A 72089-nucleotide genomic window follows, 5' to 3' on the forward strand; every position below is an offset into this window, starting at 1 on the left:
CTTCTTGGATATTCTTAGACTCTATGCATGAGATAAATACAACAAAATTACATACATTTCTAAGATAATATCGAGTAGTTACCCCTTTGGATGAATCACCTATAATCTCACCATCCTTGACATAGTTGTATTCTCTTGGGTATGAGATTTCCCTTTCTTCAATGGTCAGATTCTTGAAGGCATCTTGAGTTTCCTCATCCTTCAACTATTCTTTTGATGATGATTCTCCAACGTAATGTCCAATGTCATGTGTATTTACAATACCTACGTCATCATCAACACAAGAATCATTCCTCAGAAGAGGATTGTCATTGAAAACAACATGTATAGACTCTTCTACCATTAAAGTTTTTTTTATTAAATACCCGATAAGCTTTAGAATTTAAAAAATAACCCAGAAAAATTCCTTCATCACTTTTAACATCAAATTTGCCAATATTGTCTTTACTGTTGTTTAAAACAAAACATTTACATCCAAATGGATGAAAATAACTAATGTTAGGCTTTTTATTTTTAAAAATTTCATATTGAGCTTTCTTCAAAATAGGCCTAATCATTACTCGATTAATTACATAACAAACGATATTTGTGGCTTCCGCCCAAAAATATTTTGGTAAATTGTTTTCACAAAGCATGGTTCTAGCCATTTCTTCTAAAGTTCAATTTTTCCTCTCAACAACTCCATTTTGTTGAGGGGTTCTTGGTATTGAAAAATTATGGCTAATTCCATTTGAATTACAAAAATCGGTAAATCCAAGATTTTCAAATTCAGTACCATGATCACTCCTAACACTAGAAATTGAGTAACCTTTTTCGTTTTGAATTACTTTTGAAAACGTGATGAAATTTTCTAATACTTCATCTTTAGTACTTAAGAATAGAACCCAGGTATATCTAGAATAATCATCTACCAAGACAAAATCATATTGTTTTCCACCCAAGATAATAGCCCTAATTGGCCCAAAAAGATCTATATGGATCAATTGTAATACTCTACTAGTGGATACATCATTATTGGATTTAAAGGAAACTTTCTTTTGTTTTCCCTTTGAGTATGCATCACATATTTTATTTTGTCAAATTTTAGCTTTGGCAACCCCTTACTAAATCTCCTTGAATTAGTCTTTGTAAAACACTCATGCTTGTATGTCATAGTCTTCTATTCCATAACCAACTATCATGTTCATCCTTAGCAACTAGGCATAAATTAGTCATATTTATTGTATCTAAATGCACCATGTATATGTTTCCTATTCTATAACCAATCAGCATAATCCGATTAGATGCAATGTCAATGACTTTACAACCATTTGATTCAAACATGACATTGTATCATTTATCGCATAATTGACTAATACTCAATAGATTATGCTTTAACCCATTCACATATAATACTTTTTCTATTTGTATGGAAGCGGTATTACCTATAGTACCTATACTTTCAATGTAACCTTTTGAGTTGTCACCAAAGGTTATCACTCCTCCATTTTTGTCGTTAAGCTCTATAAACCGACTCTTATCTTCGGTCATATGTCTTAAGCATCATAAACCGACTCTTATCTTCGGTCATATGTCTTAAGCATCCACTATCAAGGAACCATGAATTTGAACTTGTAGCAATTCTCCTTTTCCTACAAACATAGATTAATTTTTGATTTTTGGTACCCAAATTCTTTTGAGTCTATATTCATTAGTCCCTAAAATCCTAGTCCCCTTGGGTATCCATTTATTTAGGATATCCTTATCTTTAGTAGTATTGAGTCATTTAGAAACTCATATACTTCTAACAATTTTTCCATTAGAGGTTCTTTGGGGACCTCTATGATTTTTAAAACTCTTTCCAATATAGTTAGATTTTGAACATTCTCTTTTTTCAAAACGTTTTGGTCCAACTTTATTGAAAGAGGTTTTAAGATCATCAATTTCTTTTTGATGATCATCGTTGACTCTTGAAAGTAAATTATGCAAATCAAAATTTTTCTTTTCAAAGTCTTTGATTTTGATTTGCAATTCATTAATTGTACTTTCAAGATCATTGTTGGTCTTGGTTATGAGATTATTTTTATTTTTCAATTTTGAAATATCTTTCTTGTATTTTGAAAATAATTTCTCATAATCCGAAGACAACCCAGTATATTCCTCTAATAATTCGTCAAAAGAATAATCTTATAAATAAAATGAATTAGAGGTTACTTGAGAATCTTCCCTGGTGGCCATCAAGCTCAGGTTCACTACTTCTTGTTCCTCTTCATTTGATGATTCATCATCATCACTCCAAGTAATCACCTGTGCTTTGTGCTTCTTTTTTGATTGACCATTTTTTTCTTTAATTGCAGGCAATTGTATTTGACATGTCCGGGCTTTTTGCATTCATAGCAAATGATCGAGTCTTTCTCATTTGGTTCATTTTTAAGCCTTTATTTCTTTTGAATTTTCTTCCTCTGTTGGGCTTCATTAATTTTCTAAACCGTTTGGAAAATAATGTCATCTCTTCATCATCGTCGTCATCATCAGAATCACTCTCATCTTTCATGGATTTGAGAGAAACTCCAACGTTCTTCTTTTTCTCCGTCTACTTCTTTGTCTTGTCATTCTTCTCGAGGTCTACCTCATCTTGAATCATAATTTCATGCGTGAGGTGAGAACCGATGATTTCATCGAGAGTTAAAGACTTTAAATCTTTAGCTTCGATAATCGTCGTCTTCTTTGATTGCCAAACTTTTGGAAGAGAATAAATATCTTCCTTACAAACTTCTCATTTTGAATGATTTCTCCATATGCTTTGAGGCCATTGACAATCACGAAAAATCTACCCATCATAACTTTGATATCTTCATCTGGTTTCATCCTGAAATTTTCATAGCTATGAGTAAGAAGACTAATTTTTTTTCTTTTACCTTGTCGGTGCCTTCATGAGTGACTTGTAGTTTATCCCATATTTCTTTGGCGGTTGTACAAGATGAAACTTTCCCGTATTCATCTGGACAAAGTGCACAGAAAAGAATATGGATAATCTTTGAGTTGAGCTGGAACATTCTTGTCTCTTCTTCACTCCACATATTTGGATGTGTGGATGGTTCGGTGTATCCGTTCATCACGATTTTCCATGCTCCCATGTCACTAGCTTGAATGAAGTATCTCATCCTATTCTTCCAATAAGCATAAGTAGCTCCATTGAAAAAAGGAGGCTTGTTGATGGGCTGAGAATCAAGAACGAAGTTGAAGTTTGATGTAGAGGTCAATGATGACTTGAATATCGATATAATTTTTCCCGAATCGACTCAAGAGGTGGTAAAACCTTCAAATAAGTATAGTTCTGATACCAATTATTGAGTTAATTGATCGAATGAATCGGCCAAGAGGGGGTAAATTGGCAATTAAAAATTTCGGTGGAAGCTTTTGCAGAAAATTAAAAATATTTGCACAACGATTTAGAGTGGTTCGAATTTCTCAACTAAAGTCTACGTCCACTACCTTAGCTATCCACACTAAGGATTTTCCATAAATTCACTAATTTGTCTTTCTTTTGAGGACAAAGAGTAACCTTACAACTCCCTCAAGAATTATACCCTAAATTCTTGAGATCACTCTCTCCCAAAGAGAAAATTACAAATTCGCAAACTTTATAGAAAAACCTCTCAAGGTAGATTGTTTGCACAATTCTAGAACAAGAAAAGAACACTCAAATATGAATACAATTGAGCACAAAGTGTGTTCTTGAAAGCAAATTGAATATTGAATGAAAATAGGCTTGAATTTCTCAAGCTTGAGGTTTGATGGTTTCTCTCTTGATTCTTTCTCAATTCTTATTGATCAATGGCTTCAGAACTTGTCTAAATACACCATGGATTGATTCTGAACGTTGGAGATCATTGGTGAAGTCAATAGAGCCGTTATGGTGTGAATACCATTAAAAAAATCTGTTGGGAGCGTAGGGGTATCGATACACCTTTAAAGGGTATCGGTACACCAAGTGTAAAATTTAAATATTTCAACTGTTATTTGACCAAGTGTATCGGTACCTCCTAGGGGTATCGGTACACTAATTACATTCGATGTTTCTCGGAGCCAATTATAACATGAGGGGTATCGGTACACTAGGCTATGTATTGGTACCCTTATTACATTCGAAATTCAGGGGTATCGGTACATCCTATGGGTGTATCGGTACATCCTTACTTAAAACTTATTTTTGGCTCGATTAAGGTTCGAAATACTTTATAAAAATTGTTTCAAAAATATTTTAAGATTGAAACACAATTTTACACTTAAGTAAGGAGTAAAATTGACATTTATAAACTTGAAGTAATATTTTGATATTCGAATAATTTAATCGAATATATAATTTAAAATTGAATATAAAATCTTAAAATTCAATGATATTTTATTTGTTATATCGAAATATCAAAATATTTTCAACAAGAATTCATCTATTCAACTCTCATCCGGTGAGTGGTGCTCTGATGAAGAAACCATTAATGAAGAAGTTGTTAGGTTCTTCCGCAATCTTTACTCTGTGGATAATGTTCCTTCATGAAGGTTTCCGCTTTCTGGATGCTTCCCAATCATTGATATTATTGACCTTCAACAAACTTGATCGAATTCCAGATTTTGAGGAAATCAAAGATGCGCACTTTGACATGTCTCCTCTCAAGTCTCCGGGTGCTGATGGCCTTCATGCCCAATTTTACTAGAAGCATTGGGACATCGTCATCCCTTCTATTACTTGCATGGTCCAATATGTTTTTGTTGGAGTGGACATTGAACCTGCTCTCAATCGCACAAGCATTGTGCATATTCCTAAGGTGCCAAATCCGACTTCTTTCAAAGACTTCCAGCCTATCTCGCTTTTGCAACCGGGTTCGAGCTTTCCCCGTGCTCAAGAATTAATCCAATGGAAGCCTGCTGGCTTTTGTTGGGTTACCTTAAACATTGATGGTTCGGTTTCAGCCTCCACTTCTGCTAGCTATGCAGGTGGCTTATCAGAATCATTATGGTGACTGGTTAATAGGCTTTAATAATACATTGGTTTTTCTCAGCCCCTTCATGCAGAGCTCTGGGTATTTTAGAAGGTCTCTGCGTCGCCTGTCCAATGGCTTTGAATGAGTTCAATGCCAAACTGATTGCTGTGAAGCGATAAATCTTGTTACTTCCTCCTCAGCGCATTTGAGCCCTATTTCTCTTGTCCGAGCTATCGCTAACATAGTCTTGAAGACTTGGTTTGTAGAATTCTTGATCCACGTGAAGCGAACTTCTCAGCTGATTTTATGGCAAAGCTATCATCTTCCTCCAATGACTCTACTAGAGTTTTCATGGAACCTCCCCCGAATTAGCTCTTACTTGCAAAGGGACTTCATGGTCCTCCTTTTCTTGGATTTTAGTTCTTGTAATGGCTCTTACCCCTTTTATTATTCCAAAAAAAAAAAAACACCCGTTACTGATTTCAGCGTCACATGAATGGCCTTAAACAAATTTGAAAGTGGGGAAATGGGCCATGAACTGAAGTAGTTCCACCGTTAATATACAAGTGGTGGAAACAGTCGGGTGCTACAAGGAAATCATCAACGAGCCGATTTGAGAAGAGCGTTCTGATCGGCACAACCAAGCCATGAACGCAGTAGGCTCTTTTATAAACACCACTCGGATGTCACCTTTTTAGTCGCCTGGTCGTCTATTGCCGCCGGGGAACATCAGCCGACAAAGATCATAACGACCGATGCCAACTTAAACCCCATCTTTCAACCACGAAGGGCTCAAAATTATGTAAAAATCTTGCTCATTGTAAGGTTCATTTTCAAATATAATGCAAGTTTGTTAGAGTTATTTTCGATGCCTATGTACTTTGTCTTATCCATTTAAATGTGCAGTAAATTAATATATTTGCGTTGGTTAGGAAACTGGGATGATGAAGGCATTTGAGGTGTTTCAATCAGAGATAATGCATTTTATTTTTATAGAAATACATTTAGGAGGTATATTTATTTTATTTGTAGTTTAAATCTTAAGTATATTTTATATTTTGTAATTTAAAATCATGTATTTATTCTATCTTTCATATATTTGAATTAATGTACTCTAATTAGGGATGGTCATGGTTGGGTTTCGGCCAATCCGACCCACCCGTAAAAATATACCCTCCACCCAACCCGAATCCGACTCGATTTTTTAGATAAAATCCGAACCCCATCCGATCCGACTCGAAATAATAAAAAATATTATTTATTTAATAAAACAATGATTTAATTGAAAAAATAATATAGAGGAATATATTATAATTCTTCCTAAATATACAAGTAAAATTATATTTTTTCGGGTCGGATTAGGTCGATTATTTTTTACCCTAAACCCGAATCCGACCCGACCCGAATATCACCTTTAAAAAACAAACCCGACCCGATTGAACCTGATTTAAAAAAATCAACCAATTGGATCGGGTCGGAACCGTCGGGTTCGGATCCTATGCCCGTCCCTAGCTCTAATAAGATAGACATTAAACCCACATATAAATCTATCTCATTTAAAACAAAGAAACCTTAAGGCGGAAATTAACATGCAAGTAATGTGGTTAGAAGCATAAAATATAAATTATGTAGAACATTTTTAAATAATTAAGTTGGCTATGATTTAATTACTCTATATTTTCTATGGTATATGGATCAGAATATACAATTATAGATAATATTTTTTTTAATAATTATTATTAATTAATTAAATTATGAAATTTAAGTTCTATATATACTTTTTGGATTGCAAATTCTATAACAGTTTATTTACAAAAGAATAAAAAATTTAAAATTAAAATATATACATATTATTAATTTTTTATTTAATTGAGTTTGGTGTCACAAACTAACCTTAAATTATTTATTAGAAAAGTATAAAAAAATTAATAATTTCAATAACTAATGTGACATATTGTAGATATCCATTATAAAAACGATCATGCCATACTTAATCAATTAACTTCTTCTTTTAATTGGAAAAAATGTATTTTTGATATAAAAATATCATTATCCTTCTAAAAATCATTACCATTATTTTAGAATATTTTATAACAGTTTTGTGGGTTGCTTTATTTACCTTCTCCGACACCATTATCACTCACTTCCTTCCATCATATCATTAAATATTTTTAAACTTGGCTCCCACCACAAACAAGCTTCCATCAAAAACCTTATTTTCATCATACCTTAGGAGGGAGCTTTGGAAATGAATATTGTTCCTAAATTACCATTCTTGAAACCTGTCTCTGACCTTTTTTTCACTATAAAAGGTAAAGAAAACGAAGGATAAAGTGAAGGGATAATCGTTGAATTGAACGCAATAAAACAATGAAAAAAGCTGGCGATTCCATCACGCCATACCCCGTCAATAGTTATATTTTTCATATTATGATATACTATAAGCAAAGCTTCTGCTGTTCTGCAGCCACTAGCTTGTTCTTGTTCTAATCGTGGAATAAATCAAAACCCCACCATTCGATCACTTCTCTCAGCATATCAACGGCTATAATCTCATCAACATGATCGCCTTCTCCAAGATCTGCTTACCTTTTTGACCAATTTGATCTCGTGGCTGGGGTTCAATTGAGCACTCCCAGATGGCATCAGCTATACTTAGACTAAGTACATGGGAATGCATGCAATGCATGTAATTTATATCATATCCAGCGTGTACATTATTCCTCAAACTTCAAAGTCACTCTCTTGTCAAAAGCATGCATTTTCTCGTCCCAAAAGCTTGAAAGTTGAATCATCAAAATCATCTCTTACCACAGCTAGTAGCACGCATTATAGTTTCTGAATCACCATTCACTTAGTACCTCACAGTATCCCTTTTTTCTCTTCTTTTACTTTGTTTTTGGCAAGCAGTAAAAGGTAAATGGAAGAGATAGTACAAATTATCTCACTTTGTCGAAGATTATCATGTATATTTCAGTCTAACATATTAGGAGCTATTTTAAGTTAGGTAAAATTTCATGAATAAAATTTAATTATTCTTGAAAACTCCACTAAATAAAAAGAAACACGTGCATGGAAAAGAATCCGACAAGCACAATCGAATAATATCATTTTCTTTTTCCTCATCCCCCATTTCCATTTTAACGCTAATCTATACCCCTTGCATTGTTTCCCTCTCCAATTCTAATCCTGCAAAAAACAGAAACCTTTTCTTTTTGGTCATATACGGACACCCCTCTTTAATTTAATCTAAAAAAGGTGTGTATTTTTTAATCATTTTCTCCATTCTTATTTACTTCATGATCGTGAGCAGAAACTAAACAAAAAGACAGGCATTGTTGCATAAATATTGGACAAGGCTGCATCATACACTAGGCGCCCTGCTGTGAGCCATGGCAGCAACATTGCATGTGCTCACCCGTGGGGAAAAGAAATTTTATCAGATGATATTATCAGTTGAATAGTAGGGTGATTATAAGTAGTATCTATTCAGAATCTTTATTAGTCATTGATAATACGCACATTCTTGCAGACCCACTGTTCGAATCCAAAAACTATAAATAAAATACTCACTTTTATTATTGAGGTCGTTTGATGAGTTCATTTCAAATATATATTTAAATAAACTGAACTGGAAAATTAGTCTGAAATGATAAAGATCAAATTCTTACATAGTTGAAGCTATCTTCCATGTCAAAGATGCTAAACAGATAATGTTGTTTATGTGAGTCCCACATGTAGCAAATAATTTGGATAATAAATGTTTAGTTTAGTTTATTATGAGAAAATTGGTTAGATGTGCCATACTTAAAAGAAACATGGCATACAATGACTCTTAAAAGACCTGAATAAAAATTTGGTCTAATACAATTAAGAAGAAAACTAAATCTAGAACCTTCTCTCTAGATGTTGATTAATTAATCAAACGATATTCCATTTAAATTATTATGAGATTTTGCATGAATCAACTTACCCCATTGCCAAATGATTAGTTGAAAGTTCAATGTCAAATGGTTAAGAGTATTTAGAACATATAATGTTTTGTAATCATTTTAGTTTAAAAAAAAATATTATGATATTTTCTGGGGGATTTTAAATTAGGACTTCCTATATGAAAATTGTTGAGAGGTTCATATCGATAATATTGTGAGTGATTACTCTATTTTTCATAGTCAAAGAATTTAAATAAAAACAATAATTTAACATGCTAAAAGGTAGAGAATACGTGTCAAACGCAAAGAGAAAAACTCTGATTGAAACCTAATTAAACCAAGTATACACGTCGACTATATTCATTCTTAGTTGTTCTTTTTAAGATTTTCTCTGGAAAGAAAAAGGAACGAAGAAACCGCCCAAATCAAAGAAACTTCACCATAAATAGAGTATCACTGCCCTTGAGAATATTCACATTCGACCTCATCACGTCCTATCAACTCCACCTCATCATACTATTATTAATACTGTATAGAATAAAATTTCATGAGATTTTCACTCTATTTTTATTAAAAAAATATAATAGTAGCATAATGTTTTGGATTCTCTCCAGTCTATAAATACCAACGGGTCGAAAAACATTATGTATTCGTCACTACCAGCTAAAGCCAAGGCCAAAGTCCCAAATTTCCAAAACTTCTTCTGTCTCTACTAATTTTCAAGGCAGTGAAATGAATTGCCAGACGACAGTTCATGGGATCTTACATGCCGACCACGAGGACTATGCTGTTGTTGCCGGGGATCCATTTGAGAGATAGAGAGGTTGGCTTCGGAGAATGCGGTGGTTATCTTCAGCATTAGCAGCTGCTGCATGTGCCACGCCATTAAGAGGCTCTTTTGTGGCATGGGAGTTAACCCAACCGTGATTGAACTGGATCAAGACCCTAGAGGGAGTGATATGGAGAAGGCTTTGATCAGGCTGATGGGTGCCTCTCCTGCTGTTCCTGTTGTTTCATTGGAGGGAAGCTTGTGGGTGCAATGGATAGGGTCATGGCTTCTCACATCAACGGCACACTTGTCCCTCTACTCAACAAGCCGGAGCTCTCTGGCTCTGATTTTTCTTTAGCTTCCGTCGTTACGCTTTAAAAAGAGTAAAAAAATAAAAAGACCGTACGAAAAAGTATGGCAGAGGAAGAGTAGTAGTGTGGTATTGGAGTGCTCTCCTTCATTTTGGATACAACAATGACTATAGGTCTTGCGTTTTTTTTTTTCTTGTTGGTAGGTATTTGATGGTACGTTTCTGTTTTTCACTAATCTTGATTTCAAGAACGAAATGTAATGGCTCCCTCCTCTGTACGAATCAAAAGAAACTATATATATAATGATTTCCAGAGTTTGTCACTTAAAATTTCATTTTTGTTTATGTTGCTCTTTACTAATATGATTCTAATATATAATGTATGGAAATGGGAATGGGATGTTTAAGAGTTTAGAAGACTAATGGCTGACGATCGACCAGCAACCGTGTTACCTTTGAGCTCACTCGTCCATGAAAATGGAGCAGGATTTTTAAGACAGATTGGACTGATAGGGGTGAACATTCGATTTAATAAAGTTGAATCAACTAAAAAATTTCGGGTTAGACTAATTTTTCTATCATCATAATTTTTTTTAATTAGTGAATTAAAATAAAATATAAATTATATCAGATTAAATAAGCTTTAATTTAAAAAATTAATAATTAGATTCGATCAATTTACAAATAATCAAAAATATTTTTAAGTGGAACCTAAACATATATATCTATTTCTTTACTTTGGAGTTATGATGTGTAAGGATAAATACAAAATTTATGTTATGCAGTGTGAACTTAAGAAGTTATATTAAAAATTTAGGGGGTATTAAATTATCAAATTTCAAAAGTGTAAAATTATTTCATCAATAAAAATATATACATAAAATAGATAAATTATATGAAAATTAAATTTTTTAAAAAGATACTATTATACTCCAATTCCTCGCATTCTATTCTTATTTGTGGGGGCTAGGAGATGAGAGAGAGATAACTTATGAGCAAGGACTGAAAGGACAGATGTAATTGTAAAACTTTCGAGATAATGTTCCGAAAGAAATTAATTTACGACTAATGCACTCCAAGATTAATTGCTTAAATAGGGTGAAATCCACAGTGTTGGCCGTAGGTCGCCATGCACTCCGGGCGACCTTGTAGGTCGCCATGCACTCCGGTCGACCTTGTAGGTCGCCATGCACTCCGGCGACCTTGTAGGTCGCCATGCACTCCGGCGACCTACCCTTGCTCAAACAGAGAGATGAACGTGAGAATGACGTGTTGCATGACACTGCACGTCCCAACATAGGTCGCCATGCCCTCCGGGCGACCTTGTAGGTCGCTACCCTCGCTCGCTTCCCTCGGTTCCCTCGCATAGCTCGCTCGGCTTCCCTCGGATGCTCTCGGATGGCCTCGGATGCTCTCGGATGGCCTCGATACTCTCGGATGGCCTCGATCTCTCGGATGGCCTCGGTCGATGGCCTCGGATGCCCAGCGTGTTGGGACGTGCATGGCACATGCAATCTCTTGTAGCTCGCCGGGAAGACTCGGCCAACACTGTGGATTTCACCTTATTTGAGCAATTAATCTTGGGAGTGCTTTATCTCGTGAATTAATTTTCCAGAACATATCTCGTTTTGCCGTAATTAGGGTTCCATCTGAAAATTGGAAATTAACATACATTTTTTTTTTATAATTTTAATTGATAAAACTATTTTCACCTTTAAAATTTTATAAATTTATTCTTCTAAAATTAAAAGTATATCCTATTTAACATAAAAATTTTATGTTGATCCGTACACATGAAATTAGGAGTTGACCATATAAGGTGGTGGATGTGTAGCAGTGCATCTGCCACCTTTTCCAATGGGGCACATCTGTCTAAAGAATTGTTCTCTCTATTATTATTCCCGATATATATGTGCATGAAATGCATGATGTAGAATAAGCTAAGGAAGAGTTTAGGAACATTCCCTTTTTTTTCTCTAAGTATATTTCTTTCCCATTTTTAGGTAAATTAAGATTAAATTTTAAATTTATCAAAAAAAATATATATCACAATTTAGTGTTAGTGATACAACCAAAACGAAAGTCTAGAAGTATCTTTTAAAGCCACCGAAAATCAATAGACCCTTTAGAGATTTTAGGGTAATTACATGTTTAGTTTTGGTTTTATTTTTGGTCACGTCGGTAAAGATTAATAGTAATATTGTGTGCTAACATGTCATCATAACAATATATATAAACATTAGTAGTTCTTTTAATTTTTTAATGGTGGTTGATCAAAATGAGAGAAAAACTAAACGTTAAGTATGATTTTGAAAGAAAAAAAAGTTAGATGATCAAATGGAATAAAAATGATAGTTAGAGTTCTAAACATGTAATTTACCCATATTTTATCCCACTGTTCATTGTTATATGATATTACCCTTAATTTGCCTTCAAACCTGACAGTTGGCGAATATGAGGAATCATTTTAAATTTCATCTATTTATAAATAAAATAAATTATAAAATTATTTTAATTAAAATAGTAAAATGTTGTTAAACTTATTGTCATTGTATAATTGACCCGCCTTATTATACTTTTTATTAGCTCTACTATCACTATGGATATGTCTAGAATTTTTGTTATTATTTTTACCTTTTCAAAGATAAATACATTGATTTTTAAAAATAAACATAATTTTTTTCTATAATTATATAAACATATATATAAATCATTAAAGACTTTAGAATTATTGTATAACATTTTTTGTACTTCATATACAATTGACAACGTACATACCAATTTAGAACCTAAAAAAATAATACACACTTTAATCATTAATTTCACTCAACCAATAATTCGACTCTAGCTCTAATCTTAAATCTAATATGAAAGGAGAAATTAAAAAGAACACATCAGGAAGTCATTACTCAGCCCAATGGGCTTTGACCCACAGTATAACGATTGTTAAACATATTTTAAAATAGGTAGCATGAAGTATATTTTATTACAAAAAATATAATTACATTATAAGTCATTCAATTATTAGTAAAACTATACACATGTTATTAAATTCCAAAATAATTACATTCATGTTGCTTAATTAATTCATTGTCACGAATAAGTTATTTTGTCATTAAAACGAAATAAAAATTAACTTTTAAATTATAGTCGAATTACTCATCTTGTCAATTATAATATCATATATTAAATTTATCAATTATCTTAGATTACTCCATTTTAGCTAAAAATTAACGTTCATTATACACATAATGTCGAGTAATTTGTTTGTAACAACTGGTTAATTAAATGATCTATTTCTATTTTTTTTTAAATGCAATAATCTATTTATAACTTTACTAATAATTAAGTGACATTTGATGTATTTTAACCTAATTTATATACATATAAAAGTCGGCCTTAATTTTAGTACGGAAGGATGTTTGAAGATATTAAAAACGGAAGGCCACGCGCAATTTGTCCTTTTTATTGCCGTCTTAAACTTTGGTCAAAAGACTGAAAAGGCAGCCAATCTCCTACCTCCACCATCTCCTGTCCTTTTCCTGTCACCATTAGAAATATTCCACATAAGCATAAATGTTGGACTTATTGGGAGTACAAAAAGATTGAAACAGGAGACCATAGCTTGGACTTTTCTTACGTAAACTGAATATTTACTGACAGACTCCACTCCATCTTTCTTTTTTAGTTTCCTTTTATCGTCAAAGCTATTTTCATAAATTAAAAAGGAATTGAAATATATAAACAAAGCTGATAAAAATACTCTAAAAATGAGTATACTATGAGGATTTAACTGAAGCTTGGTGTCTGTAAAGTCTGGCTCATATCATAATATAAACCCTCAAGAAAAGAAAAACCTTCTGGAAGGTGGCGTAAGGCATAGTGCAGGTCGTTAGATCGATAAATAAACTCTAAACAGTGTCTGACAGAAAAATAATGATGGTAAAAGTGATTTTTCGGGAATTTCGTCTTTTTTTTATTGAATTTTGTTGTTATTTTAATTATTATTTTGGATTTTTTAATTGATTTCCAGTATCTTTTTATATAATTAGTAAATTAAAGAAGAAGAAGAGTGGAGAGGTGTAGTTTTGGAATCTGGGTTTGTTATTCATTTTCCAGGTAACCCAAACTGGGTGTTCTTTTTATTTCACCTTCTGTTCAATTTCTTGCATTTTCTTTGCAACCAAAGTAAGATTATTGTTTTCATTTTCCAGGTGTAGTTTTTTATTATTATTGGTTTGGATTTTGCTGTAGGAATTAAAAACATTGCATTTTAGTGTGAACTTAGAGTGATTATTAATTTTATTTTCTGTTCAAGCGAAGATTTTTACTCGTTTGAATTTGGTGGAAAAAGTTTGAAGATTCAAATGCCGGAGGAGGACTTGGTAGAACTTAAATTCCGATTGTATGATGGATCAGATATCGTGTTGCGGAAGACGGCTATCGTATAGAGCAAAATCGTAATTGATAATTTAAGAAAATAAAATGAAGATAAAAAAGACACAAATTTACGTGGAAAACTCCTAAATAGAATAGGGTAAAACGGGCAACGGTAGAAGAATTTCACTATGAGAAATAGGAATTACAACTTCTCTCAATCTACCAAGGAGAAAACAATGATAATCTCTCTTTGATAAAAAGGAGAAAACAACTCTCAAGAAACTCTCTAAATTTTCTCTATTATCGGAAGAAAGCTAGAATGTTTTGGGATGATTTTGAAGCTAAATGAGATCGGAAGAAAGCTAGAATGTTTTGGGATGATTTTGAAGCTAAATGAGCTAGAGTATTTATAGTTGAAGCTTTAAGGACTAATTTGTAAATACCTTAAATTACAATGACTAATTGCATAGTTTTACCATCCAAAATTTTCAACAATTTGGTGGCCAATTTGACCAATTTTGTCGCCCCATTAATGCCACCAAATTGCCACCCATAATGTTGACTAATGATGCAATTTGGTGTGCCAATTTTCAACAATCTCCTACTTGAAGATTTGATTGGAACAATCATATTCACACCATTCTTTCTACCTTGTACCTTTCATGTTGCTTACGTCTCTGACAGGCCACAGGAGGATCGACACCAGGTAAATTTATCAGCGTGATCGCCTTCGTCATAAATCTGTTATGTTGTCTTTGGTATGGATCTTCTGCATATCTACTGTCCATTCTTCCACCTTTTCACGAATGAAATGGTACTGAATTCGTATGTGCTTTGTCCTTAAATGAATGTTGGATTCCTTGCTAGATGCAAGGCGCTTTGACTGTCAAAACAGAGAGACATACTTTGATTGTGCCTAAGCTCCTCCAATAGTATCTTCAACCATATTGCTTCTTTACTGGCTTGTGTAGCTGCTACATATTCTGCTTCTGTTGTGGATGTAGCCATAATCGATTGCAATTTTGAAACCCAACTTACAGCTCCACCATCAACTTTAAAAACATATCCTGTAGTAGATTTGCTTTATCCAAGTCCCTGCATAGTCAGAATCTACATACCCATTGATTAGTAAGTTTGATCCTTTGTAATATAATGCAACATTTGAGGTCCCTTTGATGTATCTCAGGATCCTCTTTACTGTATTCCAATGCTCTTCCTGGATTCGCCATGTACCGACTAACCACTCCCACTGCTTGTGCAATGTCTGGTCTTGTGCATATCATAGCGAACATTAAACTTCCCACTGCTGATACATACGGTACTCGAGACATCTCCATCTCTTCTTCACTGCTAGGACTCATACTGAGGATAATTTGAAGTTAATAGGAAGAGGGGTAAATTAGCTTCAATCTTGCATGCTGAATCGTGACAAGATTTTCTTCAAGTAATTCTTTTGTGAAAGCCAATCTTCCTATTACTTCTGTCTCGGTGAATTTGCATCCCTAGAATCTTTGTTTGCTGATCCCAAGTCCTTCATTTCAAATTCCCTAGCCAGTTGTGCCTTCAATTCTTCAATATGATGTTGGGTCCTGCAACCAACATGTCATCCACATACAACAGCAAATAACAAAATCGTTATCACCAGACCTCTTGAAATAAGCACAAGGGTCTGCATTAAGTCTGTTGTATCCAAGGCATAATGAAAGAATCAAATCTCTTATACCAATACCTCGACACATGCTTTAGACCGTACAGAGATTTGTTCAACCTGCAAACCAAGTTCTTCTTTTCTTTTCTTCAAAACCTTCAGGCTGGAGCATGTAAATCTCTTCTTCAAGATTCCATGAAGAAAAGTTGTTTTAACATCTAGCTGCTCTAGATGTAAGTTCAATGTAGCACACATTGCCAAAACTACTCGAACTGTTGTTAGTCGAACCACAGGAGAAATATTTATTGAAATCAATACCTTCTTTTTGAGCATATCTTTTGACCACCAGTCTTGCACGATACCTCTCAACTTGATCGTCACCATTTTGCTTGATTTTGAAGGCCCATTTGTTACCAATTGGCTTCCTTCCTTGTGGTAATGGCACAAGGTCCCATGTATTATTTTTATGAAGGACTTCAATTCTTCTTGCATCGCCATCATCCATAGTGAAAACATCTGAGCTGTTTATTGCCTCCTCGTATGTTAATGGCTCACCATCCTCTATTAAAAGGCAGTATGCAATATTCCTTCTATAAACATAATCTGAGTGCCAATTGGGACGTTTTCTCACACGATCTGATTGACGAGTTGTTGGAGCTTCAGAACTCTCTGGTTCTTGTTCATCATGTGCTGGTTCTGCTTCAGAAGAATCTCCTCTTCAACCTTCTTTTCCACATGTATCTGTGTAGTCTTTGACTTTTCAGCTATCATCGTATCTTTTCTCTGTAGTTTATCTTCTACAAAGATAACATCCTGCTGATGATCACTTTGTGGGCAGTGGGATCCCATAAGCGATACCCTTGACTCCATCAGCATACCCCAAGAATTTGCATTTCCTGGATTTGGATCCAGCTTTGAGATTATTGGGATTTGTACATCACGTACACAATACTTCCAAATACATGGAGGTTTGAATAATCAGCTGGTTTACCAGTCCACATCTCCATTGGTGTCTTCAGCTCTATTGCATTTGATGGAGCTCGATTCACCAAATAACAGGCGGTATTGATTGCTTCTGCCCAGAATGCTTTTTCTAGGCCTGCATCCCTCAACATTTATCTTGTTCTTTCTAACAAGGTTTTGTTCATCCGCTCTGCCACTCCATTTTGTTGAGGAGTGTACGTTACTGTGAACTGTCTTTTAATGCCTTCTTTCCTGCAAAAGTCATCAAATTCTTCGCTTGTGTATTCTCCTCCATTATCTGTTCTGAAACACTTGATCTTATTTCCAGAATCAAGTTCCACCCACGCTTTGAAGTTTTTGAAAGTGGAAAACACATCTGACTTCTTCTTAATAGGGTACACCCAACATCTCCTAGAGTATCAATAAATGAGACAAAGTATTTTGCTCCGCCTAGGGATGTAACTGGTGCTTGCCATACGTCAGAGTGAACCAATTCTAGAACATTGCCTCTAGAATTTGATGTGTTGAATTTCAATCGGTGCTGCTTACTTGTTATGCAATGCTCACATAAAGGAATTGATACATTTGTTAAGCCTGGAAGTAGCTTTTGCTCCACAAGGACTTTCATTCCTTGTTCTGACATGTGTCCAAGTTTCTGATGCCATAATATTGTTGAATCTGAACTACATAAGGCAACAGAGGCTTCTGCTCTACCAAAGTCTCTCTCTTCAGCATGTACAAGTTTACAGCTATATTTTCACCTTTCAGCACCACAAGCGCTCCACGAAACACCTTCATGATTCCTTTCCGTGTTCAATCTTGCTTGCATTATTATCCAACAATCCGTAGGATAATAAATTTTTCTTTAGGCCTTTCACGTGCCGCACATCTCGAACAACTTTAATTGTTCCATCATACATCTTCAATTTGATGGTTCCCACGCCAATGATCTCTAAGGCATGATCATTGCAACTATACAGATCCTCCTGAGACAGGTTCATAATGATGGAACCATTCTCTTCTTGAGGTCATGATATGTTACTCCTTAATCAATGAGTTATATGTATGCATATCTATTTCTACCTTCCACGGTGGTTGACGCTTCACAGCATATAGCATCTCCATCATCTGAAGTGTTTGCAGTATTGTCTTGTGAATTGGAGTTATTTAAACTCCAACAATCCTTCTTCAAGTGACCCTTCTTTCCATAGTTGTAGCACTTTAAATTCTTCTTGCTTCTCGACTTCAATCGACCATGTTTGTGACTGCTTTGGCCACGTTTGTTAATCTCCCTCTCATCATTGTCAACGCTTCTGCTTATGCAGATTTACTTGTCTGTCTTCCTTCTTGCGCCGATTTTCTTGTAGAACAACAGCTGCAACGTCATCGAAGACTAGACTGGTGACATTACTGTTTGTCAAGTTGATGATGATTGATCATACGAATCCATTAGACTTTGAAGTAGAAGTTCATCACGTTCTTGTTCTCCTATTGTACATCTTAAAGATGTAAGCTGAGAAAATAAAGTGTTCAGCGTGTTTAAGTGCTCCGTTACTGAAGTAGATTCCGACATCCGTAGTGTATAATTTCATCAAGGAACATTTTATTGTGCAACGATGGGCCTTGTACAGTTTGTGAGATCTCATATCTCCTTAGTTGTCGTCTCTCGATACTTGAAACTTCATCTGCTAATGCTAGATGAAAGTTTTCCATAACATTTCCGTCCATTTTGATTCATTTGTTGTCGTCTGTGAAATCTACTGGTCTTTCGCTGATAGCTGTTAGACAACAGTCTTTCCTCAGGATGACCTTCATCTTCAATTTCCACAATGAGAAATTTCTCCCATTGAACTTTTCAATATCAAATTTCGTTGCCATTGCTTCGTTTACGGATAGCTCCCACTATTTCACTATCGTGAATAGTTCTCTGGAACCTTCAAAGAATGAGTAATAACTTCTTACTTTTTTATGTTGGAGGATCTACCTTTTGGTGGCAACCACAAAGACAATAACAGATATTCAATCTGGCTCTGATACCAATTGTTGCGGAAGACGGCTATTGGATAGAGCAAATCGCAACTGATAATTTGAGAAAATAAAAATGAAGTAAAAGAGACACAAAATTACGTGGAAAACCCTAAATAAAATAGGGTAAAACCACGGGCAACGGTAGAAGAATTTCACTATGAGAAAATAGAAATTACAACTTCTCAATCTATCAAGGAGAAACAATAATAATCTCTCTTGATAAAAGGAGAAAACAACTCTCAAGAAACTCTCTAAATTCTCTCTAGTATTTGAAGAAAGCTAGAATGCTTTGGGATGGTTTTGAAGCTAAATTAGCTAGGGTATTTATAATTGAAATTTTAAGGACTAATTTGTAAATATCCTAAATTACAATGACTAATTGCATAGTTTTACCATCCAAAATTTCAACAATTTGGTGGCCAAATTTGATCAATTTTGCCGCCCCATTAATGCCACCAAATTGCCACCCATAATGTTGACTAATGATGTAATTTGGTGTGCCAATTTCAACATATCGGTCCATTCCGATATCGTCCGCTTCAACCGTTGCTATGCTCAAGGAAAGAATAGTGGCTGAGTGGCCCAAAGGTTGAAGGCTTTTTCCACCATGAATTTACTTCTAATGCCAAATTGCTTTGTAATTTTCTAAATCTAAATTTAAGCTTGTTCAATGAGGTATAGGGATATGTAGTGCTGTTTTGTTTTATAGTTATGGCTTGATTGAATAATTTTCTCCATGGCTTTTAGATAATGTAGTGGGGAGTTTTGTGGTTCGATCCCTTGTTTCAAGTTTTTTTTTGAGTGTAGAATTTAAGTTGGATTGTCTAGAAGGGCCAAGCGGCATTATTAGCAGGTTGTTTCACCTTAACAGTGTTCACTTTTTTGGGAATAATAGGTGGATTTGTTTGTATAACTTAATCCAACAGTTTGTTTTTTCCTATATTGATTGACAGAATCGCTAGCCACCGGGAGGCTTTAGATCCGATAATAGATGGTTATTGATTGCCGTTTGTAGAAATCCGCAATTTCTCTGGCATTTTGACAAAGGTGGCGATGGTTATGATGTTCTCGTTGGAAACTCTTAAGTGGATTCTTAATCTCTGACATGATTAATTTTAGTTTTGGAGGAAGCTGATAATCGATGAAGATATTCAGGGTTTTCCTCTGCCATCCTATTCTCTGTTGGTTTTCGGTCCCTTGTTTTAGACTACTACTATTCCATCCTTTTGTTGCACAACACATACCATTAATGACCGGAGGTCCGGACGTCTAGTTTACGTTATTTACATATGTGGACCGTGTTCCGAGATCAACAAGTGGTTTGACATATGTATTTTCTGTCCGTATTTTAATCTTTGATTCAATGCAAGGATAAGCTGATCCATATTCCATTTTGTAATACTCGCTAAACTAACTCTGCAAATCATAAAACTTCGTTCTTTCATCCTTTGATAGGTTGGATGCCTTGTTCGTTGTAATTCGGGTTGAAATTACTTAGTAGTTACTATTGCATTTGACAATCTGCTCTCATTGCTGACTTTGTATGTTTTATTTGTTTTCTTATCTTCTTGTTCTGCTCTATTGTGTTGAATGATGTTTATACCTTCAAGGTTAGCAATGGCTATCTTGGCAGTACTGTTTGAGTTTACTTTTATGCACCCGACTTCAGTATGGGAAATTATTTCTGAACCTTCATTATGGTGGGATGCGTGTAGGAAAGATCTAGAATGTTGTCTGCGTGCTGTATAACGTTGGATTAATTGTTTCGTACGTGTTAGACAAAAGATTGCACCTAAGGGAGCCAATGACATTAAGCTGATAATGCTGGGAGTATTTTGGAGAAAACAGGACTGTTGGCCAGTGTAGAGCACCTTTCAATGATCTCCCTAAAGCGGTCATCACAATGCATGTTGTCGTGCAGCCCTCTGTAACAAAAGCGAAAACAGGTACTTTGATCTTCTCATAACTTTTTCCCACTGCAAGCAATTTTTTTCTTTATACTTTTCTCTTATATATGCTGAATGTTAGAATGTGGTTAATTCTTGTATAGCAGAAAAGATGGTAGACGAGCCACCACAGAAAACTTCTGTTCATGTTCCTATTGTAAGATGAAATCGTCTTGATTCAGAATCACGCTTCTGAAATGGTCTCAAGGGTTCCTGAGATGTATCTGGCTGGCCGTGGTCGCTGGAAGCAAAATAATAAGTAGAACAGTGACATCCTTCATTCTTACGTGATATGTTTAGGGCATTCTTGAGTAACAGTGAGTCGTGGTGATGTATTAGTGTCTTTATAAAAACGGTGTTTTCTTGCATTCGGTAGCTGCCTTTTGTTTCTATTTGTTCACTTGATTGTTTCATATAATGGAAAGCTATGGATTCGTCGACATATACACATTGGGTTGCAAGTCATAGCTTTAGCATGAACCAAAAATGGCACCATGTGAAGCGTCTCTCAACAACCTTGATTGTTCCAGTTTTGTTGTTGCTTTGGATATTTGCTTACCAGCGCTGAGGTTCAAATAGACTGCAACTTCAGGTTCTCTGTCAACAGAATCACAGATAAACACGGGGTATACATGCTATTCCCACATTACAGAATCCATTTGCTACTTTTCCTGTTATCATTTTTTCTTAACACACTAATCCCGGTTATAGAAGATAAAATACGACCTCTTTATCCTCTGCTATCTGGTGAAGGTTCTATCCATTTCCCAGTCTGCGCATAATTCAAGAAATGGAGAACCTATGCACCCTTTAGCATTTGTCTTCCGGCCTCTTGGTGCTCTTTAAGGAAGACAAGAGGGCCATATTAGTAGGTATTTGCATCCTCTCCTGCTCGATATTCGCATTGCTTTTCAAGATGCTTTCTATCTGAACTGATACATGCAAATGAACTTTGGTTTTAATCTTATGTATTTGTTTCTCTTCGTTTGCGTTTTGATTTTTTTTTGGGTAATAGAGGATGGACTTATTCAATCTCAACCACTTAATCTGCAATGTCTTATTCTGTAGGTTCCAGGGAAAGAGACTTGCTCTTGAATAAAGAATGAAACATAAGACAATATTATTATGATTTTTGATGAAGACAAATGATTGAATTTAAATCAAGATACACAAGCCTGGGAAATGCAAGTTGGGATCGATATTGTGCCTACGGCTCTTGACATATAAAATCCGCATTATAATAAAAACGAAAAAACAACCCTCCAACTTTACTAGGTCATGCAGGACTGTTCTTTCACTGATCAGCTGCATGTCTTACAGACCAACGTAGCGATATTCCACAAAGAGAAGACGACAACGGCATTATGCAAATATTAGTTGTTTATCTAAACGTGCATCTGTTCCTGGAAGGCCTTCATGGAAGAAGCTGGCAACCCTAAGAGAACATCTATGCTTTTCCTCTCTTTCCATGCCATAGAAACAAGATGACTTCCTTCCGGCAATGCAATCGGCCCTGATAGAACAGGCTCTTCCCATCCGAAATCTGTGGTGTGGAAAGATAGCCTAGACCAGTAGTGATGAGAAGAGTGGACGACAAAGATGGCCTAGCTCTTGTAACCTCAAAGTAATCTATGGTGATTCATGTAATCATCTGTAACCATCTTAATTGCATCCTGAAAAGCCCCACAGCGTGTGAAAACGGTCTCTGATAGCTCACCTGCTCAGCATATGGAATTCGTCAATACAATACCGTTGCCGAAGTAACCTTTTGGTAGAGGAGGATTGAATCTAGGCCTGCCATCAACTGCGAAGAGAAGCTTTGTTTGTTGGTCAGACAGCATGTTAAGTGCCTTAGGCCTTAGTCCGAGCCCTCCACAAAAATGCCGAAAGAGCTTCGAAAGTAGTACATTTCTCAAGAACACCATCTTCCATAGCGTTTTTCTTTAGTTTTTCAATATTCTCGGGCTCAAAACAGAAAGATCTATAGAGCAATTCATCTTTGTAGAGATCAACAGTGATAGACTTGTCCTCTATCTCAGCAAATTTCTGATGCAGGTGCTCTATCTTAGGTGGGCTTCGAGCTTTCAGAACGGTTCTGTCCGAAAACGGCGGGATAGTTAGTGGTAAACCTCGGGCTACTTCCCCCCATGTGTAAACAAATTCCATTGCACCGATGCCATCAACATGCAATGGTTCATGCACAGGCCCAGGACAAATCCTCCACATTGGAACTTGGTCACCTTTAAACAAAATTCAACATTTAGATAATCGAGTGATAAACACCTGTGCTTATCATGCAAAGAATCGAATTTTTCGTATATCGAAAATTATTCAACGGTGAAATTTGAAATACCTGAGCCACTAGAGGTGGCATCTTAGTATGTTTTGCACCAGTAATGTCATAAACCAACTTCCAAGAGTCTGAGGATCAGGCTTTCTTATGTCTCCAATCTTCTCCATCTTAAAGTTTGCTTCCGCTTCAACAAAGACAGCCCCTTCGCCGGTGCATTTAACGATTAGTTTACCCTCCGAGCTGATTGTTAACCTTCCGGCTAGAGGATAATAATGAACAAGTACTTAATGCATCCTTGATTATTTTACCAGCATCTTCATTCCCGTTCTCGTTTGACTTAAAGCAATAGATGGTGAGAACAATGACCGCGATGTTTTGGTCAAGATTCGAAAGAAAGTAAAAGCCCCTTTCTGTCTTCAGCTGGACATACCAGTGTTGGCTCTCCTCGATTCACACTAAGCTAAGACACGTTCCCATTGGGCTTCTCCATTATAGCTGAACATTCAATTACACCCTGATTCAATAATAAAAAATGTGATAATACATATAAATATATCATGAGAAATCCATTAATACGTTTAAATGCAGATTTATTGATTATGAGGAAACAAACCATGTGAAAAGATTTCTCAGAGTATCAGTGCAGGGAGTAGTAGAAACCAAACTTGAAAACTATGAATTGTGATATCTAGATGTGGACTACAAATTTATAAGGGAAGTATTAAGACATGAAATCACAATGGTGTGGCTTTACTTGTTCAAAGGAAATGAAAATCACATGAAAGTGCAGGTGGCTGTGTTTCATTGGAGTTGGTTCATACAAAAAAAATTAAAACTAATGAATAGTATTGAGAAAGGATTATGTGTCAAAAAATTGTTTCTTTGAAGAATTTGGATTTGGTCCATATGGGGTTGGGGTAGGCCACTGGTCGAGGGACCTAACACACTAGACAATGGAATCTTCGCTCTGGCGTGTCCAAGGAGAGCCTGGCTGGGTGTGGTTGGTGGGTGTTGGCATCCCAATTTTGCTTCCCACCAAGCGGAGTGGTTTATCTCTTGTTCTTTTGTTATCATTTTCCCACTCTAACGTGTCTTCTTTTCTTATGAAACTTGTCACTGTAAGTTATGCAGAAATTTGCATAACTTAAATCATTTGCAGATTTGGGAAACCTCTAAAAGATATTGGACATAACTGTTTTTTCCCCCTATCAAATGTAAGGTGAAACATTGCAATTTAGCGAAACCATTCCTTGGGATGTTGCAATCAATGATGCTTAGAGGAAAAAAAATTAGATCAACAAAAAGTCCTAAACTTTGAACAATGGCCGAAAATCATATTAAAAGGAAAATGCTGGTATACTTTACGTAAAGCCATTTCCTGTCACGGTATATATATATTGACAAATTCATTTATTTTCAAATAAGTACGCACATTACAGTACAGTTCAGAGGCTCACGCCTCATTGAAAAGGAAAAACACCATGACCGTAACGACATATATTAGAGTACATATCAAAACCAAAATTTGTTGTAGGGTAAAACTATATATAGCTTCTACATAAGAGAGAAACACTCAAGAGGCTGCTCGGTCTGATAAGCAAATGGTGTAGGGTGATAGTTTAACCAAGTCGACTGATACGATACAGCTTACCTTAGATACCCTTGTGTGTGGTTTTCTAGGCTAATGAATGGAATCACAGGGCGAACAACACTGAACATCCAACAAGAATTGAGAACTGTTGCTAAAAAGAGTCAAGCCGGGCCACACTTGCTTAGGCAGCTAATTCCCTCTTCCAAATAATCTTCCTTGTTGATCCAAAACTCGGGTGCATCCTGCAAGACTTAAATATTCTTCGATGAATTCTAAGCTGCCATCAGATGCTATATGCTATTCATGCTTAGGGATGGCAAAAAAAACCCGAATCCGACGGGGAAAACCGAAAACCGAATTAAACGGGTCGGGTTCGGGGATGATAAACGGGGACGGGGAAAACCCATTTATTTTAAACGGGGACGGGAACAGGGATGGGTTTGGTAATCACCGCCCCGATTACCCGCCCCGATACCCGACCCGATAAATATTAAAAATAATTATTTATATATATATATATATATATATATATAATATTAATAAATTTAATTTAAATAAAAAATATATATTTATATATTTAATTTAAATATATATATATACCCGGCCCGATTCTCGGCCCAATACCCGACCCAATACCCGGCCCAATACCCGTTTAAATAACCGTTTATGCTAAACGGGGATACCTGTTTCCCCGCGGTTTTCCCCGATTACCCGACGGGGATCCCCGTTTAAATCCCCGCGGTTTTTTAAACGGGGACGTGTACCGGTTTTTTAAACGGGGACGGGGACGGGGGACCAATACCCGGCCCGAACCCGGCCCGTTGCCATCCCTATTCATGCTCAAACCAAGCATTTGAAAAATAATTCTCTTTCTTTCGGCTGCGCAAATGTATATACATGCCCAAATCTAGGAATGAGAGAGAAGTGAACCTTCATAATCCCGGCAAGTACAGCACCACCAAGATACACCATATGCTTTCTGCGTGGTGGATCCTCAATCCTCAATCGCAGTTTCTATTTTGAAGCATGAGAAAACAATTTAAAGATGAGCATCAAAATTTGTTTCAGCCATTTACTTTTTTTTTGCTGTACCTATCTCAAATGATGACTTGCCTTCGGCAAGAAATATTACCTTCAATCCATCCTTGTTTCCCTTTAGAACCGCATCAAGATATCGATCTAGGATTTCCCTCTCCAGCCTGAATCAAAAGAACATTGTTATAATAAGAAGGCACAACCATACTAGACAATGGGTCGGGGGAATGATGGGAACCAGGATTAGAGATACTGGAATTCACTGCATGTAATTTCAAATGTATCTTAGAATATGTTTCTTTATACAAGGCATATTACCGACTAGGTAACCCAGGGTACATGGTGCTCCCTCCACTTAAAACTATATGCTGATAGAGCTGTAAAATATAAAGCAAACAACAAGTTAGATCAACAACTCAAATCCCAACACCAAGAACATATACATATACTAAAGCCGAAGGATCCAGTTTTCCTTTTTTGCAAAGGGTTGTTATCCATAATGCAAGAATTCACTTGATATTGATTTATTAACTGTTTATTATTCATGATGATCCATTTTGGAATCTGTAAATCACCGTCCTGACATCTAAAGATAAGACTTCATAAGTAAATGCTAAAGTATTGAAGGAGATTACATTTCAAATGGATCGGAAGTGTACTAGAAAATAACTTTGCTTTAGGAAGTTGTATCCTCCATTAGACAAGCAGTTTACACAAAAAAGATAATAAAGAGCAAACTTCTTGAAGAAAATGGTCAACTAAAATAAAGCAAAGAACGGAAATAGGCACATGACATAACACAGCATATTGGCTTCAAAGAAAGAGGGTGACACAAAGCTTCGTTAAAATACATATACACAGTAAAGATTTACAGCATGAAACTTCAGCACTTTGTTAGAGTAATTTTAGACAATTGAAACTATATGCCTAAAAATAATTTTGTACCATCATGCGGTTGTCGATATCCATCTCCTGAATGCAGCGGAAAACCATGTCAGCCATACCATCACCTTCAACATCAATAAGATCCTACAAAAGAAGAAAAAAAAATCTTACTTTGACAATCTATGGTCTATCAAATATATTTTGGGTAAACTATACTGGTGGTCACTTTTTTTCTGATTTTGATCATTCAACTTTCAAAAGTTACATTTTGGTCACTTACATTATCGATTTATCACAAAATGGTCAATTGGATCTGGATGTTAACTCTTGTCACATTTGTAATTTGTAAAAAGGGTTAATTTGTAAGTTGACCCCCTAAACTTTAATAAAAAGGGTTGAGTGAATAATATGACCCCCAAATTACAAATTAACCCTTTTTATTAAAGAGCCGTGTCATGAATCATCAATAAATCAATAATATAAGTGATCAAAATGTAACTTTTGAAAGTTTGAGTGATCAAAATAAAAAATTATACAAAAATGACCACTAGTGTAGTTTATCCCTATACTTTTTTTACTAGATGTTCTTAGTTCAACCACAATAATTCATCAGAACTCAAATCCCAGCCTACTTGATGCAAAACCACAGAGTAAAACAGGTATCACAGAGTCAAGGACAACAGAAAGAACTACAGTACTTACTGGGGTGAAAAGAGCCTCAGGGGCCTGGAACCTTTCAGTGCCTACTTTAATAACTCTCCCATCAGGCAGCTGTTTTAAACAAAAATTGTCAGTACTCTAGAGTCTAGATACAATACTTTTCATTAGAGTTTTTCTACTCCAAATCTAGAGAAACTCAAATGCCAGATCTAATCCATAAATGTGCGTAAAATTTAACAAGTAAAAATCACAAAAGAAAAAAAAGGACTGAAGGGTAATATATGATTATTTTGTTTGTTTGTTTAGATTCCAGATAAAGTTCCTTGCATAGGTAATCAAATATTTGTGGCAGGCAAGGGAATGACAAATTCACCATAAGTACTTACAGTGTAATTCTTAACAAGGATGGTAGTCTCAAGTCCCAGTTGATATTCCCTTTTGTAATCATAACTGCATGTAAACACAGGTAATGTGACATTGAATTGTATACTAGATTCATAAAACCAGAAAACAAAATAAAATGATTATTCACCTGATATAGCAGAGTTTCTCTTTGATTTCCCTGACAGTCTCAAAATCAGCAGTTCTATTCATTGCATACCTACAGAAAGACACCCAGAAAAAGATCATTTGATGATCAATTGCATTAGTAGTTTATGTTCTGACGAGTTTTCTTGTAAAGAATTGGTCCTCACCCCTACGTGAGAGTAAATCAACAAGATAGGCTGTTATGTGCCGACCCGCTACATTCATCCTCTTAGTGAGATGAGGAAATGAAAAGCCATCAACAACAGGAACCTGAGACAAAAATCCGAAGTAATTATTCTCAAGACTTCACCTTGAGTGCGCCTGCAATGGTGCACCTTAGTACATACTGTAACTTTCTTAAAAACAATGGTGAAGGGTTGTTGAACAGTTTACCACATGAGTGACACCATCACCTGAGTCTATAACTAATCCAGTTAGAAGACCTGTAACAATTCATAGTAATACTTTTCAACATTAATGGTACAAAATATGGACATTAATGGTTTGAACAAAGATTCCTGCACCCCCACAGTACAATATTACAATATTCTTGGTAACGGGCCATTATAATAGCTTCTATTGTTTTCAAAGTGCAGTAGCTGAACCCCATGCCAAACGTGAATATTATACAAGCACACACGCACATATAATGATAATTAAACTTTCAATTATTTCCTTAGGCACCTTGAGCATACAAAGTTAAAACAGCTTGGATTTGAATGAAGACACCAGAAAAGTTGTATTTTTCAAACATGGTCTCAACCTGCAATCTCAAATCAACCCAACTCATCAGATCCTAAAGTTAAGTTCTCGAAAATTTCAATCAATTAGTAAATAAATAAATTGGACTTCAAACCATTTGTTCACGGTTTTTAGAGGGATTAAGAGGTGGGTCGGTAAGTAATATCTTGCATTCACTAGGATTAATCTGCTTACAAACAACATAAAACATAATCAAGACCAATACAATAAATAAATAGCATGAATGAGGCCCAAACCAAAAAAAAAGAGGCAAGAAGACCTTTAATTCATTGTAGAAGGCGTGATCCCAAACATGGTACATATCATCCCAATTCTGCACAATTCCATTAGTAACCGGATATGATATATCCAACTGATGTCTCAAATCAGCACATGCTTCTCCAACAACAATATCCTAACCAAAGTTCAAAATATGTAAATGAAGAAAAAAAAATCAGTAAATATAAGCTATACTCCAAAAAACTTACAGCTGCCAAATCTAAAAAAAATAACATGATCTTTGAATTCCAAAATTTTGAAATAAGGAAAAGAAAAAGCAAAATTATAAGAAACAATTTCAGGACCTTCAACTCTTGTTCCATGAGAGATTCCTCGTACCGTAACATAGGTCTCCCGATCACGCACGGAAACACCGATGTCGGAAAATTTTCTCCAGCGAAACCACATTTTACGTACTGCAACCGAACATTAAACAGACCTAGTCAAGTAAACTGAAAGAAAATGAAACTTAAAAAAATGATAGAGGAAGCTTGGAAATCAAGCTGTCTAATGACTAAATTTTATCTTAAAGTAGGTAATCAAGTGATTTGAGTAATTTATTAGAAAGCAATTTCATGCAGAGGAAGAGAAGAGAAAAATGAATTACGCCGGTGCCGTTGTCGCAAACAACGACGCTTCGGTTATCCATTGAGAAGACGAGGAAGTAAAACGTCGACTGCTTGGGCTTTTTACTGCATTTAAATATATCAAATCTGTCTATCTATCACATCGGATGAAGCGGAAAGAATCAAATTGCGCTAAGAAATCCGGTTGCTCATTTCCCGGATTTCACTTTTATTTCCAAATTAGTTTTTTCTAATCAATCAAAAAGGGAAGGGAAAAAAAAGCTTTTTTAAACAATAAGAAAAACGAAAAAGCTTTTAATATAATGGGGCTTTGGGCTGCTTCATTTTCAGTCCATGAGGGCTGAGGCTCTAATAGACCAAAAACTGAATTAACTAAACTATGTTTTCCTATTAGTTTGGTCAATGTACTTTTAGAAAATATTTTAAATTATGAAAATATAAATATAAATATAAATTTATAATTTAAATAATGAGGAGCCAAAAATGTGATTGTTCAATTAAGAACGGCCTACGGAGCCATTGTGGACCTAGATTGCATCAGCCTGTTATCCTTCCACTGCCAAGAGAAGGAAATTGTCGCTGCTCTGTGAAACCAGCCTCACGCTGTGCCTTACGCTTTAAGACTCAAGAGATCTAATGCCTTCGCACAAATCCCACGAGTCATTCTTAGCTTGGAACGGGCAGGCTAGAAGCAAGCAACCATGAGCCCGACTCAGTGGACCGGACTAATGTTCAACCACATCAAAGCCCCCACTTGGGTTACAAGCGGACGTTACTCCACCCGGCGAGCTACAAATCTCTTAAGTGTCAATTTAAACAGCGGGTATATCACTTACATAAGCAATGTGGGATACGTTTCTTCTATTCACGAACATCACATCTAGTGGTGAGTTGACACCTCGATGTGTTAAAATCATTGTTCTACTCAACGATTCATGATTGCCAAAGATCAAATATATTCAATGTCAACTTTGAATTGTACAACAAACTTATTCTATAAAGCTACAATAGAAACAGATGAAATTATTAAACAAAGAACATTTATGCTTAGATGAGTCAAATTGCTTATCAATTACCAAATATGATTAGATCAAATTACGCATTTAACACATATCAAAACCTCGTGTAATTTAATTATTCTAAATATAAATACATATTATCGCATCAAACTACGAAATGTTCACTTTTAATACATTTTTTTTCTTAATATACTTGCGTCCATTATCGTATAATTAAGACCACATATAAATTTAACACCATACGCATTTTTTATATTAATTCAAAATCTCATAGTTTTGTAAATACATTTCAATTCAATTATCTTATCAACTTGATTATATATCTTTTTTAAAATTTTGAGTTCATATACTTTTAGATAAAATAGTACATATCACCCTATCAAATAACACGTCACAGAACCAATCAAATATCAAAACGTAAAAGCCAATATTACAAATGTATAACATACCTCTAATCTATACTCTAAAATTACCCAAGTACATTTTATCAAAGTTTATCCTATCAAATGGCATATTACCATCTTCAGAGCAACGCCGGAATTATCAGACCTATAAATCAAACATATCGGACTATACTTATGGCTTTATAACTTTGATTTAAAATTCATCATTTGTAAAGAAATCAACGGTTGAAAATAAAAGCAATCTCCACTAATACGTTTTTGCTTTTTTGGTTCAAATTGTTTCTCAAGGACCTTGATTAATAACTAAAATAGTCCCTTTTTATCTTCATTTTCTCAACAATTGTTAGGTGTTCAAGAGTAAATTTAAATTAAACCTCTATACAAATATTTTTAATTTAATATCATCTTAATAAAATGTTCGGTATTAAATATAATTGATTGTCGAATTAATTTGTAATGGGTGTCGTCAAATTTTAAATATATCTTTAAATTTTATTTATATAATTTTGAAATGTTCTTAAATTAATCAAAAGTATTAACCTAAATTTACCAGGGATTGATCATTACATATTTAATTATATATTAAAGTAGTAATCAATTTATTTAATATTTGAATTTGGAAAGTGATTCATTTTTTATACCTTGACCAACTTTATCCATTACTCGAAATTCTTCAGTCATCAAGTATTTTGACAAATTAATTGATATTTCTAATATACTAAATATTGAATCGATTTAGGGAATAAAAACAGAAAATATCATTTCGGCTCTATTATAAAACGTATAAATATAAAATATTAAGCCTTATTCATATTAAAAATTCAAATCTCCCAATGATTGCGCACAAGAATATTTTATATAAAGAATTGGTCGGGCCGCGCAGGTCCCCACTATCACAAATTATGACGTAGGCTCTCCTAGTTTGAGGAGTCCTTAGGCAAGAGCCCTTCCCAAGTGCAATAGAAGTCTACCTAGACCATGAAGCTTCATAATTACCCGTTGACCCCGTCTAGGTAAGTATTTTGCAGTGTGGCCAGCTGCTTTTATTTATACAATCACGCTTGTGCTCATTACATTGTTTCCTCGTTGTGGGACTACTGCTTCGGCATGAAGAACCGTTAAAACATCCAAGGAGATCATTCATGGGGTTTACAAATTCACAAGCAAACTTGGGAAAATGTTCACCGATGAAATTCAGCACCGAAAACGGTTCGCTTATATCCCTATTGTGTCATATATGGACACTATCCTTGAAAATTTTCATTAAACTTACTAGATATATCAGTATTCTATTAGAGAAAAAAAGTTCAAATTTTTAGAATGAAATTATTTATTTTTTCTTCAATCTAATAACTTCATAGAATATTTTATTTAAACTATATTCATGAGCTTTAGTAATCAATTTATTTTTAGTATATTTAATTATATACAAGTCGAAGCTACATCATTAAGTAATTTGAGATTGTTATGTCTGCAACCACTATGTCTTCTGTTTCTGTCAAAAAATAATTCGAGTCTAAACCAAATTCAGATCTTGCAAGTTGGAAAACCTCATGGTCCAATAACTTTTCATATGCAGTATTGGGCAACAAGGCAAAGCCAACTAGCAATTTGCTACTGAACACACTGTTTTTGTTTCTTCTGTTGTTTGTTAGTGGCTTTAAACAACACTATAAACAGCTCATTGCTTTGCATGGCATTAAACATTGTTCGTTGTAGGAGTTTTCTCATTAGCTTTATCTACGTGCATCCATGAACATTAAGTTGCTCATTGCTCATTTTTCTTTATCAGAATTAGGAAATTATTACACTACTAGTCAACATTGCTTCAGGCATAGACGTCATGACCATCAATAAGGATGTAAGCATACCACTGCTGCTAGAACAGAAGAATTGACACAGTCTGAGTAGCTTAGAATCTTGATCCTCAATTGAAATTCTTCACTCGACATAAACAATTTTAACAAATTAATAAAAAAAAATTCATAAAATTTATACTTGAATTGGTCGGTTTCATCAACAACTTCAAGAAATTAACAAATATTTCCATAAACTTCATACTTGAATTGGTCGGGGGCGCGCGAACGCAGGCCCACACTGCCACAAATTATGACATAGGCTCTCCTACTTTGAGGAGACCTTAGGCAAGGGCCCTTCCCAAGTGCAATGGAAGTCCCTTACCTAAGCCATGGGCCTTGTCGATCACCCATTGACCCTGTCCAGGTAAGTATGCTGCAATGTTGCCAGCTGCTTTTTATTTATACAATCACGCTTGTGCTCATTCCATTTGTTTCCTCGTTGTGGGACTACTGCTTCGGCATGAAGCAACGTTGAGACAACCTGGTGACAAGGCTGAATGTCGAAATGAAGACATCACGGGTTTTACAATTTCACTGATGAAGAGTTTGTTGCAAACTTAACCTGTTTTTACTTTTATCTCGTACTTTTTTAAAATTATTTTTGTACAGATTAAAAAATAAAGTCATAAAATAAAATATTTTGGCCGACTAAAAAAATGTTATTTCATTAGTAATGGTCATAAAAAATATTTTGGCTGAATATATTTAGTAAAAGAAAAAAAGAGGGAGAGAAAGAAAATGAATGAATGGCTTAAAATGTGGTTTTCGTTAACGAATTGTCAGCCTGAAACCTTCACCCTTATGTGGGTCTTAATCTTAACCACCTCTGTATTCCATCGTCTCTACTACATTTGGAACAATCATTCGGGTTTCAACAATGGAACCCGACTACATTCGTTTGTTTGGAAGCATGCCAAGGACCCTGTTGACAAAGAATCCCAGTTTAGTTTGTTCCAACTTCTGCGGTTTATCACACGCTAGTATATTTGACAATTCAAGTCCTTTCACTTTCATGCTCCCGCTTTTGATGCTCCAATTGGCCTTTGCCTCCGCCGCCATCCTTCTTACCTTTTCTCTCCTTCGGCGTCTTGGCGTGCCCCTCATGTTCGCTCAAATCCTAGTAAGCTCTTTCTCAAATACATTTGTTGTTTGATTGGTTGATGGTAGTGTTTTATTTTATCATTATTTATAATAACAATGTCAGGGTGGAATACAGGTGGGGCCATCAATGCTGTCCATGATTCCAGGGTTTCCCAACACCATATTTCCCATAAGAAGTTTGTATCCACTATGGATTTCATGTTTTACTTCTTCCTGATTGGCGTACAAACAGATGTGTGGATGATTAAGAAAATAACCAAGAAGACGTTTGCCATTGGTTTTTTTCACGGTGGCAGTGCCTATGATACTAACCATGGCCACTGCCCTCGTGTGGATGCAATTCGAAGATCCGATTGACAAGAGGATCAATCGCCTTCTGGAGATAGCCAAGGCGGAATCCATGGTTTCTTATTCCATGGTAACATACTACATTTCCGAGCTCAGGGTTATAAATTCAGAAGTTGGCAGAGTGGCAGTATGTTCTTCAATGGTTAGTACGTTGTGCAGTCTGTGTGTGATTACGTCTAACTTGCTATGGACCCATTCGGAAGACGACGTGTTGCTCTTCTTCGAATTGATTTGTTGTATCGTCATCTTTGCAACTCTAGTCTGTTGTACTCTTGGCCCTATACTTCTTTGGGAGATGAAGCAGACATTGGGTGGACAACCTTTGAAACAAGGCAACTTAGTTGTGCTATTTGTAGCAGTGCTGATGTCTGGGTTTTGGGCACGTAGTTTCGGCTTAGATATTTATTTTGGTCCCTATTTATTTGGGTTGTTGATACCGTCAGGGCCTCCACTAGGGTCAGCGCTTGTAGAGAAGCTTGATGTGATAAACAATTGGATGCTGCTGCCAATATTTTTTGTGAAATTTGGGCTCCCATTAGACATCTTTGCTATTAGATTTAAAATTTACTTCAAAGTTCAGTTCTATTCCCTGTTGGGTGCATTTGGGAAGTTCTTAGGAGCCTCCCTGAGTGCAGTCAGCTGCCAAGTGCCGCAGAGAGATGCTATTTCTCTTGGTTTTTTCATGACTTTTCAAGGCATCTTCGAGCTTGTATTGTATAAGCTAATGAAACGTAAAGGGGTATGTATCATAATGTTTCACACTTGTATTATTTAGTATTTCGTCTTAATGCTTTACATATTGATAAAAACACACGTAGATGTTGGTTGGCATTGCAATTTGCTGCTAATAGGTCACGAGGCCTTTACTGCCATGTGCTTATCGGTGCTGAAAAGCACCGGAGTTATTGCATCAATTTCGTAATGTTACTATGACTCTTCAAGGAGGCACCGGGGTTACATTGGAAGAACTGTGTTGCAGTCAAGACCAAACTCCCGATTAAGAGTCCTAGTCTGCATTCATGAGGAACAAAATGTTCCATCTGCCATTAACCTCCTTGCCACCTTAAGTCCCGGCAAGCAGAGCCCGATTGTTGTTTACATGCTTCACATGATTGAGATAATTGGGGCTGCATCGCCGCTCCTCATTTCACATAGGAAGACCAGAAGGGTCTCTCCCAAGACAAGGGGCTCAGGGCCTGTTATCAACGCCTTCAAAAACTTCGAGGAAACCCATGCAGGTCTTGTCTCCGTTTCCCCCTTCATTTAAGTATCTCCGCCTCAAACAATGCATGATGATGTGTGTGAAATTGCACTTGAAAAAGGGACTTCACTTGTTATAATTCCTTTCTACAAGAAATTTCATGTCGACGGGGCAGTGTATTTGTAACACCCCCAACCTGTACCTGACCCATATACAAGTCTGAGGTGTCACATTGACTATTCAAAACATTTACTTTGACAAAGTCTAATAAAATTCAGTTTGACATTTCCAATAAAACCAAATAATTTCTACTGTATAAAACATATGTTTTACAAAACTTATCAGAGCGTATCCAATACAAAACTTTTATCTTACATGTCAATTACATTTCATATAATAAAATACAGATAATTCAAAACTTTTCTGATCTGATCTTTAGGAATGAGAATGCTAACCTGTCTTGCTCCCCTTAGTTTCTCTTCTCGATTCCAGAACCTACGTGTGAAGCACTCACACGCTAAATCGATGACTTAGTGAGACATAAATAAACTGACTATAACATATCATTACTAATTCCTACTATGCACACTTTATGCTATCATCATAAACTATAGAATGCATTATGCATTACAACATAACTACATGGCTGCATACATATACATATCATTTCATTATCCTTATTATTATTTTTATCATCATCATTAATATCTTTTTCTTAGCATATACACATCATATCACACGTATATCACTACACCAAGGAACAAACATGTTATCAAGTAATTTCTATAACATATTTCATATTATCAAACATACTTATCACATATAGTGTATTTGTTATTATCTCTTTATTAGCCCATGTACACATGTGAGAACTAAAGATATGTGAGTACATAGAGGTTGTGCAATATGCTGTCACCATAGCTCATATAATTCCCACTAGGGGCGCGTAGAATTTGTCCCGAAGGACCACTATGTCCCAAAGGACCACATATCACATATGTCCCGAAGGACCACTATGTCCCGAATGACCGTGTAGAACCCCCGACTCTTGGCATGCCAACTATACCCCTAGCTCTCATGACACATAACATGGACATTATCATTTATATCATTTCACATATTCACATAAACACATAGTTCACTTTCACATATCACGTAGCTTATGTCACATAACTTGTATCACATATAGTCACATAGATCACTTTTACATAGCTTGTATCAACTTTTCATGTCATTTTACATTTCTTATCACATTGTTTATATCTTATTCTTATGTTTTCCCATAGTTATATATTCACATACCTTAAAATCATATAACTTATACCATTCATACATATTCGCATAATTCAATATCACATGGTTTATCATATTCAGATAACATATATTTATATCAAATAATTCTTTAGCTTATAGCCTATGTCACATGTTCATTTCATTCTTTATGTCTTTATCACATAACTTATTTCATATTCTTATATGATCATATAGATCATTTGAACTATTTCACATGACTTATCACACTATAAACACTTATACAAATCATGTAATATACAAATAATATGATCATAGTAACATGTAATATACATATAAATCATAGCAAACACATACTTCTATCTATGAATTCATGCATTTTAATATTGGAAATAGACTTATCACAAGTCTTATTTTCCATTAAACATCATATACTAAATAATGTGCACTCACCTGGCCTCACTATTCAATACGAATCTCTTATCTTTTCCTCGATCGATCCTACTTGTCAATTGTTTCGGAACTCGTTTAGGCTATGTATCTACATAAATAAAATTTTCAAGACGATTAACAGAAGCCTAAACCTTATAATTTGATGCTAATAACTTAGGCTAATTTAATGAACCAAAAATTCATTTTCCCTTTAGGAGGGTATCGATACAGTACGGGTGTATCGATACCCAAATTGCTTTCGAAATTCACAGGTATCATTACACTCCTCAATGTATCGATACACCATGAAGATATTTTTCAAAATTGGTCTTAGTATATCGGTACCTATTTATAGTGTACCGATACACCCTGCTCAGAACATACATTTTTCACCCAAAAATTTCACAACTCTTCACTAAATTTCATTATATAAAGTCCTTTTTATACTACCAAACCCAACTATAAACACTTTAACTAATTTCCATCATTTCAACATCTTATTATCTCTCATATCTCATCCAAATTCTTAAAACCAAGAATCTTACTAAATGTTCCATGTAATCCAAACTCATTTTTAACACTTATAACTTCTTATTCACACTTATTACAAATCAAATTCAACTTCCAAATTCATTTAAACTTTCTTATTCAAAATTTCACTTAAAAAACTCTATTTACTTAATCTCTCTTAACATGTCCATCTTTGAGTTTTTACTTATATTTATACTTCCTTAAGCTTTCTTACTATCCAAAGAATCAAAACCCATCATAAAATTAAGGAATAATCAACTCATATGAAACTCATCTTGCAACTGAGCTCACGGGAATAAGAAGGAGCAAGATGAACCATCTTTCAGACTTTTTTTCCTTTCCCCTCTTTTCCAGGTTTTTATATCCTATATAAAAGGAGGAATAAAAATATTTCTTATAAAATTATCATTATACCCTTCAAACTTTCCATAATTACCATTTAATCCAATAAGGAATTATTCATATTTAAGTCCTTGAACTTTTAACTTGTTTTGAAATTGAGCACATAGTTTTCAAAATTTGCAATTTAGTCACTAACCCTGATTTGGGATGTTACAAATTTCCCCTCCTTTAAGAAAATTTGTCCTCGAATTTTCACTGCATTAATAGATAAAGATATTGTCTACACATATTCTATTCATATTCTTATGTTACCTTCTCAATTTAATCTTTCGCATTATCATTTATAACTTGGCTTTCATCATTTCAATTCTTCAACTACCTTTTTCCTTTATACATCCATATAATGTCACTTATCATATATACAATAACATTAGTTCTTATCACTGAAAATCATAAATCCATCAAATTCCTTATCAATCTTTAATTACATCGCCATAATAACCAAACTTTTACTCCCTCTTTACTTAATTGCCTCTAAAACTTCCCTAATACATATAAATCATTCTTTATTTCTCTGAGTACATTTACTTGTCAAAGAAAAAATAAAATCCTTAATTCTTCATCATAATTGATTAACATACACTTTGCATATTCAAACAACCTCTCGTATTACCCGACATGCCTTTCTTACTTCTAGTCACACTTAAAATCTATACCTTAACATAACCTTTATCACATCTGGTTCTTTAAACACTATCCTTTTTTATTTCTTTTTCCACTTATCCTTTCATAATCAAGGTATCCTTATAACATAACTAACCCATATCTTTCACTCGTGTTCTCATACTCTTTTCATTTCCCTTATACTTATATCTGATTACTCATATTTATTGCATCTTCATAACTCTTATAATCCATATGAATTACTCAAATTCTTGTTCTTATACAAAATCCTTATTCTATATACAATCTATATATTTTACTATTATCTTTAGCTTCCTTTGGATACACAAATCCTTATCTTCTTAGCTATACCACATTCATAAGATCCAATATACAACTGTATCCAAATTCACGCCACACTTGATTAATTTACTCTGACATTATCTTTTAATCCTTTATCTCAATTACACTTATTATCACATAACTTCATTAATCAACACTAGTTATTCCAATCTGAAACGTAAACATTCATCGAACCATTTATATACATTCTTCCATTCGAACTTAATTCAACAATAATTTACTTAACTCATCAAACTCACATTCTTATTTATCAAATCCACATCATTTCTCATAAACGTATGTTATAACTTCTTGTTATATCATTCTCATAACTTACTTTCACCTAGCTCATTGTCACGTAGCTAATCTTATATACATATATTCACTTACACATAAATCATTTCCATACCAATGATACTCTTTTAGTCTGGGCACAAGCTATTCACAAACCACTTACATACTTCTTTTTCATTAAAATTATCCTTACAACAACTCATTCAACTTATCTAACTAAACACTTATCCATACACGTTACGATTCCCCTGTTCCAAATTCATAAACTTTGGCTTCATATATCAGATAAACTTATCACCGAATACTTATTCTCAAACTTTTCTACAAATTCTCACCACATCATTTGATCTTTGAACGTTCTTATGGTGATACTGGTTCACCATATTCTATCTTATCAGCAAAATAACAAAACTATTTCCTATTACTTTTCTGATTCAAACAGTAGAAACCCTCTAACGCTATTCTAACATGATTTTCACTTTCTGAAATCCACTTTTGATCTTACGAGGCACTTCCTGATATGTCCACTCTTCATTCTGTCTGGCCAGGGCAAGTGAATTGCTATCACCATGTAACACCCCGAACCCGTACCTGACCCGGATACGAGTCTGATACGTCACATTGACTTTTTAAAATAATATTCTTACAAAATAACAAAATATTTGAACTCATATTAAGAAAATATGATAATATATTATTAAATTATGTTCGTTATAACAAATATAATAAAGTATACATTTTATGAACAGTAAAATATGATATGAATAGTATCGTGAACAGTAATAAACAGTGCCGTAAATAGTAATGAACAGTAATGAACAACCAATAAAGGATTAGTTACAATTACCTCATTACTTCGAAACAACCAATCCATTCCCAGAATCACTTCGAATTCATCAAAAGGTAGTTCCATTAGATTAGCAGGAAATTCAATTCCCTTAATCTTTAGGGGACACCCTTTACAAACCTTGTTTACTCGAGTACTATGCCCTAAAGGATTAGTTACTATTACCTCATTACTCGTAGATTCTAATGGGATTCTCAATTCCTTTACTAATTTACTAGTAATATAAGAATAATTAGAAACTGGATCAATCAGCATCAATATTAATTTATCATACAGCTGGAAAATACCTGTTATAATATCGGGATCATCACGGCCATCACTTGTCTTTAAATTGTATACCCGTACAGCGGAGCGAATTTCAGGTTGTGCAGAGGGTTCATATTGATTCCTCCCTCTACCTCTTCAACATCCTCGTTGTCAGGCAGAAATATTTCTTTCTGATGGTGTAAACTCACTAACCATTAATGGGCATTCCCGAATAAAATGTTCGACATCTCCGCATCAAAAATAGACTCCAGAAGCCATTCCACATGTTCCAAAATGATTTTTCCCACAATGCTGACATTGTCTTGTTTGACTCGGAGTGGATCTCACAATACCAGATCCCACTGATTGCGTCTTTCGAGCTCTCATCTGACTTGCTCCTCTTGCAAAGGATGCAATTGATTCTAATCTAGCTTGAGGTCGGAATCTTTAATCTTTTCCTCTTTTAGGTGGTGTTGTGCTTGAAGAAGCACCAATCCTCTTAAATGTCTGAACTATTGAGTCCCAAAATCTCTCATTCTGAGCTCTTTCAAGAGCTTTAGCATGATTAATCACCTCCTGAAACGAGGACAAATTCAAAACTATCAGCATCTCTTTCAATCTAGGGTGCAAGCCCTCCATAAACCATTCACAAGCGTCTTTCTCTATAGTAACAAGCTCAGCTGCAAATCGACTCAGCTTATTAAATTCACATTCATATTCGTATACGGAGCGATTCATCTGTTTCAATTTCATAAACTACTGCTTCATTTGCCTGATGAATTGATCTCCAATGTATTTGTGTTTAAACTCTTCTAAGAACAGAGACCAAGTTACTTGATCACTTGACATCCTCATGGTGACATTCGTCCACCATATTCTAGCTTGTCCTCTAAGTAAAGACACAACTTCATCCAGTTTCTCCACTTCAGAGCAGTGGAGACCATCTAGCATGATTTTCAAATCATTTAACCAAAGATCCGCCGCAACCAGACCTTCTTCGGTTTTTCCCTTAAATTTGGGAGCTCATAATCCTCTCAACTCCTTTGCTACATTTACTCTAGGAGTTGATGGAGCAGGAGGTCGATAATCATGTCAATACCACATCTAACGTTCTAAAGAACACATCTTAATCAGCTACAGGCACTCCATAAGGTGCATGTTCTTCACCTTGCATTGCCAGGACAGGTGAATTACTGCTTTCAGCGGGCCGATCATCTCCCCCTTCACTTCGAGAACTATCATGTCCGGACATCTAATAAGAATAAACATACCATTCTATTAGCAAAACATCATACTCCATACTACATCATATCAGAAATTTTCACTATTTTGTTGGCATATATACAATATAAGATACTCTAGACTTCAGTTTATGTCGAGAATCGACTAAACCGTAGCTCTGATACCATTAAATATACCACCCCAACTTGTACCCGACTCGGATACGAGTCCGAGACGTCACATTAACTTTTTAAAGCAATATTCTTATAAAATAACAAAACATTTGAACTCATATTAAGAAAATATGATAATATATTATTAAATTTTGTTCGTTATAACCAATTTAATAAAATATACATTTTATGAACAATACAAAAAGCTAAAATTTTCCAGAATGTTATAGGGGTATCGATACCCCTGCTACAGGTACCGATACCCTGCTACAGTACTGTTACAGTACTTCCGTAAAACATACATAAACTCTTAAAATTTAACCTTTAATCGCTATACATTTACCATTTACATAAATACATTTAAAATATTCCAAAACTTGATCAGAGCACACATATTTAATTTAACGTCTTTGTTTACATGCCAACTTATTTATCACATAATAATACATATTGTTTAAGTTTCTTCTGATCTGATAGTTGTAGGAGTAATGATGTCCCAGCTGTCTAACCTTGCTTGTCTATCTTCTCTGATCCTACATGTGAAACACTCACACACTAAGTCATCGACTTAGTGAGGCATAATAATAATAACAATGAAATATAATGATGATGTCATAATAAGATGAAATGTAATGAAATCATCTATACAATCCATGTAAGCTGTATAACAATGTATCTTACCAATATCTCATCAAATTAACTATCATGAATTTATATTAATAAGTTCAATATATTCAATAGCCCATGATACAATACTGAGAACCCGAGGTATGTGAGTGTTGTGAGGTTGTACACTATGCTGTCACCACAGCTCGTATAAATTTGCACCGAAGTGCCACGTATAATTTATCCCGAATTATCACGTAGAAATGCACCGTAGTGCCATATAGTATGTCCCTAAGGACCACATAGAAATTCCTTAAGAATCATATACATATACCAAAGATCAAGTAGGTCTCTCAAAAGATCGCATACATGTTCCAAAGAATACATATATGTACCGAAGGAACACGTAAAGTTTGTCCCGAAGGAACACGTAAAGTTTGTCCCGAAGGACCGAGTAGACCTTCTACTCTGGCATGCCAACTATACCTATAGTTCTCATCTACATAACATGAGCTTTCATAATTCACATAGTTTATATTGCGTAGACATATTATTTCCATACTTTTATCACATAGACATATTATTTTCCACACCTTTATCACATAGCTCATATAACTTTTCTTGCATATGCATGTCACATAATGCATATAATATGAATTCATGTCATGTATCATAATATGGAATGTGATCATGTATCAAAATATTGAATCTAGACTTATCACAAGTCTAGAATTGATTATAATACTATATTCATGCTATGCATATGCACTCACATACATCTCTTTTCCTTTCCCTCGATCGATCTTACTTGTCACTTGTTCCCGAACTCATTTAGGCTCGATATCTACATAAACATAATTTCCTAGACAATTATCAAAAGCGTAAACCTTATAAATTGATACTAATAACTTAAACGAATTTAATGAACCAAACTTTAACTTTTCCTTTAGGGGGTATAGATACCCTCCTTAGGGTATCGGTACCCTTATTACATTTTGGAATTTTTCGTTCAAGAGGGAATCGATACACATACATATGGTACCGATACACTCTGCTCAAAACATGCTTTTTCACCCCGAAAATTCATCAACTCTTCACTGAATTTCCTCATACAAAGCTCATTTCATACCACTAAACTCAACTACAACCATTTTAACTAACTTTTATCATTCCAACACTTTAGAATCTCCCATATCTCATTCAAATTCTTAAAGTTAAGAATCATACCAAATTTTTCATGTTATCCAAACTTAATTCTAACACTTATAACTTCTTATTTTCATAGATGACAAGTCAAATTCAACCTCCAAATTCATTTAAACCCTCTTATTCAAAATCTCACTTATCCACTTCTTATCTTTAATCCTTCATAACTTACAAATTTTTTAGTTTCTATGACTTTTTTCATCTTCATAATATTTCCTAAAGCTTCATGAATCAAACCCATGCTTTAATTTGAATGATTAACCAAACGAAATCAAACTCATCTTGAGCTTGAGGCTTCACGTTTGGGAGATGAAGAAGATAAGTATGAAAACTTATCTCTTCAAAGCATATTCCACATGGGTATTATAATACCCATAATTATTATTTTATTGTTTTATTAGCTTAATGACCCTTTTACCCTTTTACTTCTGCTTCATTTATTAAATCATCCTACACAATACATTTCAATTAATTCATTCACTTTTCAATTTATCTAATTTGGTCATTGAAATTATAAAATCTTATACTTTAATCACTAACCCGGTATTGAGGATGTTACAAATCTCCCCCTTAAAAAATTCGTCCTCGAATTTTTCATTGCACGAACAAATGGGGATATTGATGTCACATATCCTCTTCATGTTCCCACGTTGCTTCCTCTACTTTGTGATTTCTCCATAGAACTTTGACCAAAGGAATAGTCTTATTCTTTAGTTGTTTCAATTCGTGAGCTAATATTTGTACTGGTTATTCTTCATAAGTCAGGTCAGGTTGAACCTCAATTTTTTCTGGTATTACGATATGAGAGGGATTAGATCTATATCTTCGAAGCATTGAAATGTGAAAGACATCATGTATATTTTCCATTTCAGGTGGCAAAACTAGTTAATAAGCCACATGTCCTACATTCTTTACAATCTCATAAGGTCCAATAAATCTAGGACTTAACTTTCCTTTTCGACCAAATCGTAATACTTTCTTCCAGGGAGATACTTTCAAGAAAACTTTATCTTCAACTTTAAATTCAATTTCTTTTCTTTTAAGATCAGAATAGGACTTTTGTCGATCAAATACCACTTTGAGATTATGTTGAATTTCCCAAACTTTCTCTTCCACATCTTGAATCAAGTCCGGACCAAGAATACTTCGATCTTTGAGTTCATACCAGTTTAATGGCATAAGACATTTTCTTCCATATAAATCCTCATAAGGTGCCCTCTTGATACTGTACTGATAACTATTGTAATAAGCAAATTTCACCAATGGTAAATATTTCTCTCATGACCCTTTGAACTCAATTACGTATGCTCTCAACATATCCTCCAAGATTAGAATAGTCCTTTCTGATTGCCCGTTAGTTTGAGGATGAAAATTCGTACTAAAGTTTAAGCGAGTTCCCAATGCTCCATGTAGGGATTTCCAGAATCTTGAGCTGAACCGAGGGTCTCGATCAGAAACTATAGAAACAAGCACTCCATGTAATCTAATAATTTCTAAAATGTACAACTCTGCATACTTTTCCATAGAGAAATTTGTTTTAACTGGAATGAAATGCGCTGACTTAGTCAATCGATCAAAAATTACCCAAATTGAATAACTTTTGTTCGGAGTCAAGGGTAACCCCGTAACAAAATCCATTGTCACATTTTCCCACTTTCATTGTGGAATGGAAAGCGGTTGCAATAATCCTGGAGGAACTTGATGCTCAGCTTTAACTTGTTGACATACTAAACACTTAGACACAAATTCGATGATATTTCGTTTTATCCCTGGCCACCAATACCGATCCTTCAAATCCATATACGTCTTGGTTTCACCCGGATGCATCGTCAATGGACTGTAATGAGCCTCTGTCAATAAATCTTTCTTCAAATCCTCATTTTCGGGTATCACAATTCTTCCTTTATAATACAAATTCCCATCCAACTTAACCTCAAAATCTTTAATATCTTTATTCTTTACTTGTTCTATTCTTTTTAAACACATTTCATCTTTACTTTATAATTCTTCAATTCGATCCAACCACGTTGGTTTAAGCTTTAACTCTGTACATAGACCATCGTCTCCAGTTAAAGATAATCTTGCGTCCATAGCTCGTAAAGATGCAAACGTTTTCCTGCTCAAAGCATCTGCTAACACGTTAGCCTTTTTGGGATGGTAGTCAATTATCACATCATAATCTTTTAAGAACTCAACTCATCTCCTTTACCTCAAATTAAGTTCTTTTTGAGTCATCAGATACTTCAAACTCTTATGATCTGTATACAAGTAACAACGTTCTCCATAGAGGTAATGACGCCAAATCTTGAGAGTAAACACTACAACAGTCATTTACAAGTCATGAGTTGGATAATTCTTTTCATGTGGTTTCAACTGTCTTGATGCATACGATACCACTTTCCCTTCTTGCATTAATACATATCCCAATCCATTATGGGACGCATCACTGTATACCACAAAATTCTTACCAGATTCAGGTTGAACTAATATACGAGCTTCTGTCAAAATTCTCTTTAAAGCTTCAAAACTTTCTTGACACTCTAAAGTCCAAACAAATGGTATATTCTTTCTCATCAGCTTTGTCAAAGGTAACACTATTATTGAAAAATTCTTAACAAATCTTTGATAATAACCTGCAAGTCCAAGGAAACTTCGGACTTCAGACACATTCTTTGGAACTTCCCATTCTATTATAGCTTTAATCTTTTGAGGGTCTACCCTAATCCCATCTGCAGAGATCACATGCCCCAAGAAAATTACTTCATTTAACCAAAATTCACATTTGGACAGTTTAGCGTAAAACATATTATCTCTGAGAATTTGTAAAACTATACTCAGATATGCGCTATGCTCTTCATGGGATTTCGAGTACACTAGTATGTCATCAATAAAGACAATAATAAACTGGTCCAAATAGGGTTGAAAAATCATGTTCATAAGGTCCATCAAAGCAGCAGGTGCATTTGTCACTCCAAATGGCATCACGATGAATTCATAATGTCCATATCTCATTCGAAAAGTTGTCTTCAGAATATCTTTATCTTGAATCTTCAATTGATGATAACCAGAATGTAAGTCAATCTTCGAAAATACCGAAGCTCATTTTAATTGATCGAACAAGTCGTCAATTCTAGGAAGGGGATACTTGTTCTTGATTGTCACTTTATTGAGCTGTCGATAGTTAATACAGAGACGCATTGAACCATCATTCTTCTTAAAAAATAACACTGGAGCTCCCCAAGGTGATACACTTGGTCGAACAAATCCCTTCTCTAACAACTCTTTCAATTGCTTCTTCAATTCCTGTAATTCTTTCGGAGCCATACGATAAGGTGTCATAGCAATAGGAGCTGTTCCCGACATGACTTCAATTTGAAATTATACCTCTCTATCTGGAGGTAATCCTGGCAATTCCACAGTAAAAACATCGGGGAATTCTCTGACTATCGGAATCGCATCTAACCCTTTCTCTTTAACTCTTGTATATGTTATATTTGCAAGAAAACCCTGTTAAAAACATTTTTGTGTTTCGATATAAGAAATTAAGTTTAAATGAATTTTATGATTTTACAAATGATTTTCTAAGTATATTATATTTAATTAATCAAATATCAAATTATTACTCCAAGTCTTTCAAGTTCAAATTCAAACCTTACTAAATGTGTAAAATTGTGTCTTATACTTAATATATTTTTGAAACAATTTTCACAAAGTATTTTGAACCAAAATCAAGCCTAAAATCAATTTTTCAGAGTGATGCATTGATGCACCAATCCATGCATCGATGCACCATGAATTAAATTGAACATCGAATGCATTTCATGCATCGACGATGCACATACCATGCATCGATGCACTGAGGATTTTATGAAAACATCGAATGCATTTGATGCATCGATAATAAAATACATAATATTAATAATACAGATATGTCCAAAACGATAATAAAATACATGTCACCAAACATAACCGAAAAACATATAGAAATATATGTTCGTACAAAATAAAGTAGTTGATTTCTCCTGATGCCAAATCTGCTAGCTTATGGTCTGATGTTATCTGAAAAAGGGTAAAAACTACAGAATGAGCTAAAAAGCCCAGTGTGTTCCATACAGTGTATATAAAAACATACTGCTAAAAATATTCCAGTAAAGTCGGTTTATGCAATCATGTCGTTAAAAAAAATGAACACTACCCCCAGCCCATCACAACAGAATGTGTAGGTTCCCCAGAACCATACACCCAACCCACACAACAAATAAGGCCCTGAGCACAAAGCCGAGGAACCTGCGGATATACTTCCTTCAACAATACCCCCCAATGATGGAGATGTTCATGAATGTATTTGAATGAAAACAATGATTAAATCTTTAAAACATAAAAGTATTCATGCTTAACAATAATATACAGAAATAGGGAAATCAGAAGACAAGTCAGTAGTATACATAATTTCAGATATCGAATATTCAATATTCAGAAAATCGGTATAAAATACCGTAACCAGAAATCATATCAGAAATATGTGGCAAATCAGATGTCATATACATAATGTTCAGATGTATATTTTAAAACAGAAATAATTAACACTGTCGGGAAACACACCTGTAACAGTCTGAGAAATCAGATAGGGAAGCCTATTACTGGGTCTGTCGATCACGTTCTGCTGCATCGCTAGATCCTACGAATTGGAAAAATCCATATTGGAATCCTAATATAAATAATCTAAATATTATTTAAATAATATACGGAAACCTATGGGTAATTCTCGTAGTACGCGGTTCAGGCTGATCTAACGAACGGATAATACCGGACCTAATTGATCCTTGCTCAGGTGAAACACGAGTAACTTCATAAAATAAATCCTTGACCAAATCTCATTTAAATAATCAAAATATTAAAATATTAAGCCTTTTGGGTTTACAAGCTCGATTCGGGAATTTCGGGTCAGAATTTGGCAAAACGGACTTCGGAATCAAATTCAGGACGTCAAAAAATATAAAGTAGGACCTTCCGAAATTTCGAATTCTTGGTTAAAATTAAAGTCAACGGGGTTGACTGACGATTTGGAGACTTTCGGGTTTGAATTTAGCAAAACGGACCCCAAAAACGGATTCAGAACGTCGAAAACTATCAGGATAGGTATTCTTGGTCGAAAACAAAGGTCGTTTAATAGCTGGTCAAAGCCGGTCAAAGTTCTGGTCAAAGGAGGTCAACATGTTAAACATTTTACACAAATAGCGCTTTTTTTAAATAATTACCAAAATAGCCCTTTTCGAATTAATTCCCAAAATAGCACCAATTTCAAATTAATTCCCAGAATATCACTTTTTCAAAAAAATTACCAAAATAGCACCCATTTCGAATTAATTCCCAGAATAGCACTATTACCAAATTAATTCCCAGAATAACACCGGTCATCGGTCAACTGGTCGGGTCAACGGGTCGGGTCGGGTCAACGGTCGGGTCAACGGGTAAACGGGTCGTGACCGGTCAAACCGGTTTCCAGCGTTCACTCGCCTGTGGCGGCGCGTGTGGCGCGTGCGACGTCCTCCGGGGCTCTAAAAATCACGGAAAAATTTCTAAAAATTATTTTGAGCGATTTCGAGATACTTACAAAGATCGGTTCAAATTTTTGAACGGCGGAGAGTTCGATTTCGACTTGGCCGAATCTTTGACTGATCCACCTCCCCACGCGCCGCCGTCAACGGAGATCGAGGATGACACCGGCGGACTCGGAACGGCACAAAGAACACGATGGTGCGGGAGGTGTCGTAAACGGAGCAATGATCGGCGATGAATTTAGGATTTTCTATGCGATTGAGCTTAGAAAAACGTCGATGTTTTGACTTGAAATTCACGACGTTTGGCAGCGTTTCGCTTCAATTAAATTGAAGGGTTTGTTTCTCGCTCGATGATAAACACGATGGTGGTTTTAAAATGACGATCGGAATTCGGACGGCGTCGGGATCGTCGTCGGAAGTTGAGGTTGGGAGAGGGAATTTGGGAGGAATTGGTTTCTGATTTTCAGAAACAAATTCACGTATATAATAACCCATACCTAACATTTTAGGGTAAATTCAGGGCTTGGTCCCTGAATTTTCTTTAACTCTAAAACAAGCTTCAAGTTTTAAAAACTTCCAATTTAGTCCCCAAAAATCCACCAATTTTCACAATTAAAACCTCAATTCCCAATTAAATATTATTTTAAAATTTTCGGGTTGTTACAATTCTCCCCATCTACAAGAAATTTCGTCCTCGAAATTTACCTTATGAAAACAGATGAGGAAATTGAACCTCCATTGACTCCAATGTCTCCCAAGTAGCTTCTGAGGGGCTACGATTACTCCACTGAACTTTGACCATTGGAATACGCCTATTCCGAAGAACTCGCTCATCCTTATCTAAAACCTGAACATGCTCCTCCTCATATGACAAATCAGGTCTCAGCTCTACCTCATCAACCTGAATGATGTGATATGGATCTGGATGATATCGCCTCAACATAGAAACATGAAAAACATCATGAATACGACTGAGCTGGGAAGGCAACTCAAGCTGATAAGCAACATGTCCAACTTTCTTCAGAATACGATACGGCCCAATAAATCGCGGACTCAGTTTACCTTTACGTCCAAATCTCAATACCTTCTTCCATGGAGATACCTTGAGAAAAACCTGATCTCCAACCTCAAACTCGATATTCTTACGTCGCTTATCTGCGTATGACTTCTGCCTATCAAATGCCTCTCTTAAGCGATCACGGATCAGTCTGACAGTATCTTCAGTCTCTCGAACTAAGTCTGGACCCAAAGTTTTTCTATCATGTAACTCTGTCCAACATATAGGAGTACGACATCTACGTCCATACAGAGCCTCGTACGGTGCCATGCGAATACTCGCCTGATAACTATTATTGTAAGCAAACTCAGCTAATGGCAAGAAATCTTCCCAACTACCACGGAAATCAATCACACAACCCCGTAACATATCCTCCAACACCTGAATCACTCGCTCAGACTGTCCATCAGTTTGGGGATGAAAAGTTGTACTGAAATTCAAACGAGTACCCAGAGCCTCGTGCAAAGCTTTCCAGAACCTGGAAGTGAATCTCGGATCTCGATAAGATATGATAGACAACGGAACACCATGAAGTCTAACGATCTCATACATGTACAACTTAGCCAGTTTATCCAGAGAATAATTAACCCGAATAGGGATAAAGTGCGCTGACTTGGTGAGTCGATCAACAATCACCCAGATAGAATCCTTTTTGGAAGGAGTTAGAGGAAGACCAGTAACGAAGTCCATCGTAATACGCTCTCATTTCCACTCAGGAATCTTAATTGACTGTAACAATCCAGACGGATGCTGGTGCTCTGCCTTAACCTGCTGACAAGTCAAACACCTTGCCACAAAATCTGAAATATTCTTCTTCATACCAGTCCAAAAGTAACGCTCTTTGAGATTATTATACATTTTGTCCCCACCAGGATACATAGCATAAAGACTATTATGAGCCTCCTGAAGAATAATCTGTCTCAACTCATCATCTTTAGGGACGCAGTAACGACCATGAAAACACAAAATACCATCCTTATCCACAGTATACTCCGAACTCGATCCATGCTTAACTTGTTCAATAATGGGAAGCAACGAGCTATCAAGGAGTTGTTTAGCCTTAATCTCCTCGGCCAAAGTAGGTTTAACTTGTAACTCTGCTAACAAACTATTATCATCAAATAAGCTCAAGTTGACAAATAAGGCTCTGAGATCTGATATCGCCTTACGGCTCAAGGCGTCTGCCACTACATTAACCTTCCCTGGATGATATTCTATCTCAAAATCATAGTCCTTTAAAAGCTCCAACCAGCGACGCTGTCTCAAATTTAATTCTTTCTGAGTAAGCAGATACTTCAGACTCTTATGATCAGTATAGATATAACACTTTTCTCCGTAGAGGTAGTGTCTCCAGATCTTTAAAGCAAAAACCACAGCAGCTAATTCCAGATCGTGAGTAGGATAGTTACGCTCATGCGGCCTTAACTGACGTGACGCATAAGTGACAACCTTCCTATCTTGCATCAAAACACATCCTAATCCAGAATGAGAAGCATCACTGTAGACATAAAAATCCTTCCCAGATTCAGGCTGAATCAACACTGGGGCTTGAGTTAAAAACAATCTTCAATTTCTCAAAGCTAGCTTGTTGGTCCTCAGACCAGATAAATGGAACATCTTTCCTCAATAGTTTCGTCAGAGGAGCTACAATAAGGGAGAACCCCTCAACGAAACGACGGTAGTAACCAGCTATGTAGATGCTCGTTTTTGTCCGGGGTTAGATCGCTAAACCCGACCCCAAATCCGTTAAAGGCCCAATTCAAGTCCAATGTTCCTCAGCAGAGCAAACCAGCCTACTTGAAGCCTGGAAAACAAAAATGGTTAGAAGGAGTTAACAAGGGTGAAAAGGCAGTTAACAAAGAGGAGCATGACTGGGGGAATTAAAAAAAAAACTGAAAATGGTCAGTTTAAAGGGGTTACATGCAGAAAATAAAAGAGGGGAGTTATCACCATCAAGAGGGGGGGCTACCAGGGATTAACCAAAAAAAAAAGACAAGAGCACAGAACAGAGGGGCATTGCATTTTTGAGGGGATTCATTGTAACAAAAAAATAGTGTAATCGTTCTCATTTTTACACGGAATATACAAGGCTAGAATTTGAAATCTTAAGTTTTTTTCCCAATGCTTCCATAAGCATGTTTCTTTCGTTTTTACATCCATTCAAAATGAAAAAATAAAAAACCTATTATCCCAATAGAAATCGTCAACGAAAATAAACAATCCCAAACAGTAATAGCAAAGCTCCGAATAAAAAGATAAGAATTTAAAAGGAGATTCAAACAGAAAAGAAGAATCCGGAGGAAACCTCACCTGTCTTTGCAGTAACAGCTTTCGTGCTTTCGTGGGAAGGAGGGAACGTCTTCAACAGTCAAGGTAACGCTCTTATAATTCCTCGATTAGGAGTGTTTGGGTTTGTAGAATTTTTGTGGTCATTAGAGATCGGTGAAGGTAGCCATGGCAGCTGTTCTGTCGAATAGAAGAGAAGTAGAGAGGAGAGAAAGAGGTAAACGGCACTAGGGTTAAAGTTAGCAGAGGTGGGGGTTTAGTTATTAGGTTAGAGCTTAATTTAATATTTAGTTTTTTTTATGAAACGACATAGTTTAATTGGGGTACAGTGTATTCATTTTATGAGATTGAGTTTATTTTCTAGGTAGCCACGCATGTTTCCGATTTAGTTCATTTAGTCCTCAAAATCCATGTTTCCTGAACTTTTAATTTTATCTTCATATTTTACGCGCGTTTTACTTTAGTCCCTGGTTGTAGTCTAATTAATTTTTTGTTTGTTTATATATTTGGTTTGCTATTTTGAATTATTTCCATTTTAATCCTATACATGTTTGGGGTTTATTCTGGTTACAGTATTTGAAGTTGGGTTAAATTGTATTTTAATCCATCAGTGTACTAGCATACATATTAGGCTGTTTTTACGTGCATTAGTGTATACATATATATATATATGTGCATTAGTATATTAGCATATATCTTGTGCATAATTTTTAATGTATAGTTACATGTATATACGTACTAGACCTTTTTTAAAACTTTATTTAATTATTTTATTATGGTAGTTCGTATATAATGCATTTTCTCCCTTTTTCAAATCTTTTTATTATTTTAATTAGTATAAAATTATGTAGATTTATTGCTAACTCATTTATAATTTCTGAGATATGTATAGGGATTTTTCAAACTAGCTGTAATATTTGTTCTTGCATATTTGCATGTTTATGTACGTTTGAGTATGCAATTGTCTCACTTCCAAGATTACATGACATTATTTTCTGCACAACTTGTATGATACCCTCACGTGCATAACTCGACCTATTACATAATCGGACTAAGGGTAATACCCTTTTAATTTAAAATTGTCTTGAGTGGCCTGTCTTAACTGATTAGAGGGCCGTTTTGATGATTTTAAATTAAAAGTGTATCCCGAAAATGAAATCAAAAAAATTGATTCGTCACCTAAAATTTGGGAACGAGAGAAAAAGAAATGTTCGCTTATTTAAATATATCGAGAAAAGGTTGTTATATCTTTAAGATCTGGTCTCGATATTTGTAAATAATCAAACATTCTTTATCTTTCTAAAATGACTTGGTAATTTTAATTTAATTTGTTTGAGTGTTTTTTGAATGTTTTAAATTTACATTTTTATTTTATGGGATCAAAAATCAAAATAAATTCGAATTTGTAAAGTTCATTGCAAAGACGTTAATTAATCGACTAGGTACCGATTTAGGGCGTTGTGGGGGTGCTAATCCTTCCCCACACGTAACCGACTCCCGAACTCGAATTTTGGTAACGCAGACCTCAAGTTGTTGTTTTAATTAAAATTAATTTTTATTTAAAATGACAAAGCATTTTTGGGTCCCCAATCACACCCTAATCAAAGATTGGTGGCGACTCTTCGAACCGTATTTTTCAATCGTAAAGGAAATTCAAAATTTTCGAAACAAGAGGTCTTTTAAATCACATTTGTTTTTAAATTAAAAAGAGATAATTAATAATTAATGTGGTTTTTTTAAAATCTCACTTTTTCCCTTTTAAAAAAAAATCGTTTCGACAGCTTGGCGACTCTGCTGGGGACTTTTTTTAGAGAGTCAGGCCGATAGTCAATTAATTAATTGTCTTTGCAATTGAAAATTACAAATTCGTTTTAATTTGATTTTTGATCCCTTGTTTGGTTTTTAATAAATTTTGTTTGTATTTTGATTTCTTTAATTTAATTTGATTGACAATTAAATAGTTGTACTAATTTGTTTGTTAATGATTTCAGATTAATTGTGTGAATTTAGGAAATTTTGAGTGTTTTTATTGTTTGTTTTTTCGCTTTTCCTCACACACTGCACAGCTGCATTATCATAACATGAGCTAAAACCCCGCTCTGTCCTATTTAAGTAGGAGTGAGAGACTATGCCCTCGTGTGGTTTTCACCTCCGCATGGGATAGTGGATCGCTCCTGGAGCTCACGCCTTATGGTTCTCGTGATGGTAATCACCTCCGCATGGACATAAGGAGGTGTGTTCCCTCGAAATTGAACTCGATCCCCTAAAGCCTGTGATGGGCTAGGATTGAGGGTTCGGTAGCCCAAGGGGGCACCGACAAGGACAATTCGAGAACCTATTACTTTAGAATCGAACCCAGCATATAGTGAACATAGAGCCCGAACTTAGGTCGAGCCTAACCCGAACCTTAAGAGTCCCGTGAGAAGGGTACACAAGGAAAAGCTTTTTGAGTCATTTTATTTTCACTTTTTGAATAAATGCATGCGAACTAGAAATCATGCGGTTAGGTTTATTTGTCAAGCAAGCATGTAAATTAGATATTATGCGGTTAGGGTTTTAATGTTCAAACAAAGCATGGGGGTAGATATCTTGTTGGGTAGGATCTACTAAAACATGATTGGGTAGCCAACATGTAAGGGTAGGTTTTATTTAATGATTATGATATTTATTATCTTGTTGTTGATATTATGTGTGCTAACCCATTTTTTTTCTATGTTTATTTTATTTTGATTTTATTGCATTCGCATCTTCATGTCATCACAAGGTGTTAATTCGCAAGTGATTGACTAATAAGAAGGCTGATCATACTGAAACAAAAAATTCTTAACCATGAAGTCAAAATCAGGAGGTTTAAAGATATTCAGATGATCCATGAAGAAGGACATCCGATGAATGAAGAAATCTGAAGCTGATTGAAGACTTCCTTTAAAAGAGTGAAGGCCAAGATACCCTCAGAAGATAGATACAGTTTACACCAAGGACAAGAAGACCCTTCACAAAGACATGAGACTACTTCGTATTGAAAGTAAAAATAGAGACCTCAAGATTCAATTTAAGGAGCTATCATCAAAGGTGATAAAGTATGCCGACAACTTTAGGTGCAATATTAGATTCCATGAAGAGTACGGCTCAAGGAAATGAAGAAATGAAGAATCACATTTATATTTTGACTACATGGTGTACTGAATTCTTGTTGTCTAAATGAAGGTTGTTCTATGGTGGTCACTTTTGGAATTAACACCTTGTGGATTTGCATTTGCATTCTTATTAGCATTAATTTATTTATTTTGCTATTGTTGCTTGTTGTCATCTTGTTATCTCATTTGTACTAACTTGTTTCTATGTTGTTTTTTTTTTGTTTTTTTTTGTTTTTTTCCTCTTTGTCCGAATTACATGATCATGACATATTCAAAAGGTGTTGATTTGTGAGTGTTCATCATAGTAAAAGGTTTTCATGACGAACAAGGGGTTTCGTGATCAAACAGACTATAACACAGTCGAGAAATGGCATCCTGAGAAAGCTTCGAAAATAATAGAGAGTTGCGCACATAAAGATCATATGTCTGATGAAGAACACAATGAGATAAGAGAGATAAAAGAGCAAATGTCCAAGATGATGGATAGAATAGATGTTTTGTCCAAAGGAAGAGAGACTTCTACAAAAGAAAAGAAAGAACTCAATGAAAACAATCTCGAGGTGTCAAATACGCAATGGACTACTTTAGAACATGTTGATTCTAGTCAGTATCAGAAATCACGCACAATCATTGTTCGTATCAACAAGTTGTTTGGAAATGCCAAGGAAATAGTGGCAACTATAGAAGTTCAGAAGGATGAAAAGAAGCCATGCAGTCAGAACTCGTTGGTGTTTGATAGTTTACTTCCAACATCAAGGGAAATAAAAATGGAAACTCCAATTCAACCCAAGTTGAGAGGTGGCTCTCGTTGTGATTCCATCCCAATATCATATAAGGAATTGTATGATGAACTGTTTGAAGCCCGAGAAGTGGCACCGCATTATGTAAAACCTTTGCAACCTCCATATCCAAGTTGGTATGACGTCAACGTTCGTTGTGAATATCATGCTGGAGTTCAAGGACATTCTATTGAGAATTGTTCTACCTTCAAACGTCGAGTCCAACTTCTTCTAGATCATGGAGTATTGGAGTTTAAATTGAAAGGACAACCCAGTTTGAAAACAGATTATCCTGTTGAGTTTGAACCAACAGTGACCAAAGGTAAGGGTATCAGTAAGGAAATCCAGGAAGGAAATTGTTTGCCAAAATACGAAGCTCTGATTCGTCATTTAAGAAGTGAAAATGATAAATTGAGCAGAGAGATGGAAGCCATGCGAGATGATTTTCAAAGGATCAATCAGGCTTTTAAATTTGCTGGTATAGGAAATGTACTAGATGAGTGGATAACAGGAGTCGCTAAACTGAGGAATGACGCTGAACAGTGGAGAAGGAATTATAAGGTACACGAGGGTCGAGCCGAGAAGTTTTCTCATGATTTACATATTGCAGAAATAAGACGCAATATAGTTGTTGATAATTTGGGAAAATATCAAGCAGAAATTCAGACGTTGAACAGATCCATTGCTAATATGGAAATCTCATATCAGCACCATAAGAGGGAGAATGACGCTGAGCTAGAAGCCGTTAGAGCCAAGAACAAGAAATTGATGAAGATTGTGGATGATTATAGTGATCTTATGTAAGAGCTTAATAACCATAATGACTTTCTTACAAGGAAGATTCAACAACAGTGTCTACAGCTCCGAGAATCAGCACTCAAGATAGAGAAAAGGGACAAAGTCATGAAAGAAGTTATGACCCAAGCAAGCAATGTGGCTCAGAAATGGGTTGATTTAGCTGGCTTTGCAAGAGAATTAAAGCAGATTGACAACTCAACCCCCGAGCATGAGTGGAAATTAAATTGGCTTTTGAAGGAGATAGAAAAGTTCGGAGTGAAAGTTGTCCGTTATATGTAAAGTTTGTTTGATGAACCGAAACCTTTGTGTTCAATGAAAGTTGTTTTAAGATGGTCACTCTGGAATGACACCTTTTGTATTTGCATCTGGCATTTGCATTACATGTATTTATTTAAGCATTTTACATGCATTAATTATAAAAACACAGAAATAATTTATGGAAGGTTATGTGACAGTAATAACAAGATCATCCATTCATACTACTTCCTCATCGTCATGAATAAGCAAATGGAAATAATGGAGCAATCTCATAAGGGATCACAAGATCAGTTGCAAGAGCAGTTAGTCGGGTCACAACAAGATACGGGGAATCAAGCATCGGGTTCTTTACAAGGCGTATCGAATCAAATGATCCAGGTACTGGTACCACAGGCTGCTAGTAAAGAGAAAATAGAGGATAAAGGAAATCAATCTCATCAGACTGGTACATCAAGAGTGATAATTTGCCCTGGAGCGTCTAACTCAGACCTAGGGACGAGCCTCATCAATTTTGAACAATTTGAAGACAAATTCAGGTGGTTGAATGAAGCCATTGAAGATATGAAGATTGTTAATGCCCCTCACAAGGAGTTAGAAGCTAGAGAACTTTGTTTGGTCTCTGATTTGGTCATCCCACATGAATTTAGGGTGCCTATTTTTGAGAAATATGATGGCACTAGTTGTCCCATAATTCATCTAAAGATGTTTTGTAGAAAGATGGAAGGGTACCTAAATAATGACAATATGTTGATTCATTACTTCCATGATAGTCTTGCTGGGCCAGCTATAGTATGGTATAACCGTTTGAACAAAGAACAGATCAAGACATGGGTCAACCTAGCTGATGCTTTTCTGGGACAATATCAATATGTTAAAGGCTTAGCCCCAAAACGTCCTGACCTTCAAAGGATAAGAATGAAAGCTACTGAGAGCTTTAAAGAATATGCCCTAAGATGGAGAGGAGTGGCAGCACAAGTTCAACCTCCTTTGTTAGAGGAAGAAATATCATATATGTTTCACGATTCTCTTCCAGCTCTTTTCTTTGAGTTAATGTTGGGAAAGTCGACGAATAACTTCAAGGATCTTATGACAGCTGGAGAGTTAATTGAGGATGCAATCAGCAAAGGAAACTTGAAAGACACTTCTAAAAACCCAACCGATCAAAAGGAACAAACTGATGAGGTGAATGAATGTTACGTCAAGAGCTCTCAAAGCCGTAAAAGAAAATGGGTAGCGGGTTACTCGAGACTTCCAAAGAAAATCCCAAGATCAAAAAATGCTTTGAAAGTGTTCCAAACTCCTATCTCAGATCTATATCCCCATTTGATTGAAGGTCAATACCTCACACCGAGGCCAGTGAAAGTGCAACCAGACCCTTCTGCTCATAGCTATGATCAAGATAGTGTCTGTGATTTCCACTTGGGGGCATTGGGACATTCTACGGGAAACTGTAGGCCGCTGTTAAAGGAGATAGAGATGCTTGTGGCAAATGGGACATTAACAGAGGAATTGGTGGAACAGTGGATGACGAGCTCGAGTGGGGCATCAAAGAGCAATATGTAACATCCGTTTGAGTTAAGTGCCACGACATTAGATGGGTAATGAGGCCTCCTAGATAGGAAGAGATCATTTCATTCTATCATGAAGCTTTATTCCATTTGCAAAATCATGTTTGAACTTGTTTTTCATCATTTTTCAGTTTTTTTGTATAATGATATTTAAATAAATTCATGTTACTTTAAGGATGGTAAGCATTAAATCGAATTTGCAACTTTAAATTCTTTGAATATCAACTGAATTAAAAACTCTTTAAATGATTAGAGTTATAAATCTTTGACAAGATGACAAGGTTGAAAACTGATAAAACAAGGACCTTGACCTTATCCCCAGAAGATACAATCGAACACCATACCTTTTTATTGCAGGGACCGATATAGCCTTCTTCTATCATAATGGAATGAGCCATAGGCTTGGTATTCAGGTATGTATAGGAGCGGATAACGTGGGGCATCTTTTGTGTATGATGTCACAAAACTGAATAGACCACACTTTTGTTGATGACGTTCAATGATGATTATGATCTTTACGGATGAAATAGTCGAGTAGGTGAATCTAGTTTAGGTCAGTTGCTTGGAAATTGAACTCTAACGATGAGATTTTCTGACTTTCAACAACACCTAGACTATGACAGGTTCTTCTTGACAAGCTTAAGAAATTGGACCCGTATACCCAAATTATATATATGTATACAATAAAGCTTGAGCTGTCCCTCTAGAGCAATTGGTTAAACGCCCCGGCTTTATGGACATAATTTAGCTAGCCTAATAAAGGTGATGATATTATATATATATACAATAAAGCTGAGCTATTCCGCTAAAGCAATTGGTTATAGAGGAAACTCGAAAGCCCTGGCTTTATGAATAGATTATATTCAAACCATGACCTTGATCGGGTACCTGGCAATTTGGTGTATGCTCCACTGTGATTGTCAAGTCAAAGACTTTGTGATGAGATGAACCCTTCAGCTAGCCCGATAGAGGCAAATTACAATAAAGCTGATTTCAGCTAGCCAGACAATGGCAAATTAAATCAAGTTTTTCTAAATAAGGAGTTTCGGTAAAGATTGACTAAGGGAGTTAAGGAAAACCTGTTATAGTCAACTTCACACGAGCACTCAGGAATTTCATTTTTAGACCGATATTTCTACACTGCCTTTGTTAGAGGAGTCTACGAGGCTTGAACAAATGGAAGATTTCAGAGAATTGAAATAAAAGTGTTCTATAAAGTCTAGTAATTGATTATGCAAGTTTCTTTATTTTGTCCGTATCCGATTAAAATACCAAGCCAGAAGAAGGGGCATGTTGTGATGTTCACGAAGACCGAGAAAGAAATATAAGTTTGTTGGCTGAAACCTTAAAAAATAGGAAGCCAACTAAAGCCAACCCATCAATTTTGACACTTGTCAAAGAGTTATAACTCTGAAAAATTAAATAGTTATTGATTCTTTTGATATTTTTTGAACTCATGTTTATGATTTGATTTGATTGTGAGCCTGAATTAAGGGGCAATATTTTATAAAATTCTTTCATTCTTTGATCCCTATAATAAGAGAAAAGGGAAAAACATTTTCAAACATGACAGTTTCAAGTGTGAAAGGTCCTTGAAGCTTGTGAGACTCATTATGCCTCTATTGGAGAAAAGGAATAAGCAATGCCAGAACATGAAGTATTCCACGATCTTGAAGTAGATGGTCCAAGAGAACAGAATGAATGAAGAATGAAACTTATAAAATTTCCTTGTGACGTTGTCAATTACCCATCAAGAAGAAGATGATCTCATTATTCAGAAGAGGCACATATTACAACTTGTATAAAATGCAAGACATTTTGTTAGAAAAATTAGGCACTTAAGTGTTTATGACAATGTGAAGAGACGCCTTCAAACTACTTGACAACACTACTATGTAGTGACACGAGAATGAGAACATTCAAGTTATGATATGTTGGGCACAAAGAGATCCAAGAGTACCCACTTTGGGGCATGACCAGAAACCCAGATCATGTTGGGATGACAAGATTCAGATCAAGAAGATATTGAGAATGAGCCTCAAAACTTGAAGTGTTAGGGGCAGACCATGAATTTGAGCAGAGCTTACCTTGTAAAGCAAATCAACTGAGCATTGATCAATGGCAGAGTCCTGGAAGAACAACTCTGAAAGTATAATTGAGCCAAGGACGGAAATAGGGCAACACAGTCGTATTTCTAACTATAGCAAGATGTTGAGAGAGAAAACACTTTCTCTGAAATAAAGAAAGAAAACAAAGACGACAAGAAGAAGATCAGAGGGCTTGTCAAAGATGCAAGTTGGAAACCGTGAGTTGCTACACGATACATTTATGCATTCATGAAAACATCATTTGCATAAAAGAAAATGCATTACACTGATACATTTAATTGCATTAGTGTTTCATGCATAAATACATGATTTTGACAGATCTTCCCGTGAAAAGAGAAGATTCATGATGTCAAAAGCCCGACAAGTTTGAAGGGAAAATTTCCAACCTCAAACGCAAGGAGTTACATTTAGAGAGGCATACCCTGAAGAATTGAGAGGTCTAATCCACAGAAGAAGCATTACTCTAAAGTGATGACCATCAGATATAGAAGAAAAACAAAGATTTTTGTGTATAAAGAAGTGAATCGATCGATTGGAAAGACTTGCACACATGAGATTGGAGCAAGTCAATCTTAAGCCTTCACCGAAGAGCAGTGAAGCAAACCATTCATAAGACCTTCGGGTAAGATGTTTTCAAAAGAATTTGAAAATAAAAAATGATGTTTTAAGAAGATGGAATTTTTGAAAATGAAGAATGCGATTTTCAAAATTTCACAATTTATAAGTCCTTCGGGCCATCAGTAAGTCTTTCGAGCATGATGCTTAAATCTTTCGGGTCATCTGTAAGCCTTTAGAGCAAGATGATAAGTCCTTCGGACCATCCGTAAAACCTTCGGGTAAGATGTTTTCAAAAGAATTTGAAAATGAAAAACGATGTTTTGAGAAGATGAAATTTTTGAAAACAAAGAATGCAATTTTCAAAATTTCACAATTTATAAGTCCTTCGGTCCATCAGTAAGTCTTTCGAGCATGATGCTTAAATCTTTCGGGTAATTTGTAAGCCTTCACCGAAGAGTAGTGAAGCAAACCCATCAGTAAGTGCCATCAGTAAGTCTTTTGAGCATGATGATGAAATCCTTCGAGCCATCAGTAAGTCTTTCGAGCATGATGATTAAATCCTTCGGATAATTTGTAAGCCTTCACCGAAGAGTAGTGAAGTAAATTCATCAGTAAGTCTTTCGAGCATGATGATGAAATCCTTCGGGTCATTTGTAAGTCTTTCGAGTGAGATGATAAGTCCTTCGGGCCATTTTAAGCCTTCTCGGAATAGTGTTGGAGCAAACCATTAGATCATCAGATGTAGGAGGAAAGCGAAGGTTCTCGAGTACAAAGAAATGAATCAATTGATTAAAAGGAAATGCACACGAGGAGTCATTAACCAATTCAAGGTCTTAGGAAGATAGAGGTTCAGATGGCAGCCGAGTCTAAGAAGATTCTCATATCTAGCTGTTGCGAGACAAGCTCCCGCAAGAGAAATGAATTATCAAATATTCTTTTAAATTTTAAATTTTTCGAGTATAATGTTTTTCAAATCTGTAAGCATACATTAATAGGTGAAAACGTTTGATTTTCAGGATTAACCTTCGAAGTTGAGCCTTCATGGAAGAATAGTGAAGCAGAATTACACCAGAAGATTGTTCGAGTTCTACTCCCTGAAGCAAGAGGGAGCGAACCCGTAGGCAGAAGATTGTTCGAGTTCTACTCCCTGAAGCAAGAGGGAGCGAACTCGTAAGCAGAAGATTGTTCGAGTTCTACTTCCTGAAGAAATAGGGAGCGAACTCGTTTTTAGAAGATTGTTCAAGTTCCTTAATCCCTGAACAAGATGGAGCGGACACATCATTCGAAGATTTTTCAAATTTCATTTATCCCGAAGTAACAGTAGAGTGCTTTAATCTTTTGAAGTTCTCAAGACCGGACAAACTCAATCATCTTTTGATCTTTGCTCTATTCTCGTTACACGACAACGAGCAAAGAGGGGCAGCTGTAGATGCTCGTTTTTGTCCGGGGTTAGATCGCTAAACCTGACCCCAAATCCGTTAAAGGCCCAATTCAAGTCCAATGTTCCTCAGCAGAGCAAACCAGCCTACTTGAAGCCTGGAAAACAAAAATGGTTAGAAGGAGTTAACAAGGGTGAAAAGGCAGTTAACAAAGAGGAGCATGACTGGGGGAATTAAAAAAAAAAACTGAAAATGGTCAGTTTAAAGGGGGTTACATGCAGAAAATAAAAGAGGGGAGTTATCACCATCAAGAGGGGGGGCTACCAGGGATTAACCAAAAAAAAAAGACAAGAGCACAGAACAGAGGGGCATTGCATTTTTGAGGGGATTCATTGTAACAAAAAAATAGTGTAATCGTTCTCATTTTTACACGGAATATACAAGGCTAGAATTTGAAATCTTAAGTTTTTTTTTCCCAATGCTTCCATAAGCATGTTTCTTTCGTTTTTACATCCATTCAAAATGAAAAAATAAAAAACCTATTATCCCAATAGAAATCGTCAACGAAAATAAACAATCCCAAACAGTAATAGCAAAGCTCCGAATAAAAAGATAAGAATTTAAAAGGAGATTCAAACAGAAAAGAAGAATCCGGAGGAAACCTCACCTGTCTTTGCAGTAACAGCTTTCGTGCTTTCGTGGGAAGGAGGGAACGTCTTCAACAGTCAAAGGTAACGCTCTTATAATTCCTCGATTAGGAGTGTTTGGGTTTGTAGAATTTTTGTGGTCATTAGAGAGCGGTGAAGGTAGCCATGGCAGCTGTTCTGTCGAATAGAAGAGAAGTAGAGAGGAGAGAAAGAGGTAAACGGCACTGGGGGTTAAAGTTAGCAGAGGTGGGGGTTTAGTTATTAGGTTAGAGCTTAATTTAATATTTAGTTTTTTTTATGAAACGACATAGTTTAATTGGGGTACAGTGTATTTCATTTTTATGAGATTGAGTTTATTTTCTAGGTAGCCACGCATGTTTCCGATTTAGTTCATTTTAGTCCTCAAAATCCATGTTTCCTGAACTTTTAATTTTATCTTCATATTTTACGCGCGTTTTACTTTAGTCCCTGGTTGTAGTCTAATTAATTTTTTGTTTGTTTATATATTTGGTTTGCTATTTTGAATTATTTCCATTTTAATCCTATACATGTTTGGGGTTTATTCTGGTTACAGTATTTGAAGTTGGGTTAAATTGTATTTTAATCCATCAGTGTACTAGCATACATATTAGGCTGTTTTTATACGTGCATTAGTGTATACATATATATATATATATATATATGTGCATTAGTATATTAGCATATATCTTGTGCATAATTTTTAATGTATAGTTACATGTATATACGTACTAGACCTTTTTTAAAACTTTATTTAATTATTTTATTATGGTAGTTCGTATATAATGCATTTTCTCCCTTTTTCAAATCTTTTTATTATTTTAATTAGTATAAAATTATGTAGATTTATTGCTAACTCATTTATAATTTCTGAGATATGTATAGGGATTTTTCAAACTAGCTGTAATATTTGTTCTTGCATATTTGCATGTTTATGTACGTTTGAGTATGCAATTGTCTCACTTCCAAGATTACATGACATTATTTTCTGCACAACTTGTATTATACCCTCACGTGCATAACTCGACCTATTACATAATCGGACTAAGGGTAATACCCTTTTAATTTAAAATTGTCTTGAGTGGCCTGTCTTAACTGATTAGAGGGCCGTTTTGACGATTTTAAATTAAAAGTGTATCCCGAAAATGAAATCAAAAAAATTGATTCGTCACCTAAAATTTGGGAACGAGAGAAAAAGAAATGTTCGCTTATTTAAATATATCGAGAAAAGGTTGTTATATCTTTAAGATCTGGTCTCGATATTTGTAAATAATCGAACATTCTTTATCTTTCTAAAATGACTTGGTAATTTTAATTTAATTTGTTTGAGTGTTTTTGAATGTTTTAAATTTACATTTTTATTTTATGGGATCAAAAATCAAAATAAATTCGAATTTGTAAAGTTCATTGCAAAGACGTTAATTAATCGACTAGGTACCGATTTAGGGCGTTGTGGGGGTGCTAATCCTTCCCCACACGTAACCGACTCCCGAACTCGAATTTTGGTAACGCAGACCTCAAGTTGTTGTTTTAATTAAAATTAATTTTTATTTAAAATGACAAAGCATTTTTGGGTGCCCAATCACACCCTAATCAAAGATTGATGGCGACTCTTCGAACCGTATTTTTCAATCGTAAAGGAAAATCAAAATTTTCGAAACAAGAGGTCTTTTAAATCACATTTGTTTTTAAATTGAAAAGGGATAATTAATAATTAATGTGGTTTTTTTAAAATCTCACTTTTTCACATTTAAGGAAAAATCGTTTCGACAAGCTAAGCCCAAGAAACTACGGATCTCAGAGACGTTTCTGGGTTGCTTCCAGTTCAGAATAGCCTCCACTTTGCTTGGATCCACCTGAATGCCATCAGCAAAGACGATATGTCCAAGAAAAGTCACTTCGCTGAGCCAGAACTCACACTTGCTCAACTTAGCGTATAGCTTATTCTCCCTTAGAGTCTGAAGAACAATCCTTAAATGCTCCTCATGTTCTGCTTCACTTCTAGAATACACCAGTATATCATCAATGAATACAACTACAAACTGGTCCAAATAAGGTCGAAACACCCTATGCATCAAATCCATAAAAGCAGCAGGGGCATTAGTTAACCCGAATGACATCACTAAAAACTCATAATGCCCATATCGAGTACGGAAAGCAGTCTTCAGAATATCCGAATCTTTCACTTTAAGTTGATAATAACCAGATCTTAAGTCTATCTTTGAAAAGATAGAAGCCCCTCGAAATTGGTCAAATAGATCGTCGATTCTGGGAAGAGGATATTTGTTTTTCACCGTGAGCTTGTTCAGTTTCCTATAATCGATACAGAGTCTCAACGTCCCATCTTTCTTCTTGACAAAGAGAACTAGGGCTCCCCACGGTGATACACTGAGCCGGATAAATCCCCTGTCCAACAACTCCTGGAGTTGGATTTTCAGTTCTTTAAGCTCCTTTGGGGCCATACGATAAGGAGCCATTGAAACCGGGGTGGAACCAGAATAGACTTCAATTACAAACTCGACTTCTCTATCTGGAGGTAATCCAGGCAACTCCTCGGGAAAAAATCGGGAAATTCCTTGACAATTCGGATGCCTTCAATATCGGATTGCGATCTCCTAGTGTCCAAAATATAAGCAAGAAACGCCTCGGAACCCTTTCTGATCATCTTCTCCGCTACCAAAGCAGACACAATATTCGTCAGAAATCCACGTCGTTCCCCGATCATTACAATCTTTCGATTATCAGAGGTCTTCAGAACAGCTCTCTTAGTCTCAAAATCAATATTTACTCGATGTTTGTCCAACCAATCTACGCCAAGAATCAAATCGAACTCTTCAAAGGGTAACTCCATCAGGTCAGCCAGAAAAATCTCCCCATTGATCTCTATAGGGCACTCTCTAAAAATACGATCCAACACGATGGATTGGCCTAAGGGACTTTGAACTATAACTGAACGCTCAATATTCTCAACAGGAATATTTAAACCCTCAGAAACGGAATGTGATACATAGGAATTTGTAGAGCCACTATCAAACAATGCAAAGTATGGAACTGAATGAATAGTAACAGTACCTGTAGTCACATTAGGCCCATCTCGATCTTGTCGAAGTCTAGCAGTGTAAACCAATGCAGGTTGTCTGGCCTCAGATCTGATTGGACCCCTACTCTGAGATGCTCAGCCTCTATTAGCCGATCCAGGTGCTCTCTCCTGAGTACGACCACCTACAGGAGTCTGAACAGTACTCTGAGTACGAGCGGGAGTACGAGCTGGCGTCTGAACTGTAGTAACTGGTAATGGACAATACCTTATAAAATGGTCACCAGAACCACATTTAAAACATGTACCAAATTTTCTCCTGCATCCTCCAGGATGAGGTTTTCCACAATAATTACATGGCTGCGAACCAGAATCAACAGGTCTAGAAGACTGAACAGCTGGAGAACCGAATGCTACAGGCCTGTCACTTGCACCACCTCTCTGAAAAGATTCACCCCTGCCCCTCTTGCTAGGATGTGCAGAAGAATTAACAGAACCAGAAGGCCTCCTGAATCGGGTTTGAGCTCGATCACTATCTCTCTGGTGCTCCATACCCAGTCGCTCTATTCCTCCAGTAGTCTTGGCTATCTCAACCAAAGCATCAAAATTCCTCTCTCGACGAGTAGCGACTCGACTCCTGATTTCATACCTGAGTCCATTCTCAAACCTCAAGCATCGATTTGTCTCAGTATCCACAAGTCCAGGAGCATATCGGCTCAATCGGATGAACTCCACCTCGTAATCCATAACAGACATATTACCTTGCTCCAGGTTCTGAAACTCCTGGCGTCGTTCCTGCGGATATCTCTCTCCGATGTAGCGACTCCGGAAGCGCGTCTTGAAAAGATACCATGTTAATTGGTTCCTCGGAATACTACCAGAAATGGATTGCCACCATCTGAAGCTTTCTTTCTTCAACATAGTTAGGGCCCCCTTTAACTTTTGCTCAGGTCTGAGGTCCATCTCATCCATAATCCTCTCTGTGTCCTCCAGCCAATACTCAGCGTCTGTCGGAGGTCCACCAGTAATACCCTCAAATGGTACTACACCAGCAGCAACCAGAGAATTTGAAATCTCCACTGCAGTCATGTTACTAGGGGCTCTAGCAGCTCTCTGAAACATGCGGAAGATAGCTCTATTAATGGCGTCTTCATTCATCTCAGTATCCTCATCTTCAGTGACGGGAGGGTCTCTCATAGGAGTAAACTGATCATCATGAGAAAAAGTCAGATCTACTTGCGGAACATGAGGATCACGTGCTGACATCGGATCGTCTATCGTAACAGAAGGTCGAGTGACTCGCCCTCTACCTCGTCCACGTCCTGTCCTACAAACTCTAGCAGCATTCATCGTTGGATCTATAAGGCTCTACAGAAGAATTTGAAACATATGTCATATTAGCATCAGGGATCTCGAGAAAAACTTTAAATCATAACATAAGGTGACATTTTTTTTATTTCTTAAAAATTCAAAGTTTAGGACCCATATACAGTCCGAGTGTTTAAAACCGAAAGCTCTGATACCACCAAATGTAACCCCCCAGACCCGGTCTGTAAGATAGACCCAAACCTAAGCAGGTCACATATCCCATTCAGAGGTTTTTGTTTTTTATCGCTTATAGAACGTTAAATATAATATAGAACATAATATTAATAATACAGATATGTCCAAAACGATAATAAAATACATGTCACCAAACATAACCGAAAAACATATAGAAATATATGTTCGTACAAAATAAAGTAGTTGATTTCTCCTGATGCCAAATCTGCTAGCTTATGGTCTGCTGTTATCTGAAAAAGGGTAAAAACTACAGAATGAGCTAAAAAGCCCAGTGTGTTCCATACAGTGTATATAAAAACATACTGATAAAAATATTCCAGTAAAGTCGGTTTATACAATCATGTCGTTAAAAAAAATAAACACTACCCCCAGCCCATCACAACAGAATGTGTAGGTTCCCTAGAACCATACACTCAGCCCACACAACAAATAAGGCCCTGAGCACAAATCCGAGGAACCTGCGGATATACTTCCTTCAACAATACCCCCCAATGATGGAGATGTTCATGAATGTATTTGAATGAAAACAATGATTAAATCTTTAAAACATAATAGTGTTCATGCTTAACAATAATATACAGAAATACGGAAATCAGAAGACAAGTCAGTAGTATACATAATTTCAGATATCGAATATTCAAATATTCAGAAAATCGGTATAAAATACCGTAACCAGAAATCATATCAGAAATATGTGGCAAATCAGATGTCATATACATAATGTTCAGATGTATATTTTAAAACAGAAATAATTAACATTGTCGGGAAATACACCTGTAACAGTCTGAGAAATCAGATAGGGAAGCCTATTACTGGGTCTGTCGATCACGTTCTGCTGCAGCGCTAGATCCTAAGAATTGGAAAAATACATATTGGAATCCTAATATAAATAATCTAAATATTATTTAAATAATATACGGAAACCTACGGGTAATTCTCGTAGTACGCGGTTCAGGCTGATCTAACGAACGGATAATACCGGACGTAATTGATCCTTGCTCAGGTGAAACACGAGTAACTTCATAAAATATTTTATTGAATAAATCCTTGACCAAATCTCATTTAAATAATCAAAATATTAAAAATATTAAGCCTTTTAGGTTTACAAGCTCGATTCGGGAATTTCGGGTCAGAATTTGGCAAAACGGACTTCGGAATCAAATTCAAGACGTCAAAAAATATAAAGTATGACCTTCCGAAATTTCGAATTCTTGGTCAAAATTAAAGTCAACGGGGTTGACTGATGATTTGGAGACTTTCGAGTTTGAATTTAGCAAAACAGACCCCAAAAACGGATTCGGAACGTCAAAAACTATCAGGATAGGTATTCTTGGTCGAAAACAAAGGTCGTTTAATAGCTGGTCAAAGCCGGTCAAAGTTCTGGTCAAAGGAGGTCAACAAACTGTCAAACATTTTACACAAATAGCGCCTTTTTTAAATAATTACCAAAATAGCACCCTTTTCGAATTAATTCCCAAAATAGCACCAATTTCAAATTAATTCCCAGAATATCATTTTTTTTTTCAAAAAAATTACCAAAATAGCACCCATTTCAAATTAATTCCTAGAATATCACTAAAATCGAATTAATTCCCAGAATAACACCGGTCAACGGTCAACGGTCGAGTCAACGGGTCGGGTCGGGTCAACGGGTAAACGGGTTGTGACCGGTCAAACCGGTTCAAAACCGGTTTCCAGCGTTCACTCGCCTGCGGGCGGCGCGTGTGGCGCGTGCGACGTCCTCCGGGGCTCTAAAAATCGCGGAAAAATTTTTAAAAATTATTTTGAGCGATTTCGAGATACTTACAAAGATCGGTTCAAATTTTTGAACGGCGGAGAGCTCGATTTCGACTTGGCCGAATCTTTGACTGATCCACCTCCCCACGCGCCGCCGTCAACGGAGATCGAAGATGACACCGGCGGACTCGGAACGGCACAAGGAACACGATGGTGCGGGAGGTGTCGTAAACGGAGCAACGATCGACGATGAATTTAGGATCTTCTAAGCGATTGAGCTTAAAAAAAACGTCGATGCTTTGACTTGAAATTCACGACGTTTGGCAGCGTTTCGCTTCAATTAAATTGAAGCTTTGTTCCTCGCTCGATGATGAACACGATGGTGGTTTTAAAATGACGATCGGAATTCGGACGGCGTCGGGATCGTCATCGGAAGTTGAGGTTGGGAGAGGGAATTTGGGAGGAATTGGTTTCTGATTTTCAGAAACCAATTCACGTATATAATAACCCATACCTAACATTTTAGGGTAAATTCAGGGCTTGGTCCCTGAATTTTCTTTAACTCTAAAATAAGCTTCAAGTTTTAAAAACTTCCAATTTAGTCCCCAAAAATCCACCAATTTTCACAATTAAAACTTCAATTCTCAATTAAATATTATTTTAAAATTTTCGGGTTGTTACAATGAATTAAATTGAACATCGAAGGCATTTCATGCATCGACGATGCACATACCATGCATCGATGCACTGAGGATTTTATGAAAACATCGAATGCATTTGATGCATCGATGCACCAACCATGCATCGATGCACTCTGGCTATTTTGAAACATCGAATGCACTTGATGCATCGATGCACTCTTAGTGCACCAATGCACTAATGGTCCAACGGTCAAAATATTTGAATTTTACACTGATGCACCAATGCACCTAGGGTATGCATCGATGCACTGACGCTCCCAACTGAATTTATTAATTGTTTTCATACTTAAACGGTTCTATTGACTCCACTAAGCATCCCCAACGTTCAAAATCATTTGAAGGTGTATTTAAACAAGCTTAGAAGCCATTAATAAAAAACAAGAAACAAAAATCAACTAGAATCAAGAAAGAATCAAAGAGAAAGCATCAAACCTCAAGTTTGAGCATTTCAAGCCTATTTTTCATTCAATATTCACTTTTCTTTCAAGAACACTACTTGTACTCAATTGTATTCATTTTTAGTGTTATTTTCTTTGTTCTAGAATTGTGCAAACATTCTACCTTGTGAGGATTTCCTTGTAAGTTTGCAAATTTGTAATCTTCTCTTTGAGAAAGAGTGTTCTCAAGAATTGGGGTATATTCTTAAGGGAGTTGTAAGGTTATCTCTTTGGCCTCAAAAAAGAACAAATTAGTGAATTTGTTGGAAAATCCTTAGTGTGAATAGCTAAGGTAGTGGACGTAGACTTTGGTTGAGAAAGTCGAACCACTCTAAATCGATGTGTAATTACTTTCAATTTTCTGCAAAAGCTTCCACAAAAATTTTAATTGCCAATTCACCCCCTCTTGGCCGATTCTGTTGATCGATTAACTTAATAATTGGTATCAGAGTCTAACTCATTTGAAGGTTTAATCACCTCTTGAGTCGATTCGGGAAGAGTTACATCGATTATCAAGTCATCAATGGCCTCCACTTCAAACTTCGACTCCGGTCTCGATTCAATGCCCGTCAACAAGCCTCCTTTCTTCAATGGTGCTAAATATGCCTATCGAAATAATAGGATGATGTATTTATTCAAGCAAGTGACATGGGAGCATGGAATATTGTAGAAGATGAATATATCAAGCCTCTCACTCATCCAAGATTATGGAGCGAATGAGAGACGAAAATGTTCCAGCTCAACTCCAAAGCCATCCATATTATATTTTGTGCTCTTGGACTAGATGAATATTGAAGAGTTTCATCTTGTACAACCGCCAAAGAAATATGGGATAAAC

At 35.7% G+C, this 72089-nt stretch overlaps 2 protein-coding genes, 1 non-coding gene and 4 pseudogenes across 3 annotated transcripts; 3 read left to right on the forward strand and 4 right to left on the reverse strand.

Moving 5' to 3' along the window:
- Positions 1–9590: 9590 nt before the first annotated feature.
- On the forward strand, positions 9591–10024 carry LOC120147613 (annotated as a pseudogene).
- Positions 10025–14339: 4315 nt separating this feature from the next.
- Positions 14340–21269, forward strand: LOC120147381 (annotated as a pseudogene).
- An 867-nt stretch (positions 21270–22136) lies between these two features.
- Positions 22137–23747, reverse strand: LOC120147382 (annotated as a pseudogene).
- Positions 23748–24611: 864 nt separating this feature from the next.
- On the reverse strand, positions 24612–29739 carry LOC120147380 (actin-related protein 2). The gene is made up of 15 exons (XM_039160761.1): positions 29557–29739; positions 29255–29365; positions 28951–29085; positions 28786–28857; positions 28614–28692; positions 28323–28372; positions 28097–28199; positions 27934–28003; positions 27788–27851; positions 27444–27512; positions 26802–26885; positions 26175–26233; positions 25954–26020; positions 25752–25835; positions 24612–25063 (listed from the first exon to the last, which is right to left on the reverse strand). The coding sequence occupies exons 1-15, from the start codon at positions 29596–29598 to the stop codon at positions 24983–24985; spliced, it is 1170 nt and encodes a 389-aa protein (XP_039016692.1). The 5' UTR covers positions 29599–29739; the 3' UTR covers positions 24612–24982.
- Positions 29740–31828: 2089 nt separating this feature from the next.
- On the reverse strand, positions 31829–31980 carry LOC120147781 (annotated as a pseudogene).
- Positions 31981–33028: 1048 nt separating this feature from the next.
- On the reverse strand, positions 33029–33190 carry LOC120147780. The gene has a single exon (XR_005518314.1). It is a non-coding gene; the product is annotated as a U1 spliceosomal RNA (small nuclear RNA).
- A 505-nt stretch (positions 33191–33695) lies between these two features.
- On the forward strand, positions 33696–35534 carry LOC120147526 (cation/H(+) antiporter 15-like). Its single transcript, XM_039160876.1, has 4 exons — positions 33696–33938; positions 34023–34095; positions 34216–34981; positions 35210–35534. The coding sequence occupies exons 1-4, from the start codon at positions 33696–33698 to the stop codon at positions 35532–35534; spliced, it is 1407 nt and encodes a 468-aa protein (XP_039016807.1).
- The last annotated feature ends 36555 nt before the right edge of the window (positions 35535–72089 follow it).

The sequence above is a fragment of the Hibiscus syriacus genome, unplaced genomic scaffold, assembly GCF_006381635.1.
Source record: "Hibiscus syriacus cultivar Baekdansim isolate YM2019G1 unplaced genomic scaffold, ASM638163v2 tig00110940_pilon, whole genome shotgun sequence".
Lineage (NCBI taxonomy): Eukaryota > Viridiplantae > Streptophyta > Magnoliopsida > Malvales > Malvaceae > Hibiscus > Hibiscus syriacus.

Bases quoted from the DNA above. Each gene is read 5' to 3' on its own strand.
- LOC120147380 (XM_039160761.1), bottom strand. From the start codon at position 29,598: ATGGATAACCGAAGCGTCGTTGTTTGCGACAACGGCACCGGC. The intron at 29,086-29,254 runs GTCCTGAAATTG...AACTTTGGTTAG, and splicing joins TCATGGAACAAGAGTTGAAG to GATATTGTTGTTGGAGAAGC. The intron at 28,373-28,613 runs GTGCCTAAGGAA...GAATTGTTACAG, and splicing joins TTTAACTTTGTATGCTCAAG to GTCTTCTAACTGGATTAGTT.
- LOC120147526 (XM_039160876.1), top strand. From the start codon at position 33,696: ATGGAACCCGACTACATTCGTTTGTTTGGAAGCATGCCAAGGACCCTG. The intron at 34,096-34,215 runs GTTTGTATCCAC...TCACGGTGGCAG, and splicing joins CACCATATTTCCCATAAGAA to TGCCTATGATACTAACCATG. The intron at 34,982-35,209 runs GTATAAGCTAAT...TGACTCTTCAAG, and splicing joins GGCATCTTCGAGCTTGTATT to GAGGCACCGGGGTTACATTG.